This window comes from Nerophis lumbriciformis, linkage group LG25, assembly GCF_033978685.3.
Source record: "Nerophis lumbriciformis linkage group LG25, RoL_Nlum_v2.1, whole genome shotgun sequence".
NCBI classification, from domain to species: Eukaryota; Metazoa; Chordata; class Actinopteri; order Syngnathiformes; family Syngnathidae; genus Nerophis; species Nerophis lumbriciformis.
In genome coordinates, this window is record NC_084572.2 from 25124417 (window position 1) to 25194302 (window position 69886).

A 69886-nucleotide genomic window follows, 5' to 3' on the forward strand; every position below is an offset into this window, starting at 1 on the left:
TATATATATATATATACACACACACACACACACACACACACACATATATATATATATATATATATATATATATATATTATATATATACCTGATTCACACCAAGACACGGGATACAGTTTGCAGAAAGCCGAAAAGAGTGATTCATTGAACAAGTCTTTTTTGGAAGGGCAGAATTTGAACGCATCAAACTTAAAGTCTGAATTAACAAGATTCATCCGGAGTTCTCAATCTTTCCCTTATCACACTTCCTTTAATGGATTTGCCTATAAAATAAGAGAAACATAATCTCAGTAAACATATCGCCAGTAAGGTCATTAAAGGGGAAATAGTGGATGTCTCAGTTTACCGCCTGACGCACCTGCCTTGACACTGAATGAGGCAAAGAGAAGAAAAGTGTGCAGCTGGGCCTCACCTGGCCGCACAGCTGGTGGCACTTCAGGCAGATTGAGCAGGTACAGCGGGATGGACTACCGCCCCTCGATGATGCGGCCTACAGGCTGAGAGAGCACGAGGAGGTCAGCACCCACCGCGACCCCGGAAGGGACAAGCGGTAGAAAATGGACGGATGGATGGAAAATATTATTCCAATGTATTCTGTTAAAATACACATTTTTTATCATATTATGTTATTGTCTACTGTCAGAAAATGTGTAGTTTTTAACCTCATAAATTCACAAAATAATATTGCTATAGTGTGGCTTTTGTTTCTAATTTAAAATGGCAATTATTATTTTATGACTTTTTTCATAAAAAAATTAATAAATTACTGTAGGTTTGTTTATTTCCCTTTATTGTTTTACAATATTCACACAATTCTACACAGTAACTTTATTATTTTAGTTTTTCCTACTTTATTCAATTGTATAAAATTGTTTTATTGCGTTCTTTTAGAACATGGATCTTTTTTGATATAAAAATGATATAAAAACAGGTTGCAAAAGCTCCTATTAGCCGCTGACAAAAGACGTATGCACTCAGGGTGTAAGCTCTACTAAGTTAGCCTAAAAAATCTTTTTTTTTTTTTACAATTGATTCTTAAAAAAAAAAAAAGTCCTTAAAAAGTTGATCTGAAAATTAATAATCGATTTCAATCATAAATAAAAATTGTGATTCAGATGTGAATCAATTTTTTTAGCACCGGCAGGCCGCACTTGACCCGCGTGCCGTAGTTTTACTATATATTCTATGGTATAGTATATTTAATTATAACCTTAAATTCTAGCAAAATTGAAAAGTGTATTCACTAAAGATCTTAATAAAGCAGCTGCACAATAGAGGGTTTTCCAGTTTCTATTTCTAGAAGGTATGCATCATATTTTAATGTGCAAAACAAGGTGCAGTAACATTGGGACCTGGCTTTTACAGACACAACACTAAAATAAAATAAGACTTGCTTATGTAATGTTTAGACTCAGAAACGGTTTACTGCTGCAAGGGTGGAGCCACAAGCCGTCCAAATATTCATCAACCTAACCTGTACAAATGTCTATGAGCAAGAAAAGACACATTTGTTGTATCTCAGTTCACTTTAATTTGCCACATCTTGATTGAATGTAGCGCAGGTGTTCGTATCCGACATGGTGAGACGCAGCAATGAAAGAAACAAATGCACACACAAAAAAAAAACCTGAAGAAAACCAAACCCTACCCCGGCCCCTGGAAAACAGCACCCGATAAATATAGAAATATTTGAAAATATGAGCACTTGCACCAGAGATGTCTGTGCTCTACTTTTTAAACCATTAGATTGTCCACACACCAACATGCCGGAAAGTATTCACATCGCTTCACTATTTTTTTTCCATTTTATTATGTTACAGCCTTATTAAAAAATAATGTAATTTTTGTCCTCAAAAATAAGTATTCACAGATGTTGCTCGATACTTTGTTGATGCACCTTTGGCAACAATTACAGCCTTCAAGTCTTTTTGAATACGATGCCACAAGCTTGGCACACCTATCTTTGAGCAGTTTCACCCATTCCTCTTTGCAGCACCTCTCAAGCTCCGTCAGGTTGGATGGGAAGAGTTGGTTTTAATCCAGGATGTCTCTGCACGTTGCTGCATTCATCTTTCCCTCTATCCGGACTGGGGCTGCAACAAACGATTAATTTGATAATCGATTAATCTGTCGATTATTACTTCGATTAATCGGAGACAAACTACATTTCTATCCTTTCCAGTATTTTATTGGAAAAAAAACAGCATACTGGCACCATACATATTTTGATTATTGTTTCTCAGCTGTCTGTACATGTTGCAGTTTATAAATAAAGGTTTATTTTTTTTTAAAAAGCCTCTGCGCATGTGCATAGCATAGATCCAACGAATCAATGACTAATGCAGTTTATAATGGTTTATAATTTTTTTTTTTTAAATGCCTCTGCGCATGTGCATAGCATAGATCCAACAAATCAATGACTAAATTAATCGCCAACTATTTTTATAATCGATTTTAATCGATTAGTTGTTGCAGCCCTAATCCGGACTAGTCTCCCAGTTCCTGCCTTTCATGCCAAAGTCGTCTTTGTCTCATCAGACTAGATAATTTTGTTTATGTTCTTGAGTCTTTCATGCGCACATTGGCGAACTTTTACTAAGAAATGGTTTCCGTCTGGCCACTCTACCATTGGTGGATTGCTGCAGAGATGGTTGTCCTTCTGGGAGGTTCTCTTCTCTCCGCAGAGGAATGCTCTAGCTCAGGTTCTTGGTCATTTCCCTAACTGGACTAAGATGAATGCAGCGATGTACAGAGACACCCTGGATAAAAACCAGCACTTCTCATCGAACCTCATGGAGCTTGAGAGGTGCTGCAAAGAGACATGGCCTAATTCAAAAAGACTTGAGGTTGCATTTGCTGCCAAAGGTGCACCAACAAAGTATTGAGTAAAAGTTTAAAAAAAAAAAAAAATTCACATTGTCATTATGGGGTATTGCCTGTAGAATTTTGAGGGGAAAAAAGGAATTACCGTATTTTTCGGACTATAAGTCGCAGTTTTTTTCATAGTTTGGCCGGGCTCCAGTGCGACTTATATATGTTTTTTTCCTTCTTTATTATGTATTTTCGGCAGGTGCGATTTATACTCCGGTGCGATTTATACTCCGAAAAATACGGTAATTCCGTTTTGGATTAAGGCTGTAACATAACAAAATGTGGAAAAAGTGAAGCGTTGTGAATACAATCTTTAGCCTGGTGATAAGCAACAATGTTTTCAACTGCACTACAACAGCAAGTCTCTCCCACATGCTTACGACACACTGAAGAGCGTTTTAAAACTGCACACAGATACTGGAAAAGAACACCACAATGTAGTTCTATAGTCACCTGAACTATTCCACATAGAAATCCTGCTTCCATCTCAAAAGACCAACTCATGATCCATAATAAGAGTCATGTTTTTTTGGAAAATAAATATATATAGCTGTCATTAAGCCTTAGTAAGTCTGCGATTCCCTGCTTCACCAAAGTAAAAAACACACATTTTGATAAAGAGACGTAGACAGTCCTTTTGCAGGCCAAACTCAGCAGTGTAACAGTCTTAAACCACGCAGGCCTCGGCCTACAGCCACAAGGGCACAGTTTTGGGAATTCTTTGTCTACAAATACTTGCACAGAAGGCAAGCACGACTTCAACTTAGCTCGACGCGCGGAAAAATCCGCTCGGCTTTAGTGGGAAACGAACTTTGAAGGCCATCGTGTGTTACCATTACGACGGAGTCAGGGTCAAAGTGCAAACTCGCCGTTGAACATTTGATCAAGACTAGCGTTTGTCATGCATTTTAAACCAAACAGTTCTTTTGTTATGGGAAACCTTGGGCTGTTTGACAATTACTAGTTATACCGAATAAAAAAAATGGTCATTAGATACTAAAATCTCTAAGAGGGCGGGATAAACTGTGTGAAATACATTTGAAAGTTAGTGCCCTATGGGCATGCAAGGTGGCAAAGAGCCCTTTTAATTTGTTAATATTGACTCAGAAAACGTCTGGGTCGACCACAACTCTTCCTAGACCTGGCTGTGCAGCCAAACTGAGCAATTGTGGGAAAGATCCTTAGTGAGAGAGGCAAAGAAGAACCCGAAGATCAGTGTGGCTGATCTCCAGAGATGCAATAGAGAGTTCCACAAGTCAACTATCACTCCAACCACGACTGGTTGCAATTGAAGGACAGATGAATGCAGCCAAGTACAGAAAATATCCTGGAGGAAAACCTCTTCCAGAGTGCTCAGGACCTCAGAAATGACCCTAAGCACACATCTAAAATGACATGAGTGGCTTCGGAACAGCTCTTTGACCATAGCCAGAGCCCTGACCTAAACCCAATTGAGCATTTCTGGAGAGCTGAAAATGGCTGTCGACCAAATCCCCAAATCCAGGTGTGAAAAATGTGTTGCATCATTCCCAAGAAGACTAATGGCTGTACATGGTGCTTCTTCTCAATACTGAGCAAAGGGTCTGAATACTTAAGACTATGTGATATATTTTTTTAGAAAATATATTTGGAAACATTTGTTATTTTTCTGTCAAGATGGGGTGCTACACATTTATGAGAAATAAAATGAACTTTTTTTATTTTAGCAAATGGCTCATAAATACACACACACACATACACTATATTGCCAAAAGTATTTGGCCACCTGCCTTACTCACATATGAACTTGAAGTACCATCCCCTTCCTAACCCATAGGGTTCAATATGTCGGTCCACCTTTTGCAGCTATTACAGCTTCAACTCTTCTGGGAAGGCTGTCCACAAGGTTGCGGAGTGTGTTTATAGGAATTTTCTTCCAAAAGCGTATTGGTAATGTCACACACTGATGTTGGTTGAGAAGGCCTGGCTCTCAGTCTCCGTTCTAATTCATCCCAAAGGTGTTCTATCAGGTTTAGGTCAGGACTCTGTGCAGGCCAGTCAAATTCATCCACTTTGTGCACCGATGCACAGTCATGTTGGAAGAGGAAGAGGAAGGGGCCCACTCCAAACCATTCAACAAAGTTGGGGGCATGGAATGGTCCAAAATGTTTTGGTATCCTGGAGCATTCAAAGTTTCTTTCACTGGAACTAAGCGGCCAAGGCCAACTGCTGAAAAACCCCACACTATAATTCCTCCTCCACCAAATTTAACACTCGGCACAATGCAGTCCGAAATGTACCGTGCTCCTGGCAACCTCCAAACCCAGACTTGTCCATCAGATTGCCAGATGGAAAAGCGTGATTTATCACTCCAGAGAACGCATCTCCACTGCTCTAGAGTCCAGTGGCGACGTGCTTTACACCACTGCATCCCACGCTTTCCGTTGGACTTGGTGATGTATGGCTTAAATGCAGTTGCTCGGCCATGGAAACCCAGTCCATGAAGCTCTCTGCATACTGTACGTGGGCTAATTGGAAGGTCACATGAAGTTTGGAGCTCTGTAGCAACTGACTGTGCAGAAAGTCTTTGCACTATGCACTTCAGCATCCGCTGACCCCCCCCCTCTGTCAGTTTACGTGGCCAACCACTTCGTGGCTGAGTTGCTGTTGTTCCCTAACTCTTCCATTTTCTCATAATAAGTTTACTTTGGAATATTTAGGAGCGAGGAAATTTCACGACTGGATTTGTTGCACAGGTGGTATCCTATGACAGTTCCACGCTGGAAATCACTGAGGTCCTGAGCGGCCCATTTTTTCATAAATGTTTGTAGAAACAGTCTCCATGCCTAAGTGCTTGATTTTATACACCAGGTGATTAGGACCAGGGGCGCCGCTAGGGATTTTGGGCCCCATGAAAAGAATCTTTACAGGGCCCCCAACACAGTGTCATTATTTTTTCTGTATTATAATTTCATCATCTCTCAGGGCCTCTCTGGGCCCCCCTCCATCATGGGCCCCTAGAATCCGTCTCCTTTACCCCCCCTTTTCGGTGCCCCTGATTAGGACACCTGATTCTGATCATTTGGATGGGTGGCCAAATACTTTTGACAATATAGTGTTACACATACAACCTCTTGATAGTCACAATTCAACATAAGCAACAAAAAAAACATGACTTGTTCAGCTAGAATGTTCTTTTCAAATTTGGATGACACAAATAATGGTAACACATGATGGCGTCTTGAAAAAGTTTGCACTTGGGAGAAAGAAGCCTTTAAGCCAAAGGCCTTAAAATGCTTTTTTTTACTATTTTATTTTTTTTACTGTATGTACAATCGAGGGCCTTTGCCCAGCACAGCTACCGGCTCAAAAAAAAAAAAGTAAAAGAGGTAAAAGTGTTTTTCACAAGTTTCCTATCAACCAGCATCCCCCAGTCAGGAAAATAATTGTGAACACTATTGCTAAATACTACTTTCACAAGTCTCCTGTGTACTGTACACTGTCTTTTTTCTTTTTTAAGAAAGAGACTGCTCACACACAGCTAAAACCCATTTCATGTACGACAATACACAAATGTATAAAAACACACGCTGGTGTAGCAGCAACAAAATGTAGTATGCCTAACATGTTCTGTTCATCTAGGCACCACAGGCTGTTTGAAATCACACATTAGCTAATGCTCATCCATAAGATGATCTTTTAAGGAGAAGGGCATATGTACAGGATCTGTATCTCGATAGGTTCAGAAGTATTTAACTCAGGGGTGTCAAACGTACGGCCTGAGGGCCGGATCAGGCCCGCGGGATGAGTTTGCTGGTATAAAAATGAACCTGAAATTTTTGAATGAAAGAAACAGCTGTTCTAAATGTGTCCACCGGATGTCACAATAGCAATTCTTTGTAAATGATGCTACATATGTACAAAATAAACCACATGATGTTAGTACATCAGTCGAGGAAAATTATCAAACTACATAAACAATATACTGTAATTAGATTTTGATATAATTTTATCTTGATAGATTGAAAATTAACACCAATGAGTTGCCTGATGAACATTATCACATAATTTATTCACAAACTATAAATGACAAATAAAGATAGAATACTATTAAACGCAACATTTAAGTGTAAAAAAAACCCCAACAACATTATGATTTGTACATTTTCAGAATGTGCTTTATCTATTTTTAAACAAAGAAAACAATCTAAAGTTGTCCTTATTTTTAAGTTATCGTGCCGTGATTTTACCAGTCCGGCCCACTTGCGAGTAGATTTTTCTCCATGTGGCCATCGATCTCAAATGAGTTTGACACCCCTGATTTAACCAGTCTTTCGTGATTTTGCCTTTTCTTTATACGACACCCACAATAACTTTGGGATAAATCAATCAACGTGATTGACATGTAGGAAAAGGATTGAGCTTCGCATGTTCAAGAAATGCCACATTCTTTCGATAAAAGATCCAAGGATGGGAAAAGTATGCAAAAAGAATGAATCTAGTAGGGGCGTTAAATAGGAGTGTCAAAAAAATATATTTTTCAGATTAATCGCGATTCTTATTTGTAACGATTCTTAATTTATTTTTAAAAATCAGACATTTAAAAAAAAAAAAAAAAAAAAATGTTAATCTGTCCTGTCCAGCCACTCAGGCGAACCATAATGTTGATGGTTGCCCATATCTGATGTAGATTTTTTTTTAGAAAAGAAGTGTTGGATACTTATCTCGTTGTCTTATTTGTATTTGTTTGGGTAGTACTTTATTAATAAACAAAACCAATTTTGCTTTAAGAAATTGATCAGAGCTGTTTATCTATTTTATGGAGGAATGTAGTTAATTGTAGAACAGGTAGCCAATGTTAATAAAAAAGTATTTATTTTGAATCAATAATTGAGTCAAATCGAGAATCAAATCTGAATTGAATCGTTACCATCCAAGAAATGAATCGAATCATATCGTGAGGTGCCCAAAGAGTCACAACCCTAGAGTTAAATGCTCATGCATTGGTCCCTTGCCACATCGCGTCTCAAATATTGCAGCTTCACGACATCGTTTTGGTTTTTTTCCAAACATATTCTCCATATTTTTGGCCTTAATTAAGTGTTGAATAAATCTTATATATGTATTACAGTACAGTATTTGTAAATGGATGGATGGACGAATAAGGCAACAAGAGAAGTATCACACTTTTCTATTTTAAAACAATAAGTAACGACCTCAACAATATGATTTGCTTAGTAGCTGGACAGAACAGTTTAAAAAAATGTTTTTGACTTTTTTTACTCGATTCAGAATCGTTACAAACAAGAATCACGGTTCAGTCAAAAATATATTTTTGACATCCGTCGTAGATAATGCTTTTTTTGGACATATTAAAGCTCAACGTCTACACTAAAATCATGCCATTGTAGAATTGATCCAATGTGTGGTGTAGAAACGGTAAAATCATCAATATGCTGTTGTCACAATTCATATACTTCTGGACCTAAACCTTCTGGGACACACCTTCAAGTCGCAGGGTGTCAAAACAGCCATCAAAACAGGCCTTTTTTTTTTGCAACCACAAATATAACAGTCACTCATAATTAGTCTGTTTTCATAAGTATCCTGCCAATGATCCAAACAGGAGTCAAAAACATCACTTTTCAGAGGTTAAACTGAAGAGGGTTTCTCTCATAGTAACTGCAATAGCACAAGAGTGCACAATTTAAATTTTGGACATGTGTGCTAAGTCCATAAAATGGAGAGACCAGGACCGAGTATCCTCCCTAAATCCTGGGGAGGCACTCTACATGGTACAAAAGAACCTCCCGAAAACAGTCTAGTCTGAAACTGAGAGCCACAGTTAAGATATAATAAATAAAGCTCAATTTCAACCGTGACTATATTTGCACATTAAACACTGAAAAACATCTGATAAATGTCTCGTCAGAGCTCGTATTGCCTTGCTACTTTACATTCTCCTATGGGTTTCTTTCCGCCATCGCGCTATAAAAATGGCCGTCAGCACTCCAGACGAGTTGCAAAGCTTTTACATTCATTATCATTGTGAGGAAACAGCTCAACGTCGCCTGTAACAGTAACAGCCTTGAACAACGGGAGTATACAGTATGTTCATTGTACAGTCTTAACCGCCTAACAGTCGGAATTGTGTTAACACAACACGAAGCTTTGCACAAGTTTGACATATACAAATACAACAAATCAGAATCGGAGGTATTTTTTTTTTTTTTTTTAGCAAAGTTACAATGTACATATTACATGTACGTTTTTACTCCCTTAACAGCATTCTAACACAAAGGAATTACGCAGTGTAAAAAAAGATTTTACAGAAAAAAACTGCCACCTCAGTCATCAGAAATTTGCTGTGAAAATAACAGAAGTAATGTTTTAACATTTGCAATAACACTGTAAAAACAACGGCCGTAGATTTTACGCTAAAAAACTTGCCAGCTCAGTCGCCAGAATTTTACAGTTAGAATGAAAGTGGTATCATTTTTTTTTTTTTTCCAAAGGAATGCACTGTAAAAAAAAAAAAAAAAAAAACAGCAATAGATTTTATGGCAAAAACTGCAAGCTCATACCGTTTAAATAAAAATAGTAGTTTTTCCATTTACAGTAATAAACTGTAAAAACAACGACTGTAGATTTTACGTTAAAATAACTGTCAGGTCAGATGCCAGAATTTTACTGTTAAAATAAAGGGGTATTGTTTTGTTTAAGGATTTATGCACTGTAAAAAAAAACAACCATAGATTTTACGGAAAGAAATTGCCAGTTCAGTTGCCATAATTTTACCGTAATAATACCAGTCATATATTGTTTTCATTTACAATAATTAGCTGTAAAAATGACTGTACATTTTACGGTAAAAAAAAAAGTCAGCTATGTTGCCAGAATTTTACAGTTAAAGTTGTACCGTTTCTCCATTTATGGTAATGCACTGTAAAATCGACCATAGATTTTACAGTAAAAAACCCCAGCTTAGTTTGACAGATTTTACCGTAAAAATAACAGCGGTAGAATTGTTTTTTTTTAATTTGAGGAAAGGATGTTAAAAAATGATAAAGGGGCATTTTAGATGGTTAACCCAGAACGCTTCAATGTTAAAAAATGATAAAACCAGACCCTACTTTAGATTTTACGGTAAAAAACAACAAAAAAACAGGCAGTTTAGATGACAGAATTTTACTACTAAAATAAAAGGCTATTGTTTAGATTTTTTAAATTAAGTATGCATTGTAAGAAAAACCCAACAACCATAGATTTTTCGGCAAGAAATTGCCAGCTCAGTTGCGATATTTTTCCTGTAAAAATAACAGCAGTACTGTTTTTCTATTTACAGTAATGCGCTGTAAAAATGACCAGATTTCACGGCAAAAAAATAGCAAACTCTGTCGCCAGAATTTTTCTGTTATAATAAAAATGGTATAATTGTCTTTTTTTTTTAAATAATTATGCACTGTTAAAAAAAATAACCATAGTCTACGGAAAAAATGCTAGCTCAGCCACCAGACTTTAACCGTAAAATGAATTGTACTGTAATAACAGCTGTAGATTTTACGTAAAAAAATGGCAGCTATTAATGCCAGAGTTTTACCGTTAAAAGTGGTAGTTTTTCCATTTACAGTAATGCACTGCAAAAACAACGACTGTAGATTTTATGGTAAAAAACTGGAAGCTCAGACGCCAGAATAAAAATAAAGGGCGATTGTTGTTTTTTTAATAAATTATGCACTGCAAAAAAAAACAGATTTTACTTTAAAAAACTGCCAGCTCAGTTGCCATAATTTTACGGTAAAAATAACAGTAGTAATGTTTTTCCATTTACAGTAATGCACTGGAAATATGGCTGTAGATTTTACGGTAAAAGTGTAGCAGTTTAGACGGCAAAATTTTACCGTAAAATAACAGTGATAGTTATTTTATTTTAATTTCAGGAATCATGCAATATAAAATAAAATGGACCCTAGATTTTACGGTCACTGTAATTACAGGCGGAACTTTTACAGTAAAAAAAACAAAAAACTGGCAACTCAGGTGCAATAATTTTACTTTTAAAATAAAGTGGTATCTTTCGTTTTTAGGGAATTATGCACTGTAACAAAACAAAAAAAAACAACTATAGATTTTACACTGTAAAAACAGAAAACAACCATAGATTTTACAGAAAAAAAACAGGCAGCTCAGAATTTTACTGTAAAAATAACATTTACAGTAATTCGATGTAAAAACGGACGTATCTTTTACGGTCAAAAACTAGTAACTCAGTAAAAATAAACAGCAAAAATAACAGTGGTCCAGTTTTATTTTAATTTAGGGAATCATGCAATATCAAAAAAAAATCCAAGATTTTACAGTAAACTGAGCTCAATCGCCAGAATTGTACTGCTAAAATAACAGCGGTATAGTTTTTCCATTGATGGTACACTGTAAAAACGTCCGTAGCGTTTATGGTAAAAAAACAAAAACCTCGCAGCTCAGTCGCCAGAATTTTTTAAATTTAAAACAGTTGTATCGTTTTTCAATTTACAGTAATTTGGTGTAAAACGGTAACATTTTGCCGACTGAGCAGCCACACTTTTTATCGTAAAATCTACAGATTTTCTTTTTTTACAGCGAGCTGCAAGTTTGAAAAAGACCCAATGATGTCAGCACAGTAAACAAATCACTAAGAATTCCATGATCATTCAACAATCACAAAGCGACACTAATTAGTCTGCAGTCTACAGAAGCACATGACGTCAGCAGGCTGCATCAACACAGGAGCTCAGAACATTCAGAGAGAATCTCCCGCTAAAGGTGGCCTGGCTGCACGAGTGTTTACAGTACTGATACTGGTCCTGAACTCAACAGGGCGCAGGGGGCTGTACAATTTGGATTTTAGGAGAGAGACAACTCAAAATGGTCACGACGGGAGATCAATTCTCTAAATGCACCTATTTTTCTACATTCTCACCACCTCTATCACCATAATCGAATGGTGCTCACCATTTTTTTTTGTGTAATCCTGCAAACCACCGATACCTATCTTCCTTGGCGAGGTTGAAGTCATGACCATCAGGTTTGACATTCTCCCCAACTTTCACCTTTGAGCGATGGTGACAACGAGAGGAGATCAAAGGTGGCCTTCAACTGGCGTCCCAAAATCCCCCCCAAGACTTAAACTTCAGTGACTTTTCACCTACTAGCCTTGATGCATGAGGATGACGCTGACAATAAACACCTCGCTTTCTTCCGGATCGATTACTTTTCTTGGCCCGTGCGACTACGAGGACGCCATAGGGGAGGGGGCGCGGTCGTGCAGCTGGGCACAGTTGTCAAGCGTGGGCGAAAGACCCGCCCCCTTGGCTCGAAGGGAGCTGTCCATGCTCTCTCGCCTCTCCTTAATCGCCTCCTCCTCTCGGTCTCCCCGCTTCACGTGGCAGCGGCACACCTCAATGCCGGAGTCCCCCGTGAGGCGTCGGTGGCTGAAGTGATCCTCCTCCTCGTCCTCTTCGTCCTCATCCGCGAGGTTTTGCTCCACAGGGCACGCCGTGGACGACAGATCCGGGGGAAGGGCGGAACAGGGGGCCAGGCCTTCTGGCTCTTTTTCTTTCGCCGTGAGCGTGGCGCCGAGGGGGTCTGAGAAGACGCCATTTTGGACTTGACCGGCGGGAAGGGAAGAAAGCAGAATTAGGGGTGAAAGTGGGTGGCGTGGGTGAAGGTTATTTAGGGGGCGTAGAGGAAGTGAGAGCGGCGCAGCTGGGCGTGACAGCCCCTCATTGCCGTTGGAAGCATGACTGGGAATGACATCTGGGGTGACTGCTGGTATAACATCCGGGGGAGCCTGCGACGGAGGCGGCGACACGCGGGTGGCTCCCACCCTGGGCGGGAGGGCGCCGTCCCCGCCTGTGTCGCTCGGCGTGGACATGCGGCTGCTGTCATACGTCTCGTCCGTCACCTGCACAGAGAAGGAGGTGCTGCAGGAGCAGGACTCGCAGGAGCAGCTGGTGTAGTTGTCGGAGCTCTGGGAGGAGGTGAAGCTGCTGGGGCCGGGGCCCAGGTACGGGGGGCAGGGGTGACTTTGGAGCGGGTAGGGGTGGTGATGATGCGGGTACGAGGAGCTTGGACCCAGCATGGCGCCTCCCTGCAGGGCGAAGACCGAGCTGTAAGGTGGTGGAGGCGTGGTGGGCTGTGCCGCCACCTCCTCATAGGACGGCAACTTGAAGGAGGCCAGGAAGCCTGGAAGAAGAATGAGCATGAACTCAGGTGCGACGTTAAATCATGTCAGAAACACCTGCAGTGTATTTTGTACGGGCTGCACTGTTGCCTCATCTCTAGTAGGTTTAGTATACTTACAAACAGTGGAACTGCGACAGGAAAACAATGAAAAATGTGTCCTTAAATAAACATACTGAGATCCAGCATGGAGGACGGGTAGTTGCAGGCGCCGTTATACGCAATAAGATTGATTTCTCTCTGTCTCTGCTGCTGCTGGATCCTCAGCTTGGCCCGGCGATGGCGGTAAGCACAGAAACAGCTGAAAAGGATCAACACGGTCCACAGCAGCCAGAACCCTGCCAAGGACAAAGAACCACATCTTTAACCCAGTGAGACCACAAGAAAGGAGTCATTCTAGATACATATTATCCATCCTTGGTAAGAGGGCACAACCTAAGCCAGGCCAAGTCACCTGGCCCGCAAAAGCTTTTCATTTGGCCTGCCGAACATCGGCCAAAAAAGGCTTAATGAAACCATTTAAACTAGGGTTGCTCATGTATGCAGAAGACTACTCATTCAACGTTGAAAAAAAAAAATCAAAATAAAGTATGAATGTTCTGCCCTGAGCAAGTGCTCGATTCATTGTTTCCTGTCGGACCTTTTAAGCGACGGACACACTGTTCTAGACAAGAAGCAACAATGTTAGAAATTCACACGTGTAAGCTTCCTCACTCAAACTTGGTCAGATCTTTGTAAATACATATTGTGCATAAAGATAGTTTGTTTTAATTGAAATGGCTGACTTTGTGATGTCTTTTGTGTTCGTGGTCATGTTGTTTTTTGTCTAAGAGTAATAACTCTGGGCGATTAGAGCTTCTTTAATACATGTAGCGCTAAATTTGACCAGTAGAGGGCAATAACGCTACACCTTAAGTTACATTGTGTGCAATGTTTGATGTACTAGATGATAATTTTCTTTATGCATAAACATATGTAGTTGTGTAAAAGTATTAACACTAAACCTATTTTATTCATGTAAAATACACAATGGACACTATACTTTTGTAATGTTTACTTTATGTTTATATTTTCAGTTTTACTATCCTAAATGAAAAAGGAAATAAAACCAAGGAAGGAAAATAATTCATAAAAAGGAAGCGCAGAATAATGAATGATTTGACATTGCAGTGTGAAAGTCAAAGTGTTTACTTTGCAATTAAGTAAACACAGTCTCAAAGGAATATAACCTGCGGAGGCACTTTCGGCCGAAACATCCACATTTTGATGTCCGGCCCCCGAGCCCTTGAAACTGTGGTCCTTTTCATTATGTAGTTGAATAGCCCTGACCTCAGGCCTATTTCGGCACTTGCTCTACCTTTTAGGTACCATAGCAGTTTTGGTACTACACAAGGTCGTTTTTTGCTATGGGCAATTTAAGGGCGCACACACAGAAAAAAAAAATAGCCCAAAACAAAATACGGTAGTTTTATAGACTACAGCCGCTCATTTCCATTACCGTATTTTCCGGACTATTAGGCGCACTTTAAATCCTTTCATTGTCTCAAAATTCGACAGTGCGTCTTATAACCCGGTGCGCCTAATAATAATAATAATTCTGGTTGTGCTTACCGACTTCGAAGCCATTTTATTTGGTACATAGTGTAACGATAAGTGTGTGCAGTCACACTTATTGTGTAGACTGCAAGATGACGCCGGTGAAAAACACCAAAACTTTAAATGTTCCATTGAGAATATAGAACATTACACGGCACTCAAAAATCCGTCAAAATGTTTTAGTACAACTTTGATAAGCTAAGAAGCCGCACCGCTTGATGGATTGTCGGAGCATTACCGTTACCGTAGTCAGACGTACTATGCTTCAACCTACAGGAATTATTATGGTGTGTGTATAAGGACCGCAAAATGACACCTATTAACACATTATCTGGCGTTTTGTTTCGCAAAATTATGCAAAATCAACTTTTTTTTTACTTTCTGATGTGTATTTTGGAACTGCATAAATCCTGAAAATATGCACGCGTCTGCTATTGTAGTCCGTGCCGACACCATAGTCGATCTTATTTTTGCTTCCAAAAGAAATTGCATTTCATTCTTAAATTAAAATAGACTCATACGCTGTAGCTACATGTTATTAATTGGGTTATGTGGGGGGAAAAAAGTCTATGCAGTCATCAACATGACTAATGTCACTTCTGTTGATTGATGGGCGAAACAGTGAAGCTTATAAAAAACATACTTGAGGTCCTAGATGTCACAGGAGCGTCTCTCTGGACTTGCCATAATCAGACAGCATCAATCATATAGTTGCACAACAGATTTTGTATGATGATGTAACTGATAATTTTGCATCAAAGAAGGCTAGAAAAGTCAAGTTTTACATTGCACTTCACACATGTTGTAAATTAATGCCAGTTGTAAACAAAGTGGAAAAACACAGGTCTGAGCACTAAATTCATATTATGTTAATTATCTGCTGTTTCACTCTGTACAAAACCGGTGTGTTATAACTGGAACTGTTCCGATATTATTAGGATGATGCATCACAAAATGTAAAATATTAAATAGTTTACTGCAGGAATCTTTTTTTATGCTCTATCGAGTAGGTTTTTTTGTTAGCTTTCTTCATGAATGTTTTCAAGCATGGTTATTAGATCCTGTGATGAAGGATTTGTGTACTTTACATTCGTGTTTATATACTGCATTTCAGTTATTTTTCTATTTTTTTCTATTCTTCTTACATTTTCATATTCAAGATTATATAATAAAATAATACAATATAATATATTGCTGTGATGGTGGCGGGGTTTCGGTGCAAGGGATGGTTCACCCAAGGCGTGAATTTAGCCAGGACCGCCACTTGTACAACAACAGAAGGGTCGATAAAATGTTATCGTATGGAACATATTATTTTGACACCCTTCCACTGTTTTTGTTTACTTCACTTTTGTTAATTAGGTTTAACCTGCACGGTTTGCTTTTTATCCGCATCTGAAACAAACAACACCTGTAGGAAAAAAATGCCCTTCCAAGTGGAAATTCTGGTGAGAATACCAGAATTTCCCTTATTTATCCTAATTTTCTGGAAAATATCCCTAATTTCCAAATGCAAATATTGACAGGTATGGGATACTCACACCAGAGTTCATAATAGTAGGTACAGCAGCCCGTCTCTCCGCAGCAGTGTCCGGTTACACAGAGATAACCTGCATTGCTGTTTACACCAGGACAGTATTTGGGGTTGACTACAGGCTGGCTACCAGAGCTCCCATGGTGCTTCACCACCTGTTGGCCAAAACAACACCGTGCGTTAAATCTACAGGGCCAAATGCTATTCTGGGAAACTGAAGTAACTTGTTAGACGGGCAATACTGGAAATTAGGGGTGTCCCGATCCGATATTCATATCTGATATAAACAAAAAAACGTGTATTGGAATATATCAACATGCATCAAAATGTTTGATATTAGCAGGACCAGCAGCGATGTCAGCTGTGCGGCATTGTTTTCGAAAAAGACATTGCAGCTGAGAGCAAAGGTCTTAAAAATGCAGTACATGCATACGTGTTGGAATTTCTTGTATGAACGACACTGTTCTGTTCGACATAGCGGGACAACAAGTAGTCTGCCAAAAAGTGGGTATAAACATGAGGCATGCACATAGAGATTTAGTCGGGCGAAACGCTGAGCGACGCTTAGACAGCCGGGTGTCATGGAACGATTAATGCTGCAATTCAGGTAATAATCAATATTACTATACTATACATTTGACTTGGTGAAGCCTGCAGAGACCCTCCCTCACTACAAAATAAGTGGGGCTGTCAAATGAATAAAATATTTAATTGTGATTGCTATTTGTTCACTTAACTCAAACTTAATCACGATTATTCAGATAGATACACATTTTCACCATTAATAAGTGTACTGTACCACAGACAGATCATTTTCAAGTTTTTAAAACTATGACTAGACAATTTGTTTGGTTAATGACATGTTTATTAAACATTATGCTTTTTAAAAACAGCTCAACACAAAATGGACATAAACGTGCTTCTATTGACAATTTAAAAAAATGACCTGCGGTGTGTCTTGGTGTATCCCCGACAGAATTTCAATTTCTGCTGTAGGAGCACTTGCATTCAGAGAGGAGCTACACTCCCATGTTTGGATACCAGTTTCACAGAAAAATAACACAAAATGTGGTTTATTACAATCAAGGTTTGATTGACATAGATGTTTGGTAATGTAATCTGTGATATTTCTACCTAAATAAATGTCTCGGATATTTTGTACATTAGATGTTGTACAAGTTAATGGTTTTCATATTGTTGCATCTTTACCTTCTCTGTTTATTACCAAAGTCTAATATTCAGCCTGCTAAACATTCTGTAATTGAGGACTATCAACTCAAACATGTTATAAAGGAATAAACACAATAACAGCCAGCCAGAGAAATTCCCCCCACTCCCTATATTCCTCAAATGATGTATTAGCATTTATGTAGGGAGAAATATCACAGATTACATAACAAAACGTCTTTTACAATCAAAGCATGACCGTGACCTAAGCCATTTTTCCTTTTAGTTAGTGTAGTTGGATGGGACGTAACACGTAGCGCTTTAATTTTGTGTTTTTGGTTTAAGAAGAGGTTTCTTAACATATTTTTAAGACAGACAATAATAAAGACAATAAAAGTTTGCCTTTCCTTTCTGCTGAGTATCCCATCGCACTTAACCAGTTACAGTAATAATCTAAATTTTATGTTACTAAGATAGTATATGAGTATCCCATCGTACTTAACCAGTTACAGTAATAATCTACATTTTATGTTACTAATATAGTAAAGGGTAATCTAAACACGGAAGTGAAGTTCCACCTCTCTGAATGCAAGCGCTCCAGCAGACACTTGCTCCAGTGATGACAGCAATCGTGCATTAAAATAGTCTTGTCTTGTCAGGAGAACAACTTGCCATTGCTTTGGACCTGGGCTTTTCATAATGCACCCTTTACTTGGTCTATTTCAGCTATTTTTTCCTCGCTTGTGGCTCAACAGTAACAGAACACAGATACATTTTCCCACACTACGGAATGTACCGAAGGTCAGACATGACGCGTGTGAAAAGCAAATTATGGGTATTGTATTATTATTGCTTTAACTTTGACAGCCCTAAAAATAAGTATGGTAAGTATGTAAGTATGTATGATATACGCTGATATTGTATTGTATTGATATCGGTATCGGCAAATACTCAAGGCAATATCAACATCGTATTGGAATGGAAAAAGATGTATCATGACACCCCAACTGGATATGAATCTTGCCTCAGCGCATGATAGCACATTCAACCAGCAGTCAACCAGAATGATTTAGCAGGAAGCCACTCATCAGCAAAAGGCACTTAAAGGGTGGTCTGACTAGAATAAACCAGGAATTCATTACTTGGCTGATACCATGCCAAACGTGGTGGAGGCAGCATTATGACGTGGGGATGAACTTGAGAGTATTCAGCATAGAAAATCAAACCTATTTTGTGAAGAATTGTGAGAGAGAAATAACTTGATATCCCTTTTGTACATGGCTGTAACAAACACATTGGTGAAGGGTGTTAGTAGTACACTACAGATTAGGATTAGGGGTGTAACGATTTGCTTTAATAACAATTCGATTTAGAATTTGTGGTTGCAAAAACGATTCAGGAATTGTATAATTTTTTTAGAACGATACGATACGAAACAATTCAGTGAGTTGCAATCGATTCAGTAACTTTTGAGCAAAAAAATAAATAAATCTTAACTAGTGTGACTGAAATAAATAATGGATACTGGACACTGCAGGTGGAGTTTTCTATATTCCTGTTATTTCTTGTAAGGGAATTTGATATAAATGGATTATGGATAAACAAGCAAGTAAACTACAATTAAGGCCAATGCATTGACATCTTACCTGAATAAAGTGCAACCAACACTTGACGTTGAAATAACAAGAGGAAACACTTTCTGCTCACATTTTATACATTCAAGCAATTTTCAATAAAAGTACAGTAACCAATATTTTAACAGTAGATTCACCTGCTAAATAGTTCCCCGACCCGTCCATACAATATCTGTTCTCCGCCCTGGTGACGCCAATGAAGGGCAAAGTCCCAGGTGTGCGGAAGCATGTATGCCCCCTCATTACTGTTGATGGTGTTGGCGCCTCGCTTCCTAATTTTCAACGCCGCCTTCACCCGTCTCTTCTGTTTATTTCTTTTTGATGAAATGACTTCTCCTTGGCTGCCAGTTGTTGTGTTCCGGAAGTCAGTGAGTCACCGTAACTTCTTCTGCTGTCACTTTCGTTGTGTCGGGTGAGTCTTTTGCGGCTTAAAGTTGTGTGGCGGCTTCATAATATTGCGTTGCTTGTCTTTGTTGCGGCCTTTGCAATCGTGTTGTAATTAATTATATTGTCTTGTGGCGTTTGTGTTCGCTGTGACCTTTCTCGGTCACCGTAGGTATCCGCCATTTTTGTTTTGATGACACCACAGCCGAGCAAACAGACTTAACGTTTAACGTCCATATCATTACAAGTGCTAAACTTCATATAAAGTTTGCCGTTCTTAAATCCAATGTTTTCCTTTTTCTAGTATCAATAAAATCGATTGATTCCCTTTTAAAAAGATCTTTAAATTAATACTCCTCTTCCAGAAGGCAAGCTTGCTGAGCACAGACCAATATACTTTTATATTTAGGAATATAAATCAATCAATCGATTAATCGTTACACCCCTACTACAGATAGATACCTTGTAAACCGTGGGTAGGTCAGCTTCCTTTTGGGGAACAGCTACCTACAAATACAAATTGAGCATTGTGAGTTTTAATTGACATGACATGATATGACAGCTAAATAATTCCCATGATGAAATAAATACATTGAGACCCAGGCTAAATTGGGGCCTTAAAGGGGAACATTATCACCAGACCTATGTAAGCGTCAATATATACCTTGATGTTGCAGAAAAAAGACCATATATTTTTTTAACCGATTTCCGAACTCTAAATGGGTGAATTATGGCGAATTAAACGCCTTTCTAATATTCGCTCTCGGAGCGATGACGTCACAACGTGACGTCACATCGGGAAGCAATCCGCCATTTTCTCAAACACCGAGTCAAATCAGCTCTGTTATTTTCCGTTTTTTCGACTGTTTTCCGTACCTTGGAGACATCATGCCTCGTCGGTGTGTTGTCGGAGGGTGTAACAACACGAACAGGGACGGATTCAAGTTGCACCAGTGGCCCAAAGATGGGAAAGTGGCAAGAAATTGGACGTGTGTTCCGCACACTTTACCGACGAAAGCTATGCTACGACAGAGATGGCAAGAATGTGTGGATATCCTGCGACACTCAAAGCAGATGCATTTCCAACGATAAAGTCAAAGAAATCTGCCGCCAGACCCCCATTGAATCTGCCGGAGTGTGTGAGTAATTCAGGGACAAAGGACCTCGTTAGCACGGCAAGCAATGGCGGCAGTTTGTTCCCGCAGACGAGCGAGTTAAACCCCCTGGATGTCTTGGCTCACACCGTCCCTTATGCCACCGAAGATGATCAAGAGAAGAATATCGACCCTAGCTTCCCTGGCCTGCTGACATCAACTCCAAAACTGGACAGATCAGCTTTCAGGAAAAGAGCGCGGATGAGGGTATGTCTACAGAATATATTAATTGATGAAAATTGGGCTGTCTGCACTCTCAAAGTGCATGTTGTTGCCAAATATATTTCATATGCTGTAAACCTAGTTCATAGTTGTTAGTTTCCTTTAATGCCAAACAAACACATACCAATCGTTGGTTAGAAGGCGATCGCCGAATTCGTCCTCACTTTCTCCCGTGTCGCTGGCTGTCATGTCGTTTTCGTCGGTTTCGCTTGCATATGGTTCAAACCGATATGGCTTAATAGCTTCAGTTTCTTCTTCAATTTCGTTTTCGCTGCCTGCCTCCACACTACAACCATCCGTTTCAATACATGCATAATCTGTTGAATCGCTTAAGCCGCTGAAATCCGAGTCTGAATCCGAGCTAATGTAGCTTGCTGTTCTATGCGCCATGTTTGTTTGAGTTGGCATCACTATGTGACGTCACAGGAAAATGGACGGGTGTATATAACGATGGTTAAAATCAGGCACTTTGAAGCTTTTTTTAGGGATATTGCGTGATGGGTAAAATTTTGAAAAAAACTTCGAAAAATAAAATAAGCCACTGGGAACTGATTTTTAATGGTTTTAACCCTTCTGAAATTGTGATAATGTTCCCCTTTAAGCAGAATTATTTTGTATCCCCTCCCAAGTTACAAAAGAATGTTCACACTTTTTTTTACTACATCATTTATTTTGTATTTATGTAAAACGATTGGTATACTTTTTCAATTTGATGCATCCTTTGTACTAATTATACTAATACAAATTAATAATGTATTCTTTTAGAGCAAAATAACAAATTCACCATAGTTAAAAACACAAATTTGCAAACATTTCCGACACATTTCTGACCGGTCGTCGAAACCAGTACGACCAGCACTAATGCTGTGCACTTTGAGGGATAATGAGAAAACCTAAGGAAGTTTGCCATTATAGTTTATCAGCGGCAAAGCAGGAAGGTGCGAGGAATACTTCATATGAAGCGACCTGACATTCATCTAACAATTTACATGCGCTTCTCGAAAAACAGGGCCCCATCACAGGCATGATCTGCGGTGTATAAAGAGAATATGGCCAACTAAAAAACAGGCGCCATGACTGCTACCAAGGGCGTATGCGGCTGTGCTCGGATGCATGCAATTTCTGACGTTAGATTAAATAAACATCTATATATAGTTCTAAACATGCACCATGTCACAGGCTCGCATGGCTGCCGTAGTTGTGACCCCAAAATGCAGGTCAAGTCTTTAATAATATTTAACACAGGATGAGCAGTCACGCACACGGCATGCAGCTAAAAGTCAGTAACCGAAACAAGGCAGGCATTTACAGAAGCCAGCTGATTGACAACCACTACCAGGTATGGCCAGGCTGCCAATCAGCGGCAGGTGAGGGGTAATAGTGCTCAGGGAGACATGCAGGAAAAGGAACCAAACATAAGAGTGCTACACAGGAAATAAACACAAACTAAGGAAATATAACAAGATGTGACGTGACAGATAGTCACACTCCAGCTCATAAACGCACAATAAAACATGCTTTTATTTCGTAAAAGTATAATGTTATCTTCTTCCCGCTCCCTTTCAGGCAAAACTGGATCGTCATGTTTACATACTCTACATTCCCTTTGGCACTATATAAATTAATATTATTATAGGTTGTCTACCTTGTACATTTTCTGTGTCATTGCCTGAAATAAATGAATAAAAGAAAATTAATGTAATGAAAGTATAACTTTGCGGCCGTATGTGACGCATTCTGCTGCTACATTTGGAGCGCGAAAAATGTAAAAAAAAAAAATACAGTTACCAAAAAAATTACTTATTACCCTGGAAATATTATGAATTCAGTGTGAAGTATGTCAACTGTGGTGTCTGCCTCCAAAGTATTAGTAATCACTTTATGTATTATTCTAACTCATCTTTCTTTTTTGTAACATGCTAAGAGAATAAGTGTACTTTATTATGTTTTTTAATTGTTATTTCCCCATATTTCTGCACAGTAAGTTATAAAGTACCAATGATTGTCACACACACACGAGGTGTGGCGAAATTATTCTCTGCATTTGACCCATCACCCTTGATCACACCCTGGGAGGTGAGGGGAGCAGTGAGCAGCAGCGGTGGCCGCGCCCAGGAAATAACTCAGATATGGTAACACAGGCAAGCAGTAGAGAATATGGAGTGATTTTTGGTCCAGAACAGATTTTGTTTTATTCATGGTTGACATATTTCTTGCCGCTTTATGTTGTATTTTTTTAATGAGATTTCCAGTTCATTTTCTCATCCATCATTACACCCAAAATTTGGTTTATTTTACTCATTTAATGTCCGTCTATTTGCATTTGTGTTTGACTTTCTCTTTTGCTGTAACCGAATTGCATTATTTTAGTTTTACTGGGATTGTTTTTGTCAAACCATCTCTAGTAAAAACGGAGACGTTGTGTCGTGCATTTACCTCGCACAAGACGCTGTAATCAATGTTCTCCAGTATTTGCGAACCGTCACTTCCCATACTTGTCTTCTTTCCGGGTTGTGAGGAAAGCGATGTAAAAACTTTCCATAATTCTTGCGGGTAGAGCAGCCCCATGCTGCACGACAGGGCATTTATAAACGTAGAAAACTAACGAGGAAGCGCCGCAAACACATAGCATCGGCTCAAAGTTAACAGCGGTCATGGCGTCCTGTAGTCACCTTTTGACCAATCATTGAGGAGACCGCCTGAAACCGAGTTGGCCATACTCTCTTTATACATATCTCTGGCCCTGTTGAAACCGCAAAATAAGTTTACAGTGGATAAAAATAAGTATTTAATCCCCTGATGATTTATAAGGTCACTACCTTACTACCGGATTTTTCATAATTTGGTTATTATAACAGGGAGCGACAGAATTAAAAAAAATATTGACACACCATACGTCTGTGTGGGAGATGGACTCAGGACTCATTTTCCTCAGTCAAATACATTTTTTTTTTTTTAGCATTTATTTAAAGTTTTTATATCTTGGTAAGGAGGTAAACGTAAAAAAAAGCAGGGTGTAAAATACTTATTTTTCCCACTGTACATCAATGCAGGAAGAGCCCTAATAATTGCATTACCATGGCAACCACTGTGATTGTGCACGCAGGCCTGATTTTCGTAGGTCAAATATGAACTGTGACGGGCGAGCCACTTACCGTGGAAGCCTCGGTACCATCCAAGCCCTTCAGGGACATTGTCATCTAGTATAAGACAGATGAAATGCAATATTAGTAAAAGGAAAAACTGAATGTATTCCATTATAAATGCCCTATAATTGTCTTTTTTTCTTTTTTTTTTATTAATAAAAGCGCACTAAAAAATTTCAGCAGCACAAATCATTAATCACATGTAAAAATGATGCACGAGCCTCTCATGCAGAATAACATCTGTTGTGATCCTGAAGTTACTGTACATGATACACCATGGTGTCCCAATGTTTGCAGTGATAAATGTGACATTGTGTACCCAAATGTTGTCCTGTCAGCGTGAGTAGATTTCACAAATCAGTCATGGCTGTGGAAATGTCATACAGGCTCAGTGAGAGAGGGAAGTGACAAATTGCCTGTGAAGGTGCTAGCGAGTGAGGCCAGAATGCAGAAACACTGAGGTTGGGATAGCGGGGGGATGTTTTGTTGTCAGGCTGATGCATAGGTTGTCTGCATGGGGAACAATATAGGGCCTCTACTGTAGGGTGTACATGTACACAGTTCAGTGCACACAAAAGAGCTCAAACACCCACAAAATGATGATGAGCCAAAATCTAATTGGCAACAAACAGCAGTGTGGGTTACATACTGTATGTGCACAGGTGCATGTTAATAGCATGAAAGCAAACACACCTGTAGTTGTAAGAATATACAAATTCAGTAACCTAATTTAAATTTTTCTCTCCAAAATTGAGATTTGATTTGCGATTGTTATATTGTAGTCATATAAATGCATAAAACTGCGAAAATAACGAGTGAAGGAAGAAGACATTTTACTCTTAGACTGTCAATCAACATATTCTTGCTACACATTAGAACAATATGCAATCATTTATTTTCAAAAGTATTTGGCTTTATACAAACAGACTCAGAGCTTTTGTCTACACATCATTCTCCTAAATTGAAGAAATAACCGATTAAAAATCATAATTATAATATATAATATTAATTCAATAACCATTTAAAGGATGTAAAGTTGTATTTTTCATTACTGTAGAATTGTTTACCATTGTACTGTAGTTGGAAAATTAATAACTTTGTCAACCTAAATAAATAAACAAAAATAAAATGGAAAAATGTAACTTAACCTCTAAAGGCCTTAGTGGCCACATGCGTGGACAGCACCTTTTAGCTCTTATTTCCAAAATTGTGTACACTATTGAATTGGGGTCTTATGCGACATATGGACACTTATACTGCTATCTGGTGGTGTCAGAAGAGTATAACATACAATGGAATTTGGAAAAAGAAGTGTAAAAATAAAAATGTGCATGTCACTACACATGAAGTACACGTTTGTGCACTTATGGACTAAGTACATCATATTAAAAGATGATTTTTAGTTTTTATTCTAATAGCTTGGGCCTTAAATTAAATAAATATTGAACATCTCAATATGAATTTATTTTCCTTGTTGAAAAAAATAGATTGGGTTGTCTTTTATTGTTGTTGTTGCCAATCACGGCATTCTCACTTGTTCGTCCGTGTTGATGGGCTCATATTGCCCATCTGCTTTGAAGTTTAAATATTACCACAACGGGACATTTGGCTTTGTAATCATATTTCTTTTGGTCCTAATTGTTGTTATTTTGCTACATTTCTCACTAGCGAGTCGCCCTCCGAGACAAAGAGTGCGAATGACTTAAACTATGGCTTACTGCGTTCAGTAATTAGACTTAGACATTTCCACTGTTATTATAAACACGCTCATGTACCGAGAGCGCTGCTCAGAGTGAGACCTATTTCTACCGGTTCAAAGCGAGGGACGAAGAAACGCGAGGCTCAACAATTCTGTTTGGCGGACATGTAAGAGTAAAAAAAACACCTCCGCCTCTTGCGATTACGTTATCGCACTCATTTTAAAACCTCAGTGTCAATTTGATGTTAATTAAACATTCAGCCCTAGTAAGACGGCTACTTCTGTACAATCCCACATAGGTTGAAAAATGCACTTATAGAGAACCAGAATGTGTCCTACTCGCTGTCCTCTGATTTAAAAGAAAACAAAAAAACAACCAAAGCACCACTACAGATCATGTAATGTACTGAACCCTGACTGAACACACCACACACAAGGTTACATGATCAATACCAACATCACAAAGTTTATACAAGCAACTCCTTCGAGGCCAAACTGTTTACATGACATAGTCAAGGTATCGTTTTTATGATAGTCCTCCAAAGGGAGATTAAATCGGGAGCAACAACAACAGGAAAGAAGGATATCAGTGCAAAGTCTGCTAATGTAAAGTGTGCTGTTCAAAGTGAACGCCAAAATGTTCTTGGCTATTGGTCTTCCTTAATGAATAGAAAAACCAGTACAAAATAAAAAGCCGGCATACTTAAAGTATTTCCGGGGACCTATTATGCAAAACCGGCTTTTCTTATCCATTAGAATCTGTTATGGGGATTTGCATAAGTCCCGAAAACGTTTAAATCAGACCATGGAGGCAGATTTACCCGAAGAACTTTGCGCGAGTATGCCGTTGTAGTCACTAAGTTCCTTATTTTTCTCTGCCCTCTTAATGTGGGGCAAACTGGCACATGCATCCTGCATTTCTACCACAAAGTAGTGTATAGTTCAACTTCTAACTTAGATCTGTCAGTAGTCGGCTATGGGAGCGCTAGAAACCACAACATGGCTGGTGGGGAGAAGGAGCAGTCGAAGTGAAGCCATGTAAATAAGACCGCCCACAAAACGGTGCATCCTAAAAAGATGCATCCTAAAAAGACGGTCAGAAAGCAGCTTGAAAATGGTCTGTAAAACAATCTATGCAACATATTGACCAAAGAACCATCGTTACATGTTATGTAAACCACAAGGAAGTGTTTTAAATGTAGAAAACAAATACAAACCCCGTTTCCATATGAGTTGGGAAATTGTGTTAGATGTAAATATGAACGGAATACAATGATTTGCAAATCCTTTTCAACCCATATTCAATTAAATGCACTACAAAGACAAGATATTGATGTTCAAACTCATAAACTTTATTTTTTTTTGCAAATAATAATTACCGTAACTTAGAATTTCATGGCTGCAACACGTGCCAAAGTAGCTGTGAAAGGGCATGTTCACCACTGTGTTACATGGCCTTTCCTTTTAACAACACTCAGTAAACGTTTGGGAACTGAGGAAACACATTTCTAAGCTTCTCAGGTGGAATTCTTTCCCATTCTTGCTTGATGTACAGCTTAAGTTGTTCAACAGTCCGGGGGTCTCCGTTGTGGTATTTTAGGCTTCCTAATGCGCCACACATTTTCAATGGGGGACAGGTCTGGACTACAGGCAGGCAAGTCTAGTACCCGCACTCTTTTACTATGAAGCCACGTTGATGTAACAAGTGGCTTGGCATTGTCTTGCTGAAATAAGCAGGGGCGTCCATGGTAACGTTGCTTGGATGGCAACATATGTTGCTCCAAAACCTGTATGTACCTTTCAGCATTAATGGCGCCTTCACAGATGTATAAGTTACCCATGTCTTGGGCACTAATACACCCCCATACCATCACAGATGCTGGCTTTTCAACTTTGCGCCTATAACAATCCGGATGGTTATTTTCCTCTTTGGTCCGGAGGACACGACGTCCACAGTTTCCAAAAACAATTTGAAATGTGGACTCGTCAGACCACAGAACACTTTTCCACTTTGTATCAGTCCATTTTAGATGAGCTCAAGCCCAGCAAAGCCGACGGCGTTTCTGAGTGTTGTTGATAACCGGTTTTCGCCTTGCATAGAAGAGTTTTAACTTGCACTTACAGATGTAGCGACCAACTGTAGTTACTGACAGTGGGTTTCTGAAGTGTTCCTGAGTCTATGTGGTGATATCCTTTACACATTGATGTCGCTTTTTGATGCAGTACCGCCTGAGGGATCGAAGGTCCGTAATATCATCGCTTACGTGCAGTGATTTCTCCAGATTCTCTGAACCCCTTGATATTACGGACCGTAGATGGTGACATCCCTAAATTCCTTGCAATAGCTGGTTGAGAAAGGTTTTTTTTAAACTGTTCAACAATTTGCTCACGCACTTGTTGACAAAGTGGTGACCCTCGCCCCATTCTTGTTTGTGAATGACTGAGCATTTCATGGAATCTACTTTCATACCCAATCATGGCACCCACCTGTTCCCAATTTGTCTGTTCACCTGTGGTATGTTCCAAATAAGTGTTTGATGAGCATTCCTCAACTTTATCAGTATTTATTGCCACCTTTCCCAACTTCTTTGTCACGTGTTGCTGGCATCAAATTCTAAAGTTAATGATTATTTGCAAAAAAAAAAAAGTTTATCAGTTTGAACATCAAATATGTTGTCTTTGTAGCATATTCAATTGAATATGGGTTGAAAAGGATTTGCAAATCATTGTATTCCGTTTATATTTACATCTAACAAAATTTCCCAACTCATATGGAAACGGGGTTTGTAATATAATCCCTTTAAAGCAGGGGTGTCAAACCAATTTTAGATCAGAGCACATGGACAAAAATCTACTCCGAAGTGGGCCGGACTGGTAAAATCATGGCACGATAACTTAAACATAAAGACAAAGTCAGATTATTTTCTTTGTTTAGAAATAGAATAAGCACATTCTGAAATTGTACAAATCATAATGTTGTTGTTGTTTTTTTACACTGACATGTTGTGGTTAATAGTATTCTATCTTTATTTGTCGTTATTCATATTTTCTGAATAAATTATGTGATAATGTTCATCAGTCAACTCATTGGTGTTAATTTTCAATCTATCAAGATAAAAAATATATATCAAAATCAAATTACAGTATGTTATTTATGTAGTTTGATAAGTTTCCTTGACTGATGTACTAACATGTGGTTTACTTTGTACATACCGTATTTCCTTGAATTGCCGCCGGGTATATAGTATGCGCCTGCCTAGAATTACCGCCGGGTCAAACTCGTTTCGCAAAATAATTAGCGCATGCTTAGCATTACCGCCAGGTCAGAATTACCGCCGGGTCAAACTCGTTTCGCAAAATATTATTTTTATTAGCGTATGTCTAGAATTACCGCCGGGTCAAACTCGTTTCGCAAAATAATTAGCATATGCCTAGAATTTCCGCCGGGTCAAACTCGTCACGTCACAGGTGACACTTCATCATTTTCAAAATGGAGGAGGCTGATTTCAATAATTTAAAATCGCATAAAGGGAAGAAGATAAAGAGCTATTCAGTAGGATTTAAGGTCCAAGCTATTGAATATGCTAAAAGAACAGTAAGCAGCTATGTTTTATTAATATACCGTAGCTGCGTGTCAAATATGAGTCATTAAATGACTCCCGTCTCCTGGTGGTAGAGGGCGCTAGTGATCCTTCTTTCGACTACTCGGCTGCAGAAGTGACAACAAGCAGCAACAGTTAGCAGCGATCGTTTATATCTTCCTCTCGCTTGCACTTTTAACATGGAGGATTACATATCTAAAATAAAACAGTTTTCTAAACTGGACTTTCAATCGAAGCAGGAGGTAATAATTAAAGGAAGATCTCCAATGAGACAGAGAGACTTTTAAAACTGAAGAAAGATAAGGAAGACTTCTATAAACAAGTTATCGATGCTTTTGTTCAGAAGGAGCTGCGCATGGACTTAATTTATAAGTAAAGGTAAGACCATAATAGTACCTGGAAAGGTGCTCAGGACGTGCGCCCACCAGCTCGCTCCCCCCCTCACCAGGATCTTCAACCTCTCCCTGGCTCAGGCAGTCATCCCATCCTGCCTGAAGTCATCTACAATAATCCCGGTGCCGAAGAAGTCTCCCATCACCAGCCTGAATGATTACCGACCAGTGGCCCTCACTCCGGTAATCATGAAGTGCTTCGAGCGACTTGTTCTCCAGCACATCAAGGACCATATCCCTCCAGACTTCGACCCCCACCAGTTCGCATACCGGGCGAACAGGTCCACAGAGGACGCCATCGCTGTTGCTCTCCACTCTGCTCTGAACCACCTGGAGCAGCAGCAGAGCTACGTCCGGATGCTCTCTGTGGACTATAGCTCTGCCTTCAATACAATAATCCCGGACAGACTCTGCAATAAACTGGACACTCTTGGCCTCCCCCCTCTCACAAACGCCTGGATAAGGGACTTCCTAACGGACCGACCCCAGAATGTGAGACTTGGCCCGCACCTCTCATCCTCCTGCACGCTGAGCATCGGCTCCCCACAGGGCTGTGTGCTGAGCCCCCTCCTCTACTGCCTTTACACCCATGACTGCAGTCCGGCCCACAGTGACAACCTTACCGTCAAGTTTGCCGACGATACCACAGTGGTCGGGCTCATCTCCAGGGGTGACGAGGCTGCCTACAGAGAGGAGGTCCTGAAGCTGACGGCCTGGTCTTCGGAGAACAACCTCGCTCTCAACACCAGCAAGACCAGAGAGATCATTGTCGACTTCAGGAGGAGCAGCACCGACCCTGCCCCCCTCTACATCAACGGCGAGCGTGTAGAGGGTCCACACCTTCAGGTACCTTGGAGTCCACATCTCTAATGACTTCTCCTGGACAGTCAACACCACATCAATCATCAAGAAGGCTCAGCAGCGGCTACACTTCCTTAGAGTCCTCGGGAAGTACAACCTGAAGCCTGACCTGCTGCTGACCTTCTACCGCTCGTCCATCGAGAGCCTGCTGACCTACTGTATTACGGTATGGTACGGCAGCTGCACTGCAGCAGACAGGGAGAGGCTGCAAAGAGTGGTCAAGACGGCTCAGAAGATCATCGGCCGCCCTCTCCCCTCTCTGACGGACATCTACACCTCCCGCTGCCTCAACAGAGCCAGTGCCATCATCAAAGACAGCACCCACCCTGGCTCTGACATGTTCCACCTGCTGCCCTCTGGGAAGCGCTACAGGTGCATTAAAACCAAAACAAACAGGCTAAAGAACAGCTTCTTCCCCAGGGCCATAACCATCCTGAACGGATTGCCCCATTGTCCCTCATAACTGCCTTCTCTTCGGTGCAATAACCCATTCCACCAACCACCCTGTTTTTGTTTTGTTTTTTCATGTATATATTCATTTCACACCATATTCATTGCACTTCTACATTTTTTAAATTTTTATATATTTGCACATTGTTTTTCTAGCATGCACACATCGCACTGTATGGAATGGCCTCAATCTCGTTACCTTGCGTAATGACAATAAAGCTGATTCTGATTCTGATTCTGATTCTGATAATAACGTTTTTTTTAATTAAATGTGCTTTTCATGATGGTATCCTTACATCACACTCAAATTTATAAGCGCAGGCCTAAATTTACCGCATGCCTTTGGTAAGCGCCGGAGTGAGAAGAGATTTTAAAATAATTAGCGCATGCTTACATTTGCCGCATGCCTTTGGTAAGCGCCGGAGTGAGAAGGTTTTAAATTAATTACCGCCCCGGCGCTAATTCAAGGAAATACGGTATGTAGCATCATCTACAAAGATACAGAGAATTGCTATTGCGACATCCAGTGGACACATTTAGAACAGCAGTTTCTTTTATTCAAAATTTCAGGTTAATTTTTATACTTCGCAAACTCATCCCGCGGGCCGGATAAAACCTGTTTGCGGGCTTGATCCGGCCCTCGGGCCGTACGTTTGACACACCTGCTTTAAAGCAAGTAAAAATATATCCACCATGCTTTGCCTTCAATGGGTTAATGCTTAGTTTGCAGGTCCCCCTTTGCCTAGGGCCCCAATATTGTGTTTATACTGTACCGTACTATTGTATAAACTGAAAACTTGAAACTCAGGAGGGGTTTCTTTTACATTGTGACCACATTCATAATGCTTAGACTTAGAGTAACTGATTATAAATATGAATTATCTTGTTTTAGAAGCTGTGAGAATGAGTCTGCAGTGTTTGTCAACATGGCAGCATGTTGCTCTGCAGCAATCCATGCCAGCGGTTTGACAGCAGTGTGTGTGTGTGTGTGTGTGTGTGTGTGTGTGTTTACCTCCTCAGCCTTGAGCCCAAGACAGAACGTCAACGTCTTCTCTGGATCCATATTCAGAAGAGATGTGACAACATGCAAATGTAGCCAAGAAATTGCGTCCTTTTTCGGCTTTAGAGCTCCATCACAGCTGGCTCCGACTCTACGGCTTCCCCATCCGCCATTAACGCACACAGACGGATGGCCCTCCGGACCTCTTCTCTCGCTCTGCAAACAAAAAAAAACAAAAAAAACACAGCTATGTGACCTTGGCTACTCCGTCTGTAAGACGACACTGTCGTCGAGTGACGTTTTCTTTGTTTTGGCAGAAAGGGTAGCGGCTGCTGCGGATGACGTCATGCTTCATGCAAGCCCCACCACCCATAAAAGCAGCCGTGCAGCCAGCAACTTTGATTGGCCGCAGCTCCCAGCAACAGTCCGACACACTGTTGCTCCATGTCCGACAACCCGAATAAACATTGAATAATGCAACAATTGTGTGGAAAATGAATAGAAATGTGGATAGATAAAACACACCCAAGCTAAATGTCACTATGACGACAGGGTAATATTCAAACAGTGGCGACTCCCTTTGCCACAAGATGTCGCCTTCCCTCTTCCTTTCCACCGCTGCCACCATGTTCTCTACCACACACAGACTACATAATGTGGTATTATTTCGACCAAACTAGGCCGTAATTTATTACTCAACTTCAGCAGACATGTTCACAACAGTACATCACTAGCTCTACTCCATTTTCGGCGAGTCACTGCATAATGTCCCTGTTGCAACACAAACAATAGTTCACACAAAACAATAGTTCCTAGGGAACGCATATCTTTACAGTAGCTCCTAAAAGTACATATTGTAACAATAAGAACCTCCTATTGTTACAATATGTACTTTAAAAAAAACGATTTACAGTACTTTAAATGCAGCAGGCGAGTAGGGGGGTGTTACTACATTAGTAAAAAAAACAAAAAAACAGGATATCATTAACGCGTATTCACAACGTTAACTATGGACACCAGAAGACGACACATTTAGTTCGACGCAAAAACTCGCTTACGGTACCACTTTCATTTCTCATTTTACATGGAGTTCTTCAAAAAATAAATATTCACCAAGTTCACCTGGGAGAGGTACAGCAGTACCTTAAGACACATAATCGATTTTAATCGATGGTCTTCCGGCTTCCGTACCACTTCCGGGTAAAGCAATGACGAAGCAGCATGACGACGTAAAGGTAAGAATGTAAAGGTGATGTCAACGTTCGTTTTTTTCCCACAAGGAAATGACTATCCATCCATCCATTTCCTACCGCTTATTCCATTTTGGGGTCGCAGGGGCGCTAGAGCCTATCTCAGCTACAATCGGGCGGAAGGCGGGGTGCACCCTGGGCAAGTCGCCACCTCATCGCAGGGCCAACACAGATAGACAGACAACACTCACATTCACACACTAGTAACCAACAGTAATTGTCACCAACAAGTGTTTTGGTTAGGGATGTCCGATAATGGCTTTTTGCCATACTTGCCAACCTTGAAACCTCCAATTTCGGGAGGTGGGCGGAGGGGCGTGGTTAAGAGGGGGGGGGGGGGGGGGGGGATATTGACAGCTAGAATTCACCAAGTCAAGTATTTCATACATACCGGTATATATATGTATCTATATATAGATACATATATATATGTATCTATATATATATATATACATCCTGAAAATATGCAAACAAAACTGTGTTTAGATCATTGATACTTCAAACTTGCATAAATAAATCTTAAGGAATATAACATAACTTGGCTTCTGAAAGCTTCAAAATGTCCATCCATCTATTTTCTACCGCTTCCCTTCGGGGTCGCGGGGGGCGCTGGAGCCTATCTCAGCTACAATCGGGCGGAAGGCGGGGTACACCCTGGACAAGTCGCTACCTCACCACAGGGCCAACACAGATAGACAGACAACATTCACACTCACATTCACACACTAGGGCCAATTTTGTGTTGCCAATCAACCTATCCCCAGGTGCATGTTTTTGGAGGTGGGAGGAAGCCGGAGTACCCGGAGGGAACCCACGCAGTCACAGGGAGGACATGCAAACTCCACACAGAAAGATCCCGAGGCCGGGATTGAACTCACGACTACTCAGGACCTTTGTATTGTGAGGCAGACGCACTAACCCCTTTCCACCGTGCTGCCGCTTCAAAATGTAATGAATAAAATGCTAAAGATGTTGATAAACAAGCAATTATTTTAATAATTAAATATGGTCATTTTAAATGAATTATTATGATCATTTAAAATGAATTATTATGATCATTTAAAATTAATTATTATGATCATTTAAAATTAATTATTTCAAATATATTTATTTCAATGTATAATTCTATGGCTGGATGTAATAAGGAGTCAGAAAAAATACAAATAAAAATACAATTAATTTTGATGTTTTTAGCAAAATATAGTAACAATTTTTTTTAATTTTTAAAAAAAAATTAGTAAATATATTTATTTTTAGGTAAGATAAACATAATAATACAATGTATCTCTTGTCTGGATGATTTAGTTATTGTCACCCTGTTGTCCTCCCGTCATGAAAAAAGGCTGTCCTCACTCAGGTCCGCATGGAAATCGGGAGATTTTCGGGAGAATATTTGTCCCGGGAGGTTTTCGGGAGATGCGCTGAATTTCGGGAGTCTCCCGGAAAATTCAGGAGGGTTGGCAAGTATACTTTTTGCCGATATCCGATATTCTTATATTGTCCAACTCTTAATTACCGATACCAATATAAACCGATACCGATATCAACCGATATATACAGTCGTGGAATTAACACATTATTTATTATGCCTAATTTGGACAACCAGGTATGGTGAAGATAAGGTCCTTTTTTAAAAAAAAGATTAAAATAAAATAAGATCAATAAATTAAAAACATTTTCTTGAATAAAAAAGAAAGTAAAACAATATAAAAACAGTTACATAGAAACTAGTAATTAATGAAATTTAGTAAAATTAACTGTTAAAGGTTAGTACTATTAGTGGACCAGCAGCACGCACAATCATGTGTGCTTACGGACTGTATCCCTTGCAGACTGTATTGATATATATTATTGATATATAATGTAGGAACCAGAATATTAATAACAGAAAGAAACAACCCTTTTTTGTGAATGAGTGTAAATGGGGGAGGGAGGTTTTTTGGGTTGGTGTACTAATTGTAAGTGTATCATGTGTTTTTTATGTTAATTTAATAAAAAAAATAAAAAAAAAATAAAAAATAAAAAAACGATAACGATAATAAAAAAACGATACCGATAATTTCCGATATTACATTTTAAAGCATTTATCAGCCGATAATATCGGACATCTCTAGTTTTGGTCATTTGAAGTTGTAAAGTTTATGCCAGGTCTGGTGGTGTTTTATTTATTTATTTATTTTTTTACAACTGACCTATGGGTAGGGTTGGGAAATAATAAATATATTTCCAGTTCCAATTACACTTTCGATTCTGCTTTACGATTTGGTTCTTTATCGTTTTTTTTATGGATTCTCATTTGGACAAAATAATAACAAACAAGTTTATTAGCGTTAACTTTGTGTAGTTTAGATGAAACATGAATGTACAATCTCAACAGTGAGGTCTTAAAAGGTCGACAACCCACAACCAGTGAAGTTGGTACGTTGTGTAAATGGTAAATAAAAACAGAATACAATGATTTACAAATCCTTTTCAACCTATGTTCAATTGAATACACTGCAAAGACAAGATACTTAACGTTCAAATTGGAAAGATTTGTTATTTTTTGCAAATATTAGCTCATTTGGAATTTGATGCCTGCAACATGTTTTAAAAAAACTGGCACAAGTGGCAAAAAAGATAAAGAAAGTTGTGGAATGCTCATCAAACACTTATTTGGAACATCCCACAGGTGAACAGGCTAATTGGGAACAGGTGGGTGCCTTGATTGGGTATAAAAGCAGCTTCCATGAAATGCTCAGTCATTCACAAACAAGGATGGGGAGAGGGTCACTACTTTGTGAACAAATGCGTGAGCAAATTGTCCAACAGTTTAAGAACAACATTTCTCAAGGTGCTATGCAAGGAATTTAGGGATTTCACCATCTGCGGTCCGTAATATCATCAAAGGTTTCAGAGAATCTGGAGAAATCGATGCTAAGTGTTGATATTATGGACATTCAATCCCTCAGGCGGTACTGCATCAAAAAGCGACGTCAGTGTGTAAAGGATATCACCATATGGGCTCTTGAACACTTCCGAAAATCACTGTCAGTAACTACAGTTCGTTACTACATCTGTAAGTGCAAGTAAAACTCTAGTATGCAAAGTGAAAGCCATTTATCAACAACACCCAGAAACGCCTCCGGCTTCCTGGGCCCGAGCTCATCTAAGATGGACTGATGCAAAGTGGGAAAGTGTTCTGTGGTCTGACGAGTCCACATTGCAAATTGTTTTTGGAAACTGTAGATGTCGGTTCCTCCGGACCAAAGACGAAAAGAACCATCCGGACTGTTATAGGCGCAAAGTTCAAAAGCCAGCATCTGTGATGGTATAGGGGTGTATTAGTGCCCAAGGCATGGGTAACTTACACATCTGTGAAGGCACCATTAATGCTGAAAGGTACATACAGGTTTTGGAGCAGCATACAGTATGTTGCCATCCAAGCAACGTTATCATGGACGCCCCTGCTTATTTCAGCAAGACAATGCCAAGCCACGTGTTACAACAGCGTGGCTTCATAGTAAAAGAGTGCGGGTACTAGACTGGCCTGCCTGTAGTCCAGACCTGTCTCCCATTGAAAATGTGTGGCGCAATATGAAGCCTAAAATACGACAACGGAGACCCCCGGACTGTTGAACAACTTAAGCTGTACATCAAGCAAGAATGGGAAATAATTCCACCTGAAAAGCTTCAAAAATGTGTCTCCTCAGTTCCCAAACGTTTACTGAGTGTTGTTAAAAGGAAAGGCCATGTAACACAGAGGGGAAAATGCCCCTGTGCCAACTTTTTTGTAGTGTGTTGCTGCCATTAAATTCTAAGTTAATGATTTTTTTTTTTTAAATGACGTTTCTCAGTTCGAACATTAAATATCTTGTCTTTGCAGTCTATTCAATTAAATATAAGTTGAAAAGGATTTGCAAATCATTGTATTCTGTTTTTATTTACGATTTACACAACGTGCCAACTTCACTGATTTTGGGTTTTGTAAAAAATAACTATTATAATAATAACATTAATATTCTACTGTAGAAATATACAAAATATTACATCAAATTATTATTTTTAGAAGAATATATGAGTTGACTACAAGTCCAATATAAGTGTGCATTGTGCACAAAAATTATGACTAAAGTACTGAAGCTGTGTTTTCATTTGCACTTTAATATTATTGTCAGTTTATGTAAGACACATACATATTATTACTTATTATTAATTAGATGTAATTTTTTACCACTGCATAATTGTATCTAAATAAATTTTTCATAAGTTTTTATATATTTGATATATTTTTGTAATTAGCCTGACATAAGTCTTGATAATAATTGTTGTGATTAATTGCTTTTATATCATTTGACAATGTTTATTCTGTTAAACTGTGAGTAGATTGGATATAGTAATTGAAAATGATCAAAATCAAGAATAAAGTTACTAATTCAGTGTTAATATTTGAATGTGCTCCGGGCCCCTCTGTAGTAGAAAAGTTGGGCCCCGAGGTCAAAAAGGTTAAGAACCCCTGCATTAGTTGACAGTTTTCAGGGTTCAAATTCTCAATTGTGTTCACAAGAGGGCAGCACACTACAGGCCGTGCGTGATGATTCAAGTCTTTCAGTTCAGTTCATCCATCCATTTTCTACCGCTTGTCCCTTTTCGGGTCGCGGGGGTCCTCAGTTAATTTCGAACATGCATACGATACAATGTAATGCATCACATATTTCCAGTTGTTTTATGACAGCACGTTCGAAAAGGAGTAGGAACAAACTGAGCTTATTTAATCCTACCTCTTGTCATACCATAACAATTGTATCCCATGTCCTTGTTCTCTGTAACAGAACAGTGAATAAACAAATAATAAATAAATAATATACCATAGTAAGTAAACAAATATTAAATGCATAACTAATCTTTGTTTCAAAAAAACAAAACAAATAAGGGTTCAAGATGTTCATCATAGTTATTGTTCTGTGTACTTTGTGAACACTTGTAGTTTGAACAGTCTCTTAAACTGAATCATATTGGTGCTTTGTTTGATTTATTTGCTTAATCATTTGGGTTTATGCCTGATTTAAAAATAAGTACACTACAGTCATTATTTAGATATTAAGTTACACGTTTTTTTATGTTTCATGTGACTTTGCACATTTAGCCAGTCCCCATTTCCTTGTTTTTACATCATTACAATGTGTGTGCACGTTTGAGTGATGTGAAATGAGAAACCATTAAAGCCCACAGCACTTCCACATTCGTTAGATTTACCAGAACATGCTGCTTCTTATGAAACCTGTGACTTTACAACCAAATCGAATGCCAAATTCATGTTTGTTTTCTTAACCAATATTTTATGCACATTACATATTATACATCAATATGTACATTGTATATTTGTATTTCACTAAACTTTTAACCCCAGTGAATTTGTCCTTGATGTGGGTTCCCTCCGGGTACTCCGGCTTCCTCCCACCTCCAAAGACATGCACCTGGGGATAAGTTGATTGGCAACACTAAATTGGCCCTAGTGTGTGGATGTGAGTGTGAATGTTGTCTGTCTATCTGTGTTGGCCCTGCGATGAGGTGGCGACTTGTCCAGGGTGTACACCGCCTTCCGCCGGATTGTAGCTGAGATAGGCTCCAGCGCCCCCCGCGACCCCAAAGGGAATAAGCGGTAGAAAATGGATGGATGGATGGGTGTAATGTTTATTGTTTAAATGTACGGTCAGTGAAAATGAATTTCCCTACGGGGACCAATAAATCTAAATCTAAATTATTTCAACAAATGACAAGACATGTTTTTGCTTTACTTTATTTATGTACTGTAGTAACCTTTTTAAAAAAAAATGTCACAAATGCAACCATAAAATACACTTTCTTTTTTAAGTTTCATAAATTTGATGTCTTTATTAATACTTTTATTTGCTGATTGACTAGGAGAAATGATGTTTCTACTGCGTATACTGAAGCACAGGTGTCCATGTTAACTGGAACGAATGACAACACGCTGCCCATTTAATTTTTTGTAAATTTCCCAAGAATGGAAGAAATTGCTTGCTCACTCTCCAAATGACACAATGTGTCAAAACTTCCCCTGATCAATCCACGCAATCCATTTTAACGCGTGGGCTCACACGCACTTGCACACGACATAGATATTGTGCATTGTAAAGTCACTGTATTATAGATGGGCGATATGGTCTAAAATCGATATCATTGTGTATATTGCAGCCTCCTGCAATAACGATATATATCACAAGAGGTTATGTAAATGATCATAGAACCATTTCAAAACAGGTTTCAAATGCTCCTAAAATAGCTGCTGACATGTGTGTTAACATATTGTGTAGTTTCCACTTGTATTTTCTTCTTAAAACTATTATTAATTTACTTGTCAATTTACAGTGAATATCTGGTTACTTTCTGTTGTAACATGGTTTTATCTACACTTCTGTTAAAATGTAATAAACACTTATTCTCCTGTTGTTTGGATGCTTTACATTACAGTTTTGGACGATACAACATATGTGGGTATCAATACAGGGGCAGGATTTGATTGATTGATTGACTGATTGAGACTTTTATTAGTAGATTGCACAGTACAGTACATATTCCGTACAATTGACCACTAAATGGTAACACCCGAATACGTTTTTCAACTTCTTTAAGTCCGGGTCCACGTTAATCAATTCATGGTAGAAATATATACTATCAGCATTAAACAGTCATCACACAAGTTAATTATCAGGGTCAGGGGCGCCGAAAAGGGGGGGTAAAGGAGACGGATTCTAGGGGCCCGTGATGAAGGGGGGCCCAGAGAGGCCCCTAATGATGATGAAATTATAATACAGAAAAAATAATGACACTGTGTTGGGGGCCCTGTAAAGATTCTTTTCATGGGGCTCAAAATCCCTAGCGGCGCCCCTGATCAGGGTATATACATTGAATTATTTACATTATTTACAATCCGGGGAGGTGGGATGTAGAGGGGGTTGGGGCGGGGGGGTTAGGTTTGGTTGATATCAGCACTTCAGTCATCAACAATTATATAATCAGAGAAATGGACATTGAAACAGTGTAGGTCTGACTTTGTAGGATATGTACAGAGAGCAGTGAACATAGTGAGCTCAGAAAGCATAAGAACAAGTATATACATTTGATTATTTACAATCCGGGGAGGTGGGATGTGGTGGAGGGAGGGTGTTAGTCTAGGGTTGTAGTTGCCTGGAGGTGTTCTTTTAGTGTGGTTTTGAAGGAGGGTAGAGATGCACTTTCTATTACACCTGTTGGGAGTGCATTTCATATTGATGTTGCATAGAAGGAGAATGAGTTAAGACCTTTGTTAGATTGGAATCTGGGTTTAACGTGGTTTGTGGAGCTTCCCATGGTGTTGGTATGGCGGTCATTTACGTTATGGAAGTAGTTTGACATGTACTTCGGTATCAGGGAGGTCTAGCGAATTTTATAGACCAGGCTCAGTGCAAGTTGTTTTACTACTTGGGTATACCAATGCTGATAATGATGCTTAAAATTGTCAGTACCATTAATTGATTACATTTCTGATCACAATTATAATCAGACAAAACATGGTGGTGTAACAATAGCAATTAAATATTACAATTATTTCCTACTATAGGCTTTGGTTTAAATCATTTGGTTTTTGCCCTTAAAGCCCTCCTGTGTTCAGGGGCTTATTTCCTGACTTTGTAAACGATAACAGACTTTTTTAACCACTGTAATATCGACTGTATCCTGACACAATACTTGATATCGTTACTGTCGATATTTGTATAGATCAGCCCACCATTGTTTACATTCAAGAGCTCTAGCTTAGGGGTTAGCATATCCTCCTATGTAGTGCAGCATGTTTAGCTAGTCCCGTCCTCTGGTGATGATACTTGTAGGAAATGAAGTTTATTTGCCGCCATGCAGGCGAGGATTGCTAACTTAAAAGTGGATTTGCACTGGAGAGGGACGTTAACTTGCTAGCGAGGACGCCACATTGCGCTAAGAACACGTTTGTTTACTTGTCCCTGTCAAACATGCATTATCACATTATCGCAATCCTTATGTAAAAAAGTTAAAGTTAAAGTTAAAGTACCAATGATTGTCACACACACACTAGGTGTGGCGAGATTATTCTCTGCATTTGACCCATCACCCTTGATCACCCCCTGGGAGGTGAGGGGAGCAGTGGGCAGCAGCGGTGGCCGCGCCCGGGAATCATTTTGGTGGTTTAACCCCCAATTCCAACCCTTGATGCTGAGTGCCAAGCAGGGAGGTAATGGGTCCCATTTTTATAGTCTTTGGTATGACTCGGCCGGGATTTGAACTCACAACCTACCGATCTCAGGGCGGACACTCTAACCACTAGGCCACTGAGTAGGATGTAGGACAAGAACACGTTTTTTTCTTGTTTTATGCATTATAAGTCGTAAAATACAGCAAGTACGGGGTGGCTAACAATGCAGCTAATGAAAGTACACTATTCTGCTGAAAAAGCCCTAAAAAAACCATCGAAACATCACTAAAAGTACTCAATTTACATCTCGTGACATGAATATTAACCAAGATACCACCGGGTGATCCGCGCGTTGGCGTCCTTCATGCGGTGGAGCCACTGGAGCGGTTTGTGGTCCGAGCAGAGACTGAAGGCACGCCCCAACAGGTAGTAGCGGAGGGCCCCGACCGCCCACCGGATGGCAAGGCACTCCCTCTCCACCGTGCTGTACCTTGCCTCCCGGTCCGAGAGTTTACGGCTGATGTACAGCACGGGGCGGTCGACGTCCCCCACCCGCTGGGACAGCACCGCCCCCAGCCCCCGGCCCGACGCGTTCGCCTGCAGACAGAAAGGGATGTCAAAGTTAGGCATGTGCAGCACCGGCTCCTCGCACAGTGCTGTTTTTACCTTCTCAAACCCCCGCTGGCACTGCTCCGTCCACTGGACCAGTTCTGGAGCACCCTTTCGGGTGAGGTCAGTCAGTGGGCCGGTTAAGTCCGCGAACCGGGGAATGAACCGCCGGTAATAGCCCGCCAGTCCCAAAAACTGCCTCACCTCTTTTTTTGTCTTGGGGGGTGGACAGGCCGCAATTGCCGCTGTTTTGTCTACCTGGGGCCGCACCTGTCCCCCTCCCAAGTGGTACCCCAGATACTGTACCTCCCTCCGGCCAACTGCGCACTTCGCCGGGTTGGCGGTGAGCCCCGCCCGCCTCAGGGACTCGAGCACCGCCCCCACCCGCCGCATGTGTTCTTCCCAGCTGCCACTCTGGATGATGACATCATCCAGGTAGGCAGCCGCGTATGCAGCGTGGGGGCGCAGCACGCGGTCCATGAGACGCTGGAACGTGGCGGGCGCACCGAACAAGCCAAACGGAAGTGTTACAAATTGGTACAAACCTTCCTGAGTGGAGAAAGCCGTTTTTTCTCGGGACTCTGGTGACAAGGGAATCTGCCAGTAGCCCTTGGTCAAATTCAGCGTCGTGAAAAAAACGAGCAGTGCCCAGCCGATCTAGGAGCTCGTCGACCCGAGGCATTGGGTACGCGTCAAAACGTGATATTTCATTCACCCTGCGGTAATCCACACAGAACCGCACAGTCCCGTCCCTCTTCCCAACCAGAACAACGGGACTGCACCACACGCTGTGGGATTCTTCTATTACACCCAACTCAAGCATGGTTTGTAATTCCTCCCGAACCACTTTGCGCTTGTGTTCGGGAAGCCGATATGGCCGAGACCGCACCGTAAACCCTGGGCTGGTCTCAATATGATGTCTGATGAGATTCGTGCGACCGGGCCGCGAGGAGAACACATCAGAGTAGCGCTGCTCTAACTCAGCAACCTCCGCTCTCTGCGCCAATGTGAGCTGGTCATCACAGGTCAGCCGAGGGGCCGGGCCAGAGTGCGGGATCTCCGGCCCCAACTCCTCCTCCTCCCTCACTACTGTCACCATGGAAACAGGCTCCGCCTCCTTCCACGCCTTCAGCAGGTTCAGATGGTAAATCTGAGTGTCTCCGCGTTGGTCCGAGCGCCGAACCTCATAATCGACATCACCCACTTGCCGTGCGACCTCAAAGAGTCCCTGCCACTTTGCAAGTAATTTGGAGTTTGAGGTTGGAAGCAATACAAGTACTTTTTCTCCCGGTGCGAATTTGCGTAGTTGGGTCCCCCTGTTATACGTGCGCCGCTGACGCTCTTGGGCAAGGAGCAAATTCTCACGTGACAAGTGCCCCACCTTGTGGAGTTTTGCTCGCATGTCCATGACGTACTGAATTTCATTTTTGCTGGAGCTCGGACCCTCCTCCCAGCTTTCCTTAATAACGTCCAGCACTCCGCGAGGCCTTCGGCCGTACAATAACTCAAACGGTGCAAAACCAACTGAGGCCTGGGGTACCTCGCGCATCGCAAACATTAGGGGGTCCAACCATTTATCCCAATTCTGTTTGTCCTCGTGCATAAATTTACGGATCATGGTTTTCAGCGTTTTATTTAATCTCTCCACGAGCCCATCTGTTTGCGGATGATATACGCTGGTGCGGATCGCTTTAATTCCCAATAACCCGTAAAGTTCCTTTATCGTGCGCGACATAAAGGACGTGCCTTGGTCAGTCAGAATCTCTTTCGGGATTCCAACTCGGGAGATAACCTGAAACAGCGCTTGCGCAACACTCTTGGCAGAGATAGAGCGCAAGGGCACTGCTTCGGGATAGCGCGTTGCGTAATCTACCAGGACTAACACAAAGCGGTATCCCCGTGTGCTCGGGTGAAATGGTCCGATGAGGTCCATCCCAATTCTCTCGAACGGGACCTCCATGAGCGGTAATGGGCGCAAGGGCGCCTTTGGGGTGGCCGCTGGGTTCACCAGCTGGCAGTCTGGGCAGGCAGCGCACCAACGGCGCACGTCTGCCCGGAGGCCTGGCCAATAGAATCGGACCATGACCCGATTAAGTGTTTTATCATACCCTAAATGGCCAGACATGGGATTAAAATGCGCCGCCTGGAAAACCATTTCCCGTTGGCGTTTTGGCACCAACAACTGGGTGTGTTCCTCCCCGGTTTGAGTGTCACGGCCCACTCGGTACAATCTATCCCGAATAATTGAAAAATGGGGGAATACCCGCGCTTTCCCCGGGCGCACCAGCTGACCGTCAATATAATCCACCTGGTCCCAGGCCTCGCGCAAGGTTTCATCACGGGACTGCTCGAGGGGAAAATCCTCAGTAGGATGCCACCGGGGGGCCGGGGGGGCCTCCCACGAAGCCCCCCCCGGTTCCCGCTCGGCAGCACCGGATGAAGCCGCGTCGCCGCTGAGAACTGCGCGGATACTCCCCTCGCCTACTGTCCGTGAACGCACCCCCACACATTGCGTCACCAACTGGTTAAATCCCGGCCAATTCGTCCCTAGAATTACGGGGTGCGTAAGTTGCGCGCTTACGGCAACCTTGACTTTATGCTTTTGATCTTTATGTAAAATTTCCACTGGCACAATAGGGTACTCGTGCACATCCCCATGAATACACCTAATTTTCACCTGTGTTGCATGCCTCAATACCCCGGGTCGAACCAGATTTTGGTGGATCATGGACTGTTTACAGCCCGAATCCACCATCGCCCGGTATGTACTCCCTTGCACCCTTATCGGGACGCAGTACGTCTCCCCCAGATCGGGGGCGGGTGCTGGAGGCCCGACAACCCGTATCACCTGCCCCACCTCCATCATGGAGCACTCCCGGCGCACGTGATCGGGCCGTCCGCACCTCCAGCACACCGGCCGGCCCTGGTGTTTGAGGCGCCATCTGCGAGGGAAGCCCCCTCTCCGCAGCGCCGGTACCCTGCTCGTTGGCTCCGGGTGGCTCGGCCGTGCGTGGTCGCTGCTCCCGGGACGTCTCCTCCATCCCCCCCCATAGCGGGGCGAGTCGTCGGCGGGGTGCTGGGGTGGGCCTTTCGGCTGTCTTTGGGGTCGCCTCCCGCTGGACCGCCAGGTGCTCCTCCGCCAGGTGCTCCTCCGCCAGGTGCTCCTCCGCCAGTTTCACCGCTGTTTTTACATCTGGGGAGCTGTGGTACCGCACCCATGCTGAGGTCCTGGCCGGGAGGGCATCAATAAATTGTTCTAGGATGATGGACTCCAACATCTTTGGGTCCAGCCCATTGGGCTGGAGCCACCGGGTTGCCGCGTCCCTCATCCGGTATGCCAACACGAAGGGCCGGTCCTCTGACCCCAACTTCATGGCCCGGAACTTTCGGCGGTGGTCTTCGGGGCTGCTGCCGACCCGGTCCAGGATGGCGTGGCGTAGATCGGCGTACTGCATGCGGGCGGTCGCCGGGAGACTCAGCGCCTGGGGGTCCTCCCCCTCCACCATGCGCTTCATGGAGGACATCCCTCCCGCTGCCTCTGCTCTGTTCATCAGCACTCGCAGCACTTGGGTCTGCTGTCTGCTCGCCGCTGACACCTCGGCCAGAACTTGGCCCAGCGCCTCCAAAGGGGTTGGTGCCGACATCCTCTTCCTGGTCCGCTTTCCTGTTGGGCGCCACTGTAGCAAGGCTTAGGTTTGGGTTCGTCTGGGACCACAGGAACTGGCACAACCATCCGATGCAGCGTTTACAATTATTTTATTTTATTTCTCCCAAAGTCTCTGTCCGCTTTTCAGCGTCTCTCTCGTGGTGTCGCTCTCGTCGTCTCCAGCCCACACCACCCCCTCATGGTGTCCGACGCTGCTAATAAAAGGAACAGGTGATTAGATAACTCGTTCCAGCTGAGATATCCACTCACCTGTCTGCCGCTTCATGGCCGGCCCCTGCACACACCCCGCCCGCAGGGAACGCGTGAACCACGCCCCTCTCCACAGTTATGTTTTATTTATTTTGTACCACTGTACTAGAGCATACTTGCCAACCTTGAGACCTCTGAATTCGGGAGAGGGGGGTTGACGTGTATGGGGGGGGGGGGTTTGGTGGTAGTGAGGGGTGTATATTGTAGCGTCCCGGAAGAGTTAGTGCTGCAAGGGGTTCTGGGTATTTGTTCGGTTGTGTTTATGTTGTGTTACGGTGCGGATGTTCTCCCGAAATGTGTTTGTCATTCTTGTTTGGTGTGGGTTCACAATGTGGCGCATATTTGTAACATTCTTAAAGTTGTTTATACGGCCACCCTCAGTGTGACCTGTATGGCTGTTGATAAAGTATGCATTGCATTCACTTATGTGTCTAGAAGCCGCATATATTATGTGACTGGGCCTGCACGCTGTTTGAATGGAGGAAAAGCGGACGTGACGACAGGTTGTAGAGTACGCTTAAGGCAGTGCCTTTAAGGCACAACCCCAATAATGTTGTCCGGGTGGAAATCAGGAGAAATTCGGGAGAATGGTTGTCCCGGGAGATTTTCGGGAGGGGCACTGAAATCCGGGAGTCTCCCGGGAATATCGGGAGGTTGAAACCAATAACGATAATTTCCGATATTACATTTTAAAGCATTTATCGGCCGATAGTATCGGCAGGCCGATATTATCGGACATGTGTAGTTATTATGAATGTGGCTGTTACTACATACAGTATATACTTATAGCATGTACAAAACGATGACGGAGGTTTTTGGATGTTTTTTTAGAGCTGTTTATCGGCGAAATAGTGCGACTTGCATTGGCTCCATTGTTAGCTGACTTTTGCTGGCGTTTATTTACGAGTTAGAATTGATTAAAAAACTTACTTGTCTTGCATGAGGATTGTGAATGATTGACAAAATTCTCAAAAAAGTGCAATTCCTCCTTAAAGGGGAACATTATCACAATTTCAGAAGGGTTAAAACCATTAAAAATCAGTTCCCAGTGGCTTATTTTATTTTTCGAAGTTTTTTTCAAAATGTTACCCATCACGCAATATCCCTAAAAAAAGCTTCAAAGTGCCTGATTTTAACCATCGTTATATACACCCGTCCATTTTCCTGTGACGTTACACAGTGATGCCGATACAAACAAACACGGCGCATAGAACAGCAAGCTATAGCGACATTAGCTCGGATTCAGACTCGTATTTCAGCGGCTTAAGCGATTCAACAGATTACGCATGTATTGAAATGGATGGTTGTAGTGTGGAGGCAGGTAGCGAAAACGAAATTGAAGAAGAAACTGAAGCTATTGAGCCATATTGGTTTGAATCGTATACAAGCGAAACCGACGAAAACGACACGACAGCCAGCGACACGGGAGAAAGCGAGGACGAATTTGGCGATCGCCTTCTGACCAACGATTGGTATGTGTTTGTTTGGCATTAAAGGAAACTAAAAACTATGAACTAGGTTTACAGCATATGAAATACATTTGGCAACAACATGCACTTTGAGAGTGCAAACAGCCCAGTTTTCATCAATTAATATATTCTGTAGACATACCCTCATCCGCTCGCAGATTTCTTTGACTTTATCGTTGGAAATGCATCTGCTTTGAGTGTCGCAGGATATCCACACATTCTTGCCATCTCTGTCGTAGCATAGCTTTCGTTGGTAAAGTGTGCGGAACAAACGTCCAATTTCTTGCCACTTTCGCATCTTTGGGCCACTGGTGCAACTTGAATCCGTCCCTGTTCGTGTTGTTACACCCTCCGACAACACACCGACGAGGCATGATGTCTCCAAGGTACGGAAAACAGTCGAAAAAACGGAAAATAACAGAGCTGATTCGACTCGATGTTTGTAATGTGTTTGAGAAAATGGCGGATTGCTTCCCGATGTGACGTCACTTTGTGACGTCATCGCTCCGAGAGCGAATAGTAGAAAGGCGTTTAATTCGCCAAAATTCACCCATTTAGAGTTCGGAAATCGGTTAAAAAAATATATGGTCTTTTTTCTGCAACATCAAGGTATATATTGACGCTTACATAGGTCTGGTGATAATGTTCCCCTTTAATGAAATAAAGTATTGTGAAAGTGTGCTGTCGAAAAACTCTATAAAAGATTGTGGTCACAACACAAACTCAAAACAGAATGTAGGTTTTTCATGACAAGGCCCAGCAATTTTTAAGTAAGGATCGTTTATCACACACAATCTCCAACTCATTTACCGTTACGTGTAAAAGATAAGTGGCCTTTTGAACCCATAATAGACCTTTAATTGCACTGTATCTCCATAAACGTGGCATACTTGTATCCTTATTACGTTGACATACAAAGTCATTTTTGTTCTCCATGCAAGGTATCGCTAACCAACATTATCGTTTTTGCTGAAGAGGTGCCACAACACAGCAGTTAAAGCCATGTGTGGGATGACAAAACACTGGTAGTTAGGTGAAAGATTAGCCCGCAAAGAGCTCGTACTTTGTCAGAGCTGTCAAAACAGAACTCCTCGCATGACAAAAAGGAATGTCTTCAGTTGCGTGGACGCGTACTTTTGAAACCTGCCCGTCAAATGACAGTCAGATGTCTTGGCATTGACATCATCTGGAAAACGCAATATTACTTCCCATTAAAGTCTACACACAGTTGATGAATCATTGTCCCAACGGTCATAACTTGTCACTGACTCTGTTGTCGGCTCTCCGGCTGTGTTAGGTGGACTTAGGAATAATTAAAAAGTTATTTTACGTGACAACACAGGGCCAAAATAGTCCCAGAATAGCTGATCAGAACACTACACTTTTAACACGTTTAATATTGTTTCCGTGTTTAGATATTTCAAAAAGTTTACACAACTACGTGATTGCACTTTTAAAGGGGGGCTGCACCGCCAACAGTACTCTATTTAGATCTTGTAATCTGACTTTAACCAAGGATTAGCAATATTGTTATTAAGGCAGATAAAAAAATTTAGCGGCGCCATGATCACAGAGTGCTAACTAGCTCATGCTGCTATATTCACATACTGAGCCGGTGAGCTGCTGTATCCCCTGTGAGCTAGTGAGAGTTAATTCTAGATCAGTGATTCTCAAACTGTGGTACGTGGGCTCCTAGCGGTATGCCAAATAATCACTTGATTAAAATAGTGTTTCATTTTCCTATATTCAAACACAGTGTTACTGTTCAAACTGTGTGCATTACATTAGCTACTGTGTATTAATGTTGGTCATTATGGTGGTACAAACCCCGTTTCCATATGAGTTGGGAAATTGTGTCTGATGTAAATATAAACGGAATACAATGATTTGCGAATAATTTTCAACCCATATTCAGTTGAATATGCTACAAAGACAACATATTTGATGTTCAAACTGATAAACTTTTTTTTTTTTTGCAAATAATCATTAACTTTAGAATTTGATGCCAGCAACACGTGACAAAGAAGTTGGGAAAGGTGGCAATAAATACTGATAAAGTTGAGGAATGCTCATCAAACACTTATTTGGAACATCCCACAGGTGTGCAGGCTAATTGGGAACAGGTGGGTGCCATGATTGGGTATAAAAACAGCTTCCCAAAAAATGCTCAGTCTTTCACAAGAAAGGATGGGGCGAGGTACACCCCTTTGTCCACAACTGCGTGAGCAAATAGTCAAACAGTTTAAGAACAACGTTTCTCAAAGTGCAATTGCAAGAAATTTAGGGATTTCAGCATCTACGGTCCATAATATCATCAAAAGGTTCAGAGAATCTGGAGAAATCACTCCACGTAAGTGGCATGGCCGGAAACCAACATTGAATGACCGTGACCTTCGATCCCTCAAACGGCACTGTATCAAAAACCGACATCAATCTCTAAAGGATATCACCACATGAGCTCAGGAACACTTCAGAAAACCACTGTCACTAAATACAGTTGGTCGCTACATCTGTAAGTGCAAGTTAAAGCTCTACTATGCAAAGCGAAAGCCATTTATCAACAACATCCAGAAACGCCGCCGGCTTCTCTGGGCCCGAGATCATCTAAGATGGACTCATGCAAAGTGGAAAAGTGTTCTGTGGTCTGACAAGTCCACATATCAAATTGTTTTTGGAAATATTCGACATCGTGTCATCCGGACCAAAGGGGAAGCGAACCATCCAGACTGTTATCGATGCAAAGTTCAAAAGCCAGCATTTGTGATGGTATAGGGGTGCATTAGTGCCCAAGGCATGGGTAACTTACACATCTGTGAAGGCACCATTAATGCTGAAAGGTACATACAGGTTTTGGAACAACATATGCTGCCATCTAAGCGCCGTCTTTTTCATGGACGCCCCTGCTTATTTCAGCAAGACAATGCCAAGCCACATTCAGCACGTGTTACAACAGCGTGGCTTTGTAAAAAAAGAGTGCGGGTACTTTCCTGGCCCGACTGCAGTCCAGACCTGTCTCCCATCAAAAATGTGTGGCGCATTATGAAGCATAAAATACGACAGCGGAGACCCCGGACTGTTGAACGACTGAAGCTCTACATAAAACAAGAATGGGAAAGAATTCCACTTTCAAAGCTTCAACAATTAGTTTCCTCAGTTTCCAATCGTTTGAGTGTTGTTAAAAGAAAAAGTGATGTAACACAGTGGTGAACATGCCCTTTCCCAACTACTTTGGCACGTGTTGCAGCCATGAAATTCTAAGTTAATTATTATTTGCAAAAAAAAAAAAAAGTTTATGAGTTTGAACATCAAATATCTTGTCTTTGTAGTGCATTCAATTGAATATGGGTTGAAAAGGATTTGCAAATCATTGTATTCCGTTTATATTTACATCTAACACAATTTCCCAACTCATATGGAAACAGAGTTTGTATTCAGGCTCAAAAATATTAAAGTTTATGATCATCATTTGTCCCAAAGTAGTCGTTGTTGGCTCTCATGAAGTCTGCCATGAGTAGCAGTGTTGTTGTTGTTGAAAGAAATAGCGAACGCTGTGAAGTGAAGTGAATTATATTTATATAGCGCTTTTCTCTAGTGACTCAAAGCGCGTTTACAAAGTGAAACCCAATATCTAAGTTACATTTAAACCAGTGTGTGTGGCACTGGGAGCATGTGGGTAAAGTGTCTTGCCCAAGGACACAACGGCAGTGACTAGGATGGCGCAAGCAGGGATCGAACCTGGAACCCTCAAGTTGCTGGCACGGCCACTGTACCACGTGATGCGTCTGTGAAATTATTACACGGCCGTATGCTTAAAGGGGACATTATCACCAGACCTATGTAAGCGTCAATATATACCTTGATGTTGCAGAAAAAAGACCTTTTTTTATTTTAACCGATTTCCGAACTCTAAATGGGTGAATTTTGGCGAATTAAACGCCTTTCTATTATTCGCTCTCGGAGCGATGACGTCACAACGTGACGTCACATCGGGAAGCAATCCGCCATTTTCTCAAACACATTACAAACACCGAGTCAAATCAGCTCTGTTATTTTACATTTTTTCGACTGTTTTCCGTACCTTGGAGACATCATGCCTCGTCGGTGTGTTGTCGGAGGGTGTAACAACACGAACAGGGACGGATTCAAGTTGCACCAGTGGCCCAAAGATGCGAAAGTGGCAAGAAATTGGACGTTTGTTCCGCACACTTTACCAACGAAAGCTATGCTACGACAGGGATGGCAAGAATGTGTGGATATCCTGCGACACTCAAAGCAGATGCATTTCCAACGATAAAGTCAAAGAAATCTGCGAGCGGATGAGGGTATGTCTACAGAATATATTAATTGATGAAAACTGGGCTGTCTGCACTCTCAAAGTGCATGTTGTTGCCAAATGTATTTCATATGCTGTAAACCTAGTTCATAGTTGTTAGTTTCCTTTAATGCCAAACAAACACATACCAATCGTTGGTTAGAAGGCGATCGCCGAATTCGTCCTCGCTTTCTCCTGTGTCGCTGGCTGTCTTGTCGTTTTCGTCGGTTTCGCTTGCATATGGTTCAAACCGATATGGCTCAATAGCTTCAGTTTCTTCTTCAATTTCGCTTTCGCTACCTGCCTCCACACTACAACCATCCGTTTCAATACATGCGTAATCTGTTGAATCGCTTAAGCCGCTGAAATCCGAGTCTGAATCCGAGCTAATGTCGCTATATCTTGCTGTTCTATCCGCCATGTTTGTTTGTATTGGCTTCACTATGTGACGTCACAGGAAAATGGACGGGTGTATATAACGATGGTTAAAATCAGGCACTTTGAAGCTTTTTTTAGGGATATTACGTGATGGGTAAAATTTTGAAAAAAACTTCGAAAAATAGAATAAGCTACTGGGAACTGATTTTTAATGGTTTTAACCCTTCTGAAATTGTGATAATGTTCCCCTTTAAGGAGGAATTGCACTTTTTTGAGAATTTTGTCAATCATTCACAATCCTCATGCAAGACAAGTAAGTTTTTTAATCAATTCTAACTCGTAAATAGGTAGATATTACATGTTATTATGAATGTGCCTGTCATTACATTGCATATATACTTACAGCATGTATTTAAAACGTTAATGGAGGTTTTTCAATGTGTTTTCGAGCGCTTTATTGGCGGAATAGAGCGACTCCCATTACCTCCATTGTTAGCTGACTTTTGCTAACTTTCATTAGAATGCATGAAAAAAAAAGAAAAGCATATGTGTGCTTATCTCTCATAATGATTGTGAATGATAGACACATTTCCCAAAAAAGTTCCACTTTAAATGCTACTGTCGGAGGCAGATATTTACATATATCCGAATTTAAGTTGTACTTCTTTCATTTATTAGTCATATTTGAAAACAGCTCGTCTTTTCCATTTATTCTCTTGATGCTCTGTCAGCAAGCATACTATGTGTGATAACCTTGAGTTCTTTGGAATGTATTATGGCTAGGGAGACGTTGTGCTTTTGTTATGGCTAGTGAGGGGGAAGGAGAGAGAGGGTGATGGGATCGGGAAGACAGACCATTTTGGGGGTGCGCGATAGAAGGTTCTAGGGTTAGACTGGTCTCAATCAAAATGTGTGTTGTCAAAGCTTTGAGAATATACAAGAAAATACCTATTCTGTCTCTGGTGGTTTTTCAACTCAGCTTTAAGTGTCGGAAAGAACTTGGGAGCGATTTGTGACTTGAATTCCCTGGGAGGAACAACTGGTCCAAAACGCAACAGTACTTTGATTTACTTGCCGATTATAAAAGTTGAAATGCTGTAACCTGCACTTGTGATGGTTTGTAGGGGGTGGTAGTGCCCTTTACTTGTCCTGGGCCAATAACAAATTGGCGGATAAATTATAGTTGTATGCAATTATTGTCAATGTTATTTTAAGACCAAAACAACAGCTGATAAAATGATAATACATAATAATGCAATAAACTTGTGTTTCTTGTATATTTTACCATTGTAATTGGAATGCAAACTTTTAAAAGTCCACGTTAAATAAAATAAATGATACAAATAAAATATAGCAATTTAAGCAGAATTTTGCACTTGAATAAAAATCACAACCAAAAGCAAAAAAATAGGGTCTGTCCTTGTTTAGGAGTGGGTGGAGGACCGCCGCCGGCTGCTGCGAGCCAGTCAGCAGAGGAAATTTAGGCACCAGCAAAAAAAAGAAAGAAAGGCTGAACATCATGTCTGCAAAGTATTTCCCCAACTCTTGTGTTTTATTTGAGTTCAGTGGCGTATGTTCGAAGAGAACGCATTGATTCAAGTCTTGCTGCTGTGGTAGCTTCTCTCAACAGGAACAACGCAAATGTATCATCTCACTTTCTCATGCCTCAAGGCTCTCCTGCATTTACTTAACCACATGTGGCTGTTGAGGTTAGGAATTAGGGGGTTCAGGGTTTGGGTTTAGGTCAGGAGACCACTTGCATTAGTGGGTAGACTGAGGGCAGCAAAGCACACGGACAGTTAGAGCGAAGCAAAGACCATGGAGATGAGTTGTTTAATGGCGGCACCCCTCGGACTGGCTGACTGACGTTGACATAAGGGGTTGTCGACATAACCATAATCGTAACTGGCCATTGCTTGCACATAGGGAATGTGGTACTTGTTAAAATCTACTTGCATTCTTTTGTTGAACAGTCAAAGGTCGGGTACACAGAAATATTTATCTAGATTTATTCAAAACAGGTCACCGGTAAATGTTACAGCGTTGGTCTCACTTGGCGGGCAAACAGGCGTATTCCTAATGTTCTGTGTCAACAAGGCAAGCATGCCTGATAGAAAGTTCTCAAAAGTAAGACTTCGCTTTTCACATTGCGCTAGCTCGATGCTAATTTGAATTGCATATGCCAATTACACGCTACCGATTAGCATTAGCAATTTCAACACCTCTCAATATTGTCATCTAAAGTCATACTTGCCAACCCTCCCGGATTTTCCGGGAAACTCCCGAAATTCAGCGCCTCTCCCGAAAACCTCCCGGGACAAATTTTCTCCCGAAAATCTCCCGAAATTCAGGCAGATCTGGAGGCCACGCCCCCTCCAGCTCCATGCGGACCTGAGTCCGCTTTCACACGATATAAACAGTGTGCCTACCCAATCACATTATAACTGTAGAATGATCGAGGGCGAGTTCTTGGTTTCTTATGTGGGTTTATTGTTAGGCAGTTTCATTAACGTCCTCCCAGCGCGGTAACAACAGCAGTCAGGTTTTCGTCTACCGTAAAGCAGTTCGTCTGCCGTAAACAACAATGTTGTGACACTCTATAACATCAATAACATATACGGCTTTTAGAGAGTGCAGTGCACAACTGCGCACACAACAAGGAGACGAAGCAGAAGAACGAGGAAGATACAGCCATTTAGATTAGTTGCAAATCTTGCTTTATTGATTGCTTGCACACAGCCAATCCAACACAAAACAAACTAGTCCCGCCCGCACTCACGCTACCGCTCCCTCTGTTCTCTCGCCCACACACTCACTGACGTCACTCACCTCACATGCTCACCTATTAACGGGCCACACACACACATACGCTACTCTCATAACAGCTTGTAAGTTCCAAGCCGCAGCTGCGATTGGACCTGGATAGCCTCCAGGAAGAAGTAGTGGACTACCAAGTGCTTGGCACTGAAGATCTTCCTCAGGAAGTAAAGATTGACCGGTTTGGGGCCATGCTAGGGAGAGATGGAAGATTCCAGACTCTAATGCATTTGATGAAAGCACTTTTGTGCGTGCCACACATCAATGCATCATCAGAGAGGGTGTTCAGCATGGTTAGAAAAATAGTGACAGAGAATAGAACAAGGATGGACAATTCAACCTTTAACTCAACAATGAGTAGATGAGTGTTATGTGTGTGTATATGTGTAAATAAATGAACACTGAAATTCAAGTATTTCTTTTATTTATATATACATATATATATATATAATAAAATAAATATATATATATATATAGCTAGAATTCACTGAAAGTCAAGTATTTCTTATATATATATATATGTATGTCAAAAGCAAACTGAAATCAAATACACACAGCTTAAAGATTGATCAATACCTATTTATGATGATTTATCAAAATATAAAAGAAATATACCTGAACAGAACGCTCATGATGGTTACACCAAAAAGTAACGCTATGAATGGCGTTTTTCCAAGTTTTTGGGGCATTTTTATGCTACTTCCAAGCATCTCCTTTTTATTATCGTTGATTTTAAATGGTCAAACTAATGCATATTATATATGCATGCTCTAGTAAACGAAAAAAAAGTCATATTTATTTTGATTGTTACATTTTGAAGTACATTTGTGCAGGTGGGTGCGAATGTACCCATTACCAGAGCTGTACACACATATATGACTTGCTTATAACACTTTTTTGATTGTGTTCATGTTTTGTCGCTTTGGAGGCTTAACTATGTCGACTCAAGGGTTAAAAAAAAAGGTCCAGAACTAATGCATAATAACACGATAAGCTAACATTCGCTTGTGTGTTTATTTTTGTCATTTCCTGACGTATATCCTCAATTGTTACAAGGACGCGTCAATGACGAATCTGCCCAACTATGAAAAAGAAACCAGCAGTGGTTCACCTCACACATGGTTCTGCTACAGCTGGGCTGCGTGGAGCAGGCATCATGCAGTGGAAAAGGGGCAGAAGTAAAACATGTCTTTACTAATCTGCTCAAGTCCTCTCTGCACCGCAGACCTCATCCATGTTTTTTCTCCTCGTGGAGTCCCGAGACGCGGTGACCCACTTGCCCTCTGCAAAGCGGTGTGAGCAAATGTTCATGCGAACATACATACCACTTTTTGCTGTTTTTCGCCAAGGAGGACCCCCTTACTCCCCATCCCCCTTCTACCTCTCTGACCCTGCCAAGCTATTTGGGAGTGGGAGAAGAAAGGATAAGCATCTTTGCCACGAGTCATTACCAATGGCAGTACCCGTCCCCTGCACGCGAGGAATGCTGTCAATGTGCACTTCCAGGCCTAATGAAAAGGCCGACTCATTTAAATGCAGACAGCGCACGGCTTTATGAAATTTTGATAGACGGTCGGTCGGGTGCTGACAAAGAAAAGCAATTTACCCCGTCCCCAGAAAAAAAAATGGGGCTTTCCGAGCGTAACAACAGCAACCCGAAGAACAGAAAATTGATGGTCAGGTTTTATTTTTATGAGATTTTTTTTTCTCCCTTCTTTTTTGGGTGTACAGCTGCACTTTGGGGCTGTGGAAACATTTACAAGAACACATGGTCTATTATTAAACATGACACCATGCAACCTGGTAGGGGCATTGAGGAAAAACATATTGTAACATACTTACGCCACACTTTGTCACCATCGCTCCTTCGGTCCGCACTCTCCTCCCTTTTGTTTTTCCTCCTCATTCCCTCTACCTTCCCCCCGTGGCTGACTCTAGCGGGGCCACGGGTTCAAAGACGCGCACGCACCAGAATGTGGGTCAGCCATCAGTGCTGAGTTACCGATTAGAAACAGCTGTGTGTTTGTGCGCCGTTCAGCTGAGGCCTGCAAGCATTTTTGTGCAGAAATGTGCTCGGAGCAACTTCACCAATCGTTTGCACTAAAATGATCAACAAGTTGGCTCCCAAGTAGTGTTGTAACGATACCAATATTTTGGTACCGATACCATTTCTAGATAAAGGGGACCACAAAAAAATGGCATTATTGGCTTTATTTTAACAAAAAATCTTAGGGTACATTAAACATATGTTTCTTATTGCAGTTAAGTCCTTAAATAAAATAGTGAACAAACAAGACAACTTGTCTTTTAGTAGTAAGTAAGCAAACAAAGGCTCCCAATTAGTCTGCTGACATATGCAGTAACATATTGTGTCATTTATCATTCTATTATTTTGTCAGCATTATTAAGGACAAGTGGTAGAAAATGAATTATTAATCTACTTGTTCATTTACTGTTAATATCTGCTTACTTTCTCTTTTAACATGTTCTGTCTACACTTCTGTTACAATGTAATCATCACTTATTCTTCTGTTGTTTGATACTTTACATTGGTTTTGGATGATATCACAAATTTGGGTATCAATCCGATACCAAGCCGTTTCAGGATCATACATTGGTCATATTCAAAGTCCTCATGTGTCCAGGGACATATTTCCTGACTTTATAAACATAATATACATTTTAAAAAAACAAACAAAGATGTTGTGTTTAGAGATGTCCGATAATGGCTTTTTTGCCGATATCCGATATTCCGATATTATCCAACTCTTAATTACCGATTCCGATATCAACCGATACCGATATATACAGTCGTGGAATTAACATGTTATTATGCCTAATTGTGTTGTGATGCCCCGCTGGATGCATTAAACAATGTAACAAGGTTTTCCAAAATAAATCAACTCAAGTTATGGAAAAAAATGCCAACATGGCACTGCCATATTTATTATTGAAGTCACAAAGTGCATTATTTTTTTTAACATGCCTCAAAACAGCAGCTTGGAATTTGGGACATGCTCTCCCTGAGAGAGCATGATGAGGTTGAGGTGGGCGGGGTTGGGGGGGGGGGGGGGGGGGCGGGGCAGGGTTGAGGTGGGGAGGCGGGGGGGTAGGGGGTAGCGGGGGGTGTATATTGTAGCGTCCCGGAAGAGTTAGTGATACAAGGGTTTCTGGGTATTTGTTCTGTTGTGTTAATGTTGTGTTATGGTGCGGATGTTCTCCCGAAATGTGTTTGTCATTCTTGTTTGGTGTGGGTTCACAGTGTGGCGCATATTTGTAACAGTGTTAAAGTTGTTTATACGGCCACCCTCAGTGTGACCTGTATGGCTGTTAAGCAAGTATGCCTTGCATTCACTTGTGTGTTTGAAAAGCCGTAGATATTATGTGATTGGGCCGGCACGCAAAGGCAGTGCCTTTAAGGTTTATTGGCGCGCTGTACTTTTTTAAAAAGTCATACATTTTCTTTTTTGAAACCGATACAGAAAATTTCCGATATTATATTTTAAAGCATTTATCGGCCGATAATATCGGGCTGCCGATATTATCAAATCAAATCAAATCAAATCAACTTTATTTATAAAGCACATTTAAAATTTACCACAGGGGTAGCCAAAGTGCTGTACAATGAGCAGGTTAAAAGATAAAACGAGTACCGAGCAAACACAACACAACACAAACAGAACATGATAAAAAATAAATAATTAAAATAGAATTAATAAAAACATAAAAACATAAAAACAGGATCACAGCAGGTGTATTATGGGGCGCCATTGCAGGATGGATATCACTCAGTGTTAAAAGCCATGGAATAAAAGTATGTTTTTAAGAGAGATTTAAAAACAGGAAGAGAGGAGGCTTGTCTAACACTCAGGGGTAGGTCGTTCCAGAGCTTGGGAGCAGCAACGGCGAAAGCTCTGTCACCTCTAAGCTTCAGCCTTGTGTCAGGGACCGTCAACAGCAGCTGATCGGCTGATCTTAAGGATCGGGTGGGGCAGTAAGGCTGAAGGAGGTCGGAGAGATAGGTTGGCGCGAGGTTGTTTAGACATTTAAAAACAAATAAAAGGAGTTTAAAATGTATTCGGTAACGCACAGGGAGCCAGTGAAGGGACGCTAAAATAGGGGTGATGTGCTCACGTCTGCGGGTCTGTGTTAGCAGACGAGCAGCAGAGTTCTGCACGAGCTGCAGGCGGGCGAGGGAGGCCTGGCTAATGCCAACATACAGGGCATTACAGTAATCAAGACGAGTCGAGATAAAAGCGTGGATTAATTTCTCAAGATCATGTCTTGATAGAAGCGGTTTCACTTTCGCTATTTGGCGTAATTGATAAAAGCTTTTTTGAACGACGCTGCTGATTTGTTTTTCGAATTTAAAATCTGAGTCAAACTTTACCCCCAGGTTTGTGACAGAGTCGCTGAGATACGGGGTCAGAGTGCCGAGGTCAACGTTGGGGGAGGGAGAGCGACTTGGACCGAACAACATAACTTCTGTTTTGTCTTCATTTAGGCTCAGGAAGTTAGCTGAAAGCCAGACTTTGATGTCGTGCAGGCAGTCAATAAGACTTTGAACCGTGTTATTTTGTGCCATGGGAAAATAAATCTGGCAATCATCGGCATAAAAATGAAATGCAATACTGTACTTCCTAAAAATAGAACCAAGGGGGAGAAGGTAAAGCGCAAATAAAATTGGGGCAAGGATTGAACCCTGGGGGACCCCATGTGGTAAAGGAGCTGTGGACGACATAAAACTGTCTACTTTTACACAAAAACTCCTGTCGGTTAGGTACGACCGGAACCAGTTGAGGGCGGCGCCCTTAATGCCCACACAGTTCTCAAGACGAGTGATTAAGGTGGCGTGGTCGACGGTGTCGAACGCAGCAGACAGATCTAAAAGCACCAGGACAACATATTTACCAGAATCAGTGGACAGGAGGATATCGTTAAAAACTTTTAGAAGCGCTGACTCTGTGCTGTGGAGGGCTTTAAAACCGGACTGGAACAGCTCAGTGATACCATTATCCTCTAAGAAGGGCAGCAACTGACTGTAGACAACCTTCTCTAATATTTTGGAAATGTATGGAAGATTAGAGATAGGTCTGAAGTTAGAGAGGAGAGAGGGGTCGAGGCTGGGTTTTTTAAGTAGAGGTCGTACCACTGCATGTTTAAACTCTACTGGAACTATTCCAGAAGAGAGGCTACTATTGATAATGTTAAGGACACTTGATCCAATAGTAGCAAGTACCTCCTTAAACAGGCGAGGTGGGAGGGCATCTGCAGGAGAACCAGAGGGCTTCATATATTATCTCTAGTTGTGATGCCAAAAAATATCAACGTAATCATAGTAGTATCGACTAGATACGTGCCTGTACTTGATATCATTAGTGGATGTTAGATGTAGATCCACCAATGGCATTTGTTTACATTTTGATGCCGGTGAGCTACGGTGTGTAGTCCTGCAGGGATGATACTTACTTTATTCGTCGCCATGGAGGTGAGGATTAATGATTTATAAGTAGCTAAAACACTGCCGACGCGGATGGACGTTAGCCGCTAGCTAGCTAGCCATGTCTTAAAGCACCCCCATAACTTCACCTTTATTGTTAGTTTTTAAGCCAAAATGCGTCCGTTCTCCCTTTTCTGTCTACACACTGTGTCTGCTTGTAAGTACTCTGTGATTGTGCACTGCCGAACATGCTCCTCTGCTCGTAAACCAGCAATGTCATGACGTAACTTCGACGCGGGCTCGGGGGTTGCGGGACCGGTATGTTTCAGAGACGGTATTGTACCGAAAATGATTCATTAGTCCATCCATCCATCCATTTTCTACCGCTTATTCCCTATGGGGTCGCGGGGGGCGCTGGAGCCTATCTCAGCTACTATCGGGTGGAAGGCGGGGTACACCCTGGACAAGTCTCCACCTCATCGCAGTGATTCATTAGTATCGCGGTACTATACTAATACCGGTATACCGTACAACCTTACTCCCAAGTCTTCTTATGAGCATCCTCAGTACTTCTGTGCTCATTAAATGTGCATATTTCTGTTTTACTAGCATGCATCTTCCCTCTCCACTTCCACTCTGAAAAACAAAACAAAACCCTAGAGCAGGGGTGTCAAACTAATTTGAGCTCAGGGACCGCATGGAGGTAAATCTATTCTTAAGTGGGCCGGAATGGTGAAATCATGGCATGATAACTTAAAAATAAAGACAACTTTTCTTTGTATTACTTTGGCCAAAAATAGAACATTCTGAAAACGTATTAATCACAAATTATCCTCTGGACAAAACACTTAAAATGTGTTAAAAATTCTGAAGAAATTGGTGCAGTTTCAAAAACCCAGTGAGCTTAGACTTTGTCTCCGTGTATCTATAAAGCCAGGATTAAACTTTAAGTCACAGTCTTTCTGGGATTGAACAAAAAACACAACATGTAAACTCTTCGAGGTATCAAATACCTCTTTTGTCATGTCCACGCAACAATCCAGTGCTAAATCAACAAACCGTAAGAAACCGAGGTAAAAACTATTCAAAAGGGTTAATTTGACTTTTCTCGTGTTTGACAGACATTTTTGGGCAACCAGGGTGCCAAATGATGATGTGTTCGAAGCAGAAGACATAAAACGGCAGGTTTTAAGTTTCATGTTGGTCGAGGAGGAGAAGCCACAGTCCCCCTTTACTGTGTACCTCTTGCTTGGCCCCAATATAAAACGTTTGCTTGCCTAACAGAATTGCTATTGTGACATCCAGTGGACACATTTAGAACAGCAGTTTCCTTCGTTCGAGAGAAAAAACAGCTTATTTTTATACTTGGCAAACTCATCACACGGGCCGGATAAAACCTGTTTGCGGGCTGTACGTTGGACACCCCTGCCGTGGAGCAAGGGCGTATTTTCTGGACTATACACAGCTATTTTTAACGCTTTGCACCCAGCGGCTTATAAAACGGTGCAGCTAATTTATGTATTTTTCGTCTTTTGGAGGAGTTTACTCATTGCAGGTAGAGATGTCCAATAATATCGGGCTGCCGATATTATCGGCCGATAAATGCTTTAAAATGTAATATCGGAAATTATCGGTATCGGTTTCAAAATGTAAAATGTATGACTTTTTAAAACGCCGCTGTAGGGAGTGGTACACGGACGTAGAGAGAAGTACAGAGCGCCAATAAACCTTAATGGCACTGCCTTTGCGTGCCGGCCCAATCACATAATATCTACGGCTTTTCACACACACAAGTGAATGCAACATACTTGGTCAACAACCATACAGGTCACACTGAGGGTGGCCGTATAAACAACTTTAACACTGTTACAAATATGCGCCACCCTGTGAACCCACACCAAATAAGAATGACAAACACATTTTGGGAGAACATCCGCACCGTAACACAACATAAACACAACAGAACAAATACCCAGAACCCCTTGCAGCACTAACTCTTCCGGGACGCTACAATATACACCCCCCCCCCGCCCCACACCTCAACCTCCTCATGCTCTCAAATTCCAAGCTGATGTTTTGAGGCATGTTAAAACAAATAATGCACTTTGTGACTTCAATTATAAATATGGCAGTGCCATGTTGGCATTTTTTTTCCATAACTTGTGTTGATTTAGTTTGGAAAACCTTGTTTAATGCATCCAGCGGGGCATCACAACAAAATTAGGCATAATAATGTGACTGTATATATCGGTATCGGTTGATATCGGAATCGGTAACTAAGAGTTGAACAATATCGGATATCGGCAAAAAAGTCATTATCGGACATCTCTAATTGCAGGTGTTGCGGGTGGAAAAATATTTTATATTTTTTACTTTATATCGACAAATAGACCTGAAGTTGATTTAAAATTTTACAGTAAATGTTGAATTAGAAAAAAAAAATGCGTTACTTTTTTTTTTAGGTTTTTATGATTGAGACCCTTTCAGGTCCCTGGGTCTATACTAAAGGGGAACCGTTAAGTTGGGAAAAAAATCTATATATTATATTTGTTTTGATGATAAAAAATATCAAAATGGCCCCCGCATCTTTCGTGTTTTAGTCTGTGGCCCTCAAGGGAAATTTTTGGACACCCCAGCCTTAGAGGTTCTTTGTCCTGCTTTTAACTCCCATCTCTTTAAACATCACAGCGCACAGTACGTGCAGCTCCACTTATTGTTTTTGGAGTGAAAACATTTCTCAAGTGCAGGGACGTGTTCTCCCCTCCTGCTGCTGTGGACAATGGCCGCTGTGCAGCGGCGAGTGTTTGAAGTCAGGTCCTGGAGGTGACACTGAGTCTAACATGTCTGGATTACCCCTCGCTGCCAGCGTTGGTTGTTATACAAACACATCCGACATAGCACCTGGGGGTGATTACCCGGAGGACGCCACCTGCCTGGGGGCTGCATTGCAAGTGTATCTTTGCAGCCACCTTGAGACGTCCACCTCTTAACTTTGGCGCCCTTTATGAGAAATTAACCACGTTTTGGTATTTTAGGTGTGTGTTCTACCACACTGTTATTGGTCAATAAAACCACTTGAACCGTACAGTCCATCGGCAATAACATATATATATATATATATATATATATATATATATATATATATATATATATATATATATATATATATATATATATATATATATATATATTCCAGAGCGCGGCCACCGCTGCTGCTCACTGCTCCCCTCACCTCCCAGGGGGTGGAACAAGGGGATGGGTCAAATGCTGAGGGTAATTTCACCACACCTCGTGTGTGTGTGAGACTATCATTGGTACTTTAACTTAACCTTTTTGTCATTGGGGGGCCCAATTTTTCCACTACAAATATTAACAATGATTTAGTAATATCATACTTGCCAACCCTCCCGAATTTTCCGGTAGACTCCCGAAATTCAGCGCCTCTTCCGAAAACCTCCCGGGACAAATATTCTCCCGAAAATCTCCCGATTTTCAGCCGGAGCTGGAGGCCACGCCCCCTCCAGCTCCATGCGGACCTGAGTGAGGACAGCCTTTTTTCATGACGGGAGGACAACAGGGTGACAAGAACTAAATCATCCAGACTAGAGATAAATTGTATTATTATGTTTATCTTACCTAAAAATAAATATATTTATTAATTAAAAAAAACAAAAACGAAATACATTTTTACTATATTTTGCTAAAAACATCAAAATTAATTGTATTTTTATTTGTATTTTTTATGACTCCTTATTACATCCAGCCATAGAATTATACATTAAAATAAACATATTTGAAATGATTAATTTTAAATTATCATAATAATTAATTTAAAATGACCATATTTAATTATTAAAATAATTGCTTGTTTATCAACAACTTTAGCATTTTATTCATTACATTTTGAAGCTCTCAGAAGTTATGTTATATTCCTTAATATTTATTTATGCAAGTTTGAAGTATCAATTATCTAAACACAGTTTTTTTGCATATTTTCAGGATGTATATATATATATATATATATATATATATATATATATATATATATATGTATGTATGTATGTATGTATGTATGTATGAAATACTTGACTTGGTGAATTCTAGCTGTCAATATACTCCTCCCCTCTTAACCACGCCCCCAACCACGCCCCTCCCCACCCCTGACCACGCCCCCTTCCCCCCACCTTCCGAAATCGGAGGTCTCAAGGTTAGCAAGTATGATATATATATATATATATATATATATATATATATATATATATATATATATATATATATATATATATATATATATATATATATATATATATATACGGTATAATTAAAATAAACAATTATTTTTCGTGGTTATGTCACATGTTTGCTTGACCATTTGCTGCTAGGCAAAACTCATATAATGATAAAGATTGGTCGTAATGGGTAAATGACCCCTCAGTGAGTGTGTGGCACGCTCACTACCTGTACTGACTGTGCACTGATACTGTGTTCATAATGCTCAATTGACATCAGCGGGATTAAAAAAAGTCACTACATTTGACCTGCATATAAAGTTAATACAGTGGAACCACGATTTATGAAACCCTTTAGTGGCAAACGTTTCTATTTACTAACTTTCCGATTGAGCCAAATATGCCTCAATGTGCGGACCATGTCTCTGAGTATGGACAATTCATTCATTTATTCATGTTGTGTCTACCACTTAAACAAGTTGAAAAACTTATTCGGGTGTTACCATTTAGTGGTCAATTGTACGGAATATGTACTGAACTGTGCAATCTACTAATAAAAGTTTAAATCAAAGCCTGCAGGCAAAAATCAGGGCGCAACATTTTTGGAAAGGCGGAGTACACTACTAGTCACCTCTCAGCACTTCAGCGTGTGGGTTTCTTATTAGTTTTTTTCCCCTTTTGACAAGTTTTGTCCATTTTGCTAACTCAACATGAGTCCCAAAAAAACAACAGGCCAGCGTGGAAAGACGGAGGGAATCGCTGCGGAGCTTTATAAAAGGCTGTTTGCCAGGGGTAGTTTAATGGCGTTCACAAGTATGGAAGAATCCATGAAGCAGTTTTAATTGTGATGAGACCGGGTTTTTCTGGAAAAAGTGTGCCAAAGCAGACAGAGGAAAAGAGCTACCTCTCGTTCAGCTGCAGCTCTTTCAACCGCCCCTCCCCTCCGATGCCCCCCTTTTCTCCCTCTCTCTGTTTGTTCGTTTCTCGTCAGCTCATTCTTCGCGGATGTTAATGGGAGTGGATTTTACTTTTTCAAAATAGTTATTATTGTAGCAATATGGCTGTTAAAGTTAAAGATTTTTGTGATTTCTGATCATTTGTGGGGGCACCTAGAAAGTTGAGCCATCACCCCCTTGTTATGTTTGTTTCATATACAGTACTGTATAGTACGGGGGTCAGCAACCCATGTGTCTCTTTAGCACCACCCTAGTGGCTCCCTGGATTTTTTTCAAAAATGGAAAAAGATGGGTTAAAAAATACATTTCTTGTTTCAATATTGTTTCTGTAGCTCACCATTGTGCATTCACGCACAGCATAAAAGGTTTGGTGGACAAAATGAGACAAAGGAGTGGCATAAAACATGTCTTTCTGTGGCCAGCGCTGTTTTGTCCTACTAGTTTTGGCAGTCCTCTAACTCAGTGTTTTTCAACCTTTTCTAAGCCAAGGCACATTTTTTTCATTGAAAAAATCCCGAGGCACACCACCAGCAGAAAACATTTAAAAAATGAAACTCGGCAGCCAATATTGACAGTAAAAAGTCGTTCTCGCAATTGTTGGATATGAATTCAAACCATAACCAACCATGCATCATTATAGTTTGTCTCAAAATAGGTGTACTGTCACGACCTGTCACATCACGCCGTGACTTCTTTTGAGTTTTTTCTGTGTGTAGTGTTTTACTTCTTGTCTTGCGCTCATATTTTGGTGTTGATTGTCATGGCATGTACGGATGTACTTTGTGGACGCCGTCTGCTCCACCTGCTGTAAGTCTTTGCTGTCGTCCAGCATTCTGTTTTTGTTTACTTTGCAGCCAGTTCAGTTTTAGCTTCGTTTTGCATAGCCTTCCCTAAGTTTCAATGCCTTTTCTTAGCGGTACTCGCCTTTTGTTTATTTTTGGTTTGAGCGTTAGATACCTTTTTACCTGCAAACCATCGTCGTCGTTCCCGACATCTCCAAAGCAATTAGCTACCTGCTGCCACCTACTGATATGGAAGAGTATTACATGGTTACTCTGCTGAGCTCTAGACAGCACAGACACTCCACAACGGCACATTTGCGGATTATAATTACTGGTTTGCAAAAAATATTTTTAACCCAATTAGGTGAAATTATATAATCTCCCACGGCACACCAGACAATATCTCACGGTACACTAGTGTGCCGCGGCACAGTGGTTGAAAAACACTGCTCTAACTTACCGTAGTTGGTTTACATGTACAACTTTCTCCGTCGCTGCCACAGAAAGACGTGTTTTATGCCACGCCTTTTACTCATTTTGTCCACCAAACATTTTATGCTGTGCGTGAATGCACAATGGCGAGCTTTGTTGATGTTATTGACTTGCGTGGAGTGCTAATAATCCATGCTAACATGCTATTTAGGCTAGCTGTGTGTACATATTGCATCATTATGCCTCGTTTGTAGGTATATAGACTTAGACTTAGACTTAGACAAACTTTAATGATCCGCAAGGGAAATTGTTCAACACAGTAGCTCAGTTACAATGGTGGAAAGTGTAAGGATGGAAAGGACAATGCAGGTATAAATAGACTAAATATAGCGATATAAAATATAACATATATATGAATATTTGAGTTAATTTAATTTCCTTTACTTATGTCCACTGTGTATTTAATTTATAGTAGCATACCTCATGGCACATTATCTGTATGTAATATTGGCTGCATTTCTGATTGTCTGCCATGTTGTTCCAGACCACAGCAAACAATACCATGTTGTTCCAGACCACAGCAAATGTTACCCAGCTTGCAAAGATTGTAACAAATCCATTAGAAGAAGACAGCCTGTTTTTTCCTTTAACTTGGGCACACACATCTATACCTTTGGCAGTTTTAAGACAGTAATGTCCAAAAGTTTTCTAACCCTCTGAGACACTAACTTTAATGTGTTGCCTTCACTATAACACTTCCATCCATCCATTTTCTACCGCTTATTCCCTTTTGGGGTCGCGGGGGGCGCTGGAGCCTATCTCAGCTACAATCGGGCGGAAGGCGGTGTACACCCTGGACAAGTCGCCATCTCATCGCAGTCTATAAGACTTATATAAGGCTTTTAACTTTTTGCGGCTCCAGACAGATTTGTTTTTTGTATTTTTAGTCCAATATGGCTCTTTCAACATGTTGGGTTGCCAAACCCTGGTATAGTACTTTATATTGTGTTCAAAGTGTACAAACTTCCACTAAAAATCGACTTTTGCCGAGGCTCGGACAAATGATTCATATTTACATTATTTTACGGAGACATTCGCTTCACTATACAAACTTTTTAATTTACAAACCCTGTTGGCTTTGATCATACTTGCCAACCCTCCTGAATTTTCCGGGAGACTCCCGAAATTCAGCGCCTCTCCCGAAAACCTCCCGGGACAAATATTCTCCCGAAAATCTCCCGATTTTCAGCCGGAGCTGGAAGCCACGCCCCCTCCAGCTCCATGCGGACCTGAGTGAGGACAGCCTTTTTTCACGACGGGAGGACAACAGGGTGACAAGTACTAAATCATCCAGACTAGAGATAAATTGTATTATTATGTTTATTTTACCTAAAAATAAATATATTTATTAATTTTAAAAAAAAACCTAAATACATTTTTACTATATTTTGCTAATAACATCAAAATTAATTGTATTTTTATTTGTATTTTTTTGTGACTCCTTATTACATCCAGCCATAGAATTATACATTAAAATAAACATATTTGAAATAATTGATTTTAAATTATCATAATAATTCATTTAAAATGACCATATTTAATTATTAAAATAATTGCTTGTTTATCAACAACTTTAGCATTTTAATCATTACATTTTGAAACTCTCAGAAGCCAAGTTATGTTATATTCCTTAATATTTATTTATGCAAGTTTGAAGTATCAATTATCTAAACACAGTTTTGTTTGCATATTTTCAGGATGTATATATATATATATATATATATATATATATATATATATATATATATATATATATATATATATGTATGTAAGAAATACTTGACTTGGTGAATTCTAGCTGTCAATATACTCCTCCCCTCTTAACCACGCCCCCAACCACGCCCCGCCCCACGCCCCCACCCCCCACCTCCCGAAATCGGAGGTCTCAAGGTTGGCAAGTATGGCTTTGATACATGTACAACACTAAGGCAAAAGGGAATGGTCACATATCCATCCATCCATTTCTACCGCTTGTCCCTTTCGGGGTCGCGGGGGGTACTGGAGCCTATCTCCATACAGGACAATAACACAACATTGTGAATAAAACCGTTCTAAATGATTTACATACAAAAGTTACGCTACTGTGGATTATGTAATAGCAATAAAAGTACAATTGTTTACAGAAAAGTCTAAGCCCTAACAAAAAGGTACATAATATTCCCAAATATTTTATTTGTATTTTTTATTTAACTTTTATTTAACCGGGAAAAAAATCCCATTGAGATTAAGAACCTCTTTTTCAAGGGAGTCCTGGCCCTGTTGTTCGGTTCAAAACCAAAAATAGACCAAAAAGTAAAAAAAAAGTATAGTTATTATTGTGTTAGTTTGACTCTTTTACAAAAAGTTACTGAATTTATTCACAAAAATTGACAAAAAAAATTCTTAAATGAATAGCTGTGCAGAAAGGAATACGAAACACGCAACTCTGCTCAATGAGCCAAGTAGTGAACATGAAAACTTGGCGCTGATGATCAAAAATGATCCCACTTTTATCTTTTTTCCTTTTTCTTCAGTCCGTTTTGATCGATGATGAAGACGTATACCGGTGTCAAACGTGGCGTGCCATTCTTCCGACTTCATCTACAGTCGTCCCTCATTTTGGTGGCTAATTGGTCCCAGGCCTGATTTCCGCAAAGTACCATTATTTTTCATTTGTTTATTATTTTCATATTTAGAGCATAGGACAAGTATACAACCCTCTTGATGAATTCTTATTAGAGATGTCCGATAATATCGGACTGCCGATATTATCGGCCGATAAATGCTTTAAAATGGAATATCGGAAATTATCGGTATCGGTTTCAAAAAGTAAAATTTATGACTTTTTAAAACGCCGCTGTACGGAGTGGTACACGGACGTAGGGAGAAGTACAGAGCGCCAATAAACCTTAATGGCACTGCCTTTGCGTGCAGGCCCAATCACATAATATCTACGGCTTTTCACAAACACAAGTGAATGCCAGGCATACTTGGTCAACAACCATACAGGTCACACTGAGGGTGGCCGTATAAACAACTTTAACACTGTTACAAATATGCGCCACACTGTGAACCCACACCAAAGAAGAAGGCCAAACACATTTCGGGAGAACATCCGCACCGTAACACAACATAA

The 69886-nt window shown here is 40.9% G+C and overlaps 1 protein-coding gene across 3 annotated transcripts; it reads right to left on the bottom strand.

Annotated features, from left to right (window-relative positions):
• Window positions 1-6646: 6646 nt before the first annotated feature.
• Window positions 6647-33097, bottom strand: LOC133621731 (uncharacterized). Of its 3 annotated transcripts, none has more exons than XM_061984032.1 (7): window positions 33026-33097; window positions 31925-32128; window positions 23918-23962; window positions 19849-19893; window positions 16209-16356; window positions 13248-13409; window positions 6647-13074 (listed from the first exon to the last, which is right to left on the bottom strand). In XM_061984032.1, exons 1-7 carry the CDS (start codon window positions 33065-33067, stop codon window positions 12119-12121), a joined length of 1602 nt encoding a protein of 533 aa, XP_061840016.1. In that variant the 5' UTR covers window positions 33068-33097; the 3' UTR covers window positions 6647-12118. The 3 variants fall into 3 exon arrangements, with proteins under 3 accessions (XP_061840016.1, XP_061840017.1, XP_061840018.1); XM_061984033.1 differs by having other exon boundaries at window positions 33035-33087; XM_061984034.1 differs by lacking the exon at window positions 33026-33097 and adding an exon at window positions 32438-32633.
• Window positions 33098-69886: the final 36789 nt, after the last annotated feature.

Excerpts from the sequence above, each read along its gene's own strand:
- LOC133621731 (XM_061984032.1), bottom strand. The coding sequence starts at position 33,067 with ATGTGTCTTAAGGTACTGCTGTACCTCTCCCAGGTGAACTTG. Across the intron at positions 19,894-23,917 it reads ATGGTACCGAGGCTTCCACG|GTAGCTGTTCCCCAAAAGGA; the intron begins GTAAGTGGCTCG and ends TTGTATTTGTAG. Across the intron at positions 13,075-13,247 it reads GTCCTCCATGCTGGATCTCA|GCTTCCTGGCCTCCTTCAAG; the intron begins GTATGTTTATTT and ends TTCTTCTTCCAG.